The sequence below is a fragment of the Adiantum capillus-veneris genome, chromosome 27 (genome assembly GCF_014529385.1).
Source record: "Adiantum capillus-veneris isolate H3 chromosome 27, ASM1452938v2, whole genome shotgun sequence".
NCBI classification, from domain to species: Eukaryota; Viridiplantae; Streptophyta; class Polypodiopsida; order Polypodiales; family Pteridaceae; genus Adiantum; species Adiantum capillus-veneris.
The window spans coordinates 131,465,244-131,537,332 of record NC_140957.1 but is presented as its reverse complement, the minus strand read 5'-3'; the positions used below and the strand labels follow the sequence as shown (position 1 = coordinate 131,537,332).

Genomic DNA, 72,089 nt, shown 5'->3' with positions numbered 1-72,089 from the left:
AGTCCTCACGCATTCTCGACTCGGTCGTCGCTCAGCCTCAGCGCAGACACGTGCATCTTTTATTTACTCTACCTACTAATCCTTACCATCCTTGTTTGCTCAGGTATGCAATCCTGCTTCTTGGGATTCAAAATTCACGCTTCTCCTTTTCCTGTGTCGGACTCTATAGATCAAAGCTCGATTAAATCGTACCCTACTTGCAATAAGTAAAAATTTTAGGTTCGTGCTTTGATCCGAGCGCCAATAGTGTTCTGTGATTTTGCAGCACTAGGCCGTAAAGGATCCTCAAGAGAGTCCCCCTAACTGCAGTGGACCTATACGTGCATGCTTGCTGTTGCAAGAGTTTGTAGAGAAAGCCTTGAGGGACTTATGACATTTGAACATGTTCCAAGCGCATCATTTAGAAAGAGAAGCTTTACACATTCATCCACCTTTGACAAGCCAAGAGGGATCTTCCTCGAAGCGAATAAGCATGATGGATGACCATCCTCTCAGATTGATAGATGCACATTGAGTCACTGTGATAGGGACGACATGGATTTTGTCATGGTAGAAAGAGACCACGATGGTCCATGTGAAGGCTTGGATAACAAGTATTTTTGCCATCTATCAACCTTTTGTGATTATGCACAACAATATAATATAGGCAGAGAGAGAGAGAGAGAGAGAGAGAGAGAGAGAGAGAGAGAGAGAGAGAGAGAGAGAAATGGAGGAAAAGGATGCCCACATTATGACGCTTGCCAAGACGATCTCATATTTGAAAGAAACACCCCTTGGTGCAAGGGAACAATATACTTCTTACTTTTGGTTGTGTTTTTTTTATCATAGACTTTGAAGTCTAAGGTCTTGCCTCTCCTTGTTTTGCAGTGCTTGGCACAAAGGTTGCTTTAGTGTTGAAATTGATGAGTGTCAAATAGTGAAAGGTCAAAGGTTAGAGAGGTTATGTATCACCTCTTTTCTCTAAAACAACTTATTGGATGTAGGTAATCTCATTGTAATGTATACTTTAGGATTATTTATTACCAATTGGATGGAAATACTTGCAAATTTGTACAACATATACTTAACAAGTGTCTTTATTATATAGATTGCAAATGTTGAATTCATACATGTTTCTATTTGCGAAGCATGTCTCTAACACGTCATGGTACAATGTGACCTCTTGCTATGCTAGTTGAGTGGTGGTGTTTGCAACAATGGCTCAAGGAATTGGCATAACATGAATCTTTTACGGTGACGCAAAGCTCTCCTCAAGAAATGTGGCTCCCACTACACCAAGAACCATTATGCTAACATGGAGAGATCTCTAGTAGGACAATACAACAGCTTTCCATCAACAACACACCCTTTCCTAACAGGAGGGCACACCCACCAGAGATATTTTTATGTGATAGGTCACCCCATGAGCATACCATGTCATGGAATGGATGCAAGAAATATGACCACACTACCCCTTGCAAGCTATTCATGAATGTATGTTTATCAAAGTCAATGAAAAGAAATTTGGACTTTTTTATTTGTTGATGTGTAAGAGCACTCTACGTCTACCATATTCTAAGATTGTTTAATAAGTTAAATAAGATTTGTAGGCATTTAAAATGTAATTTATTTTTTGGTTTGGTAAGATTGTACATGAGAAGACATGATAAAGTAAAAGACTAGATCTTTCAGGAATAATCCTCAATGAGATTCCTACTATGCACTTATGACATCACATCTTTCCTTGAACCCTTTAATTTCTATGGTTGTGGGGAGTCCAAGGGGGGACCTATTTTTGAATTTTTAGCAATAAATTTTTTTCGAATGAAATTTTGGTTGTTTTCAAGTTTGTACACTCATTTTGATTATTTTCCTTTAGTTTCAAATTTTTACCTAGGACACTCCTTGGAAGCCACTTTTAAAGGTGAGATTTTGGAAAAGTTTTGTATATAGGAAATACAACCCTTAACACAAGGAAAAACATTGGTTGTTTGAGTATTTCTAGATTCCTTGGTTTTGATGCTCGTTGGAGCCTGTAGAGTAAGGAAAAAATAATAAATATATTTTACATCATTTTTTAAGAATTTGCAAACTTGCACGTTGATTTTTGGAGAAACCAATTAAGATATGACTTGTTTGCATCACACAATAGTCAAAGAGCGCACACTACAAGAGGCTCTTCACATTAGCGACGCTCACACAGCGACGCTCAAAAAAAAAATTCCCGGCGTCGCTATGAGCGTCGCAAATTTCTTTGTAAATTTGCGACGCTCATAGCGACGCTCATAGCGACGCCAGCTGGGGTAAAAAAAATAACCGAGCGCGCCCAAAAACTCAGATCTCAGATCTGAGTTTTTCGGCGCCCTCAAGCAAAGAGCAGGTAACGCTCTCCCTCACTCTCTTTCTCTCTCTCTCTCTCTCTTTTTCTTTTACACACACACACACACACACACACACACACACACACGCACGAGGAGAAGAAGGAGAGACAGGTATGCTCCTTCCCTCTCCTCATTCTCATGTTCCCTTCCTTTCTTTCTCTCTCCCTCGCTCTCTCTCTCACACACACACACATACACACACACATATAGTGTTTTTGAGAGAGAGAGAGAGAGAGAGAGAGAGAGAGAGAGAGAGAGAGAGAGTGCAAAAACGCACACACATACATAAACAAAGAATGCACACACACATTGAGAGAGAAAAAGAGAGAGAGAGCATGCATAAACAAAAAACGCACGCATTGAGAGAGGAAAAGAGAGAGAGAACATGCATAAACAAAAAACGCACACATTGAGAGAGGAAAAGAGAAAGAAAACATGCATACGATCCAAAAAAACGCACACACATTGAAAGAGAAAGAAAGAGAAACTAAGGGAGCGTCGTAGGAAACTAATTAAAATTAAAAGACCTAAAGATCTAACCGACAAGGAGTTGAACTGAAGACCTATTATTCAAGAGAGAAATGGCATAATCAATCTATCATACTTGGCATGGGTGATAGAAAGGTTATACCATTTATCTCTTTTTATTGGCACACACATCCACACACGCGCACACACAGAGGAAGAAGAGAGTTATAACGTCGTAGGAAACTATTTTAAAAAACGTTAAAGATTAGGTTATATGTAGACTTACATTAAATTAGATTTAGGTTTATTTTTAACTAGATTTACATTTATTTAAGCTAGATTTAGATTTATGTTATATTAGATTAGATGCGGGTCTCCATAGACTGCGATGCCTGCATGAAGCGGGTGAAGAAAGCCCTCAATGGAATATAGGGTATTGCTGCCTTCTCTCATAGTGGGCTCCGTCGATCCAAAAGTACTGGTGAAATGTCTTCAGAAGATAGGGAAGAAGGTGGATCTTCAGGGCGGCAAGAGTCACTACATCCCCGACACAATGACCATCTAGACAACCTCTAGTCATTAGACTTACGTTAAATTAGATTTAGCTTTATTTTTAGTTAGATTTACGTTTATTTAGATTTACGCTTATTTACGTTAGATCGAGTCCACGCAAGAATTACTTACGGTTTAGGGTTTAGAGTTAGACGAACAGTGAAAAGATCTACTGTGAAAAGATGTTAAGATGAAGTGAAGTGCTACAGCTAGAGAAGAGGCAAAGGGATTTTGTCCACTACATGCAGTATCATGTAGACGTGGGTGTCTAGATTTCTTGTACCCACAAATATAGGTATTGACCAATAAAGACGAGATTATAACCCGGTGGTTCTGATCTCCGTGCACCTCTAGACCGAGGTGTGCGGGGATTGGACATGACTAGAGAATGTGAGGTAAAGAGAGAGAGAGAGAGAGAGAGAGAGAGAGAGAGAGAGATAAGACGAAGAATGCCAATAGAATATTAAATTTGTTGTCTAGGTTATAAGTTTTTTATCCTCATTATGAGTAGCGACGAGGATGTGGGACCGTCCAACCGAAACACCTATCTCTCAACGAGGGTCTTATGTCCTTGTAATCAATGCAAGCATGATGTGCGACGGACAAGACGTGTTTCTTTGCAGCACGTTCGTGAATTTGGCGAGTTCGATCCATCTATTATAGATCAAGTTGTTGCCAATTATAACTCGTCGGACTCTGACGCTGGCCAACAAGCAGCAATCTTGCAACCCAATAGACGTATTCGCAGGCGCTTTGGTCAAGCAGCATATGTGAGGCCACAAGATGTAGCCTCTGACAGCTCGGGGGATGATCATGCAGAGCACATTCCCAACGAGGCAATGTTTGAGCCCGAGATTGATGAAATGATCGAGACGATCATGGATTCAGAAAGGCTTATCTATGATGATATGAAAAGTGAAGCCGATACATCATTGTATAATGGAGCACGTATGTCTAGATTGAAAGCACTCCTGGTTCTTCTCAACATGCAGGCAAAGTTTGGATGGAGTGACACTAGCGTCACAGCGCTTTTCAGGTGATCTATTACAATTAGTTTACTTTAATAGAACTCATGGTGTATAATGATCTGATAGATTTTTACACGACTGTATCATATTTTTATGTTGTGTAGATTGCTGAAAGAGCACATTCTACCAGCTGACAATGTGATGCCAGATTCCCGAGATGAAGCAAGAAAGATTTTGCGAAACTTGGGGATGGATTACAATTCTATCCACGCTTGTCCTAATGACTGCATTCTTTTCAGAGGGGAATACACAGACATGGAGAAGTGTCCGAAATGTGATTCCGAAAGATATCGAGTAGATCTCCACGGGACAAAAATTCCACAAAAGGTTTTGCGACATTTTCCTTTGCTTCCTCGCATCAAGCATTTCTTCGAATGTAAGTCCATGGCCGCCCTAGCATCATGGCATGAGGAGAATAAATCTTCGGATGGTGTGCTACGAATTCCTGCAGATTGCGCAGCCTGGAAACATATAGATGGAACATGGTCGGATTTTGCCAGGGAAGCTCGAAATTTGCGCTTAGGCCTGGCTATGGATGGCGTAAATCCATTTGGTCAAAGATCAACATCTTACAGTGTATGGCCCGTTGTCATCGTCAACTACAACATTCCCCCGTGGTTGACTACGAAGAAGGGGCACCTATGGCTAAGCTTGATTGTGCCAGGGCGATATAAAGTGGGGAATATGGATGTGTATCTTCGTCCACTATTGGAAGAGCTACAACAATTGTGGATTGGCATAGAGGTGGTGGATATGAGCCGACACACAGGACGACGGAATGCTTTGATCAGAGGTATTCTAATGTGGACCATGCATGACTATCCCGGGCTAACAGAATGCTCAGGTGATCTATTGACACTCCTCTCTCAGACACTGTAAATCTGGTTTTTCCCCATAGTTGATCTATTATCATGTGTATACATGCAGGGCTTCAAACAAGCGGATACAGAGCATGTGTCACATGTGGACCTAGACTGAATGCACGTAGGGCACCCTCACTGAAGAAGCAAATCTACGAAGGTCATCAAGCGTATCTTCCGGAGAATCATGTGTTACGCGACGGCTTTTTGGGAAGAGAGCCACCAAGGATGTCTGCACAAGCATGGTTAGAGCAGAAGGAGATGTGCGATGACGGATTGCCTCCAGGGATGAAGAGACTATCTCTATGGTACGAGTTACCATACTGGCCTCGACTCGTGATCAATCACTTGCTCGATCCAATGCACATATTCAAGAATGTGGGTAATCTACTATGGGACCATTTGACCGGCAAGAAAGATACTTTGGGAGCCAGAGTTGACCTTAGAAATGTGGATCGTATGGAGCAATATTGGCCGCAAACAGCGTCTGATGGATCGATAAAACTTCCTAAAGCACCATGGATTTTCACAGGAGCCCAAGAACGCAAAGTAAAAGAGGCCATTCGATCTTTGCGGACCCCCACTGGCGTAATGCACTCGCTCCGAACGTGTTTTACTAAAGAAGGAAAGCTTACCGGTTTGAAGTCACACGATTGGCATAAAATGTGTCAGGTACGTTCATAGTGGACTTTAATATCATTGCATAAAATGTGGACTTTAATATCATTGCTGCACATACTTTACAGTTTATTTTACCGGTTGCCATTGAGGGATGTTTGTCTCTCGACATCCGTAACACAATCTACAAACTTGCAAAGCTGGTGCAATGGATCTCACAAAAGGAGATCGACGTAGACTCCATACCATTCGCCAAACTAAATGCTGCGGAGCTTGTGTGCATGTTTGAGAAACATTTTCCTACTACAATGCTAACCATTCAGGTGCATCTTCTTATTCACATAGTTGATGAGGTGGAAATAGCTGGCACAGTTCATTCCAGATGGATGTTCTTCTTAGAGCGTTTCATGAAAACGCTTAAGGGATATGTGCGTCAAAAGGCACGTCCGGAGGGTAGCATGGCAGAAGGTTGGTTGGTATCAGAGTCCCTAGTGTACATTGGAGAGTGGCTAGACGGATTTGATAAATCCCGGGACACGCTATGGCGAACCATAGATGATGAGCGCATATCTGGGATTGTCATGTGCAATCTCGGTGTTGAGAAGAAGATGACGGAAGATCTAGAGGCTAAAATCAACCGATTTTGCATGCTTCACAATCCATGTGATGCAAAAGTGGATTTCACAATATAGGATGCAAAGCAAGAGCGACAAAGGGCACGAATCGAGTGGAGACGGGGAAGACGACCACCGATGCACTATCCAGCGGTTCTGGAGAGCCTACCAACCTTCATGAGCTTAAGATGGTTGCACAACCAAATTGAAAAGCGCACAACAATGCGGTGACGAAGTGACTGAAGAAGAGTGGGAGTACTCTCGGGGTTGCGCGACCAAGGTAAGTTTGCAATGTACGACTAGCAAGTGACTTTATTATAAACGTTTGAACGGCCACTCATAATCTTTGTTCGTTGTAGTATAAGTCATACACAGCAGCATGGTGTAAAGGTCGACATTTTAGGGTGGAACGAATCGACAAAAAGCGTTTTACTCAAGATTGTGGAATCATGGCAAAATTTGAACAGTCTAGTCGACGACGTTCCTCTGATGCAGATCCCGTGGTGGCGGAACTCACTTACTTCGGCACGCTGCAAGAGATTTTGAGGATCGATTACAGAGGATTTTTTGTCGACTTGTTCGACGTGCAAATGGTTCAAGATAATCATGGAGGGTCGAAACGCTACTGTGCGTAGAGGAGAGTCTGGTTTCTTGAGGTGGATTCTACTAAGAAATGGACTGACCTAAGAGACACTTTCGTACTACCCGAGCATTGTGAACAAGTAAGTATATAAATAGTTAACATCCCCCTTTTACAAGTTATGTGCTTGAAAGCTCTCATGTAAGTTATGTGGCTTTGGCAGGTAGTATTTTCATCCTACAAAGTCTACATCAAACTGGTGGTACGTCATAGAGTTAGCCCTCGTAGTGCAAGGACGTATGAAGGCTACCATGTGCCAATCACAACGACATCAATGGAGGAGATCAGAGAAGATGCTCAATCAGAAGCCGCTGCGGTGGTGCCAGACGAGCATCAAGATGCTACTGCTCTATATGGGGTGCATGCAGAGGAGCTACAAAATGAAACAGAGGATATGTTTTTAAACGGAGAGCTCTATATAGATATAGGAAGTTATGCTGAGTTATGCGAGGATGAGAGAGAGATCTCTTAAAGCCACAAATATTGTATTTGAACAATTTTGCTCCGTGCTGTAAAAGCTCTAGCTCTCTAAGTAGCTTCCATGTGTGTAACGCTCTTTTCTACTCGCGCTCACATCTTTTGATTGAAAATTCTGAGTTTTCGACTTGCCTCTTCTACACACTCGATTCATTGCGTCATTGTATTTATATGCGTCATTACGTCATTGTATTTAATGGTCTTTGCGTCATTGTCTACTCTATTCATTCAATATTAAGTTTAAATATTCGTGTGTTTAATGCAGGTATGGATGATGAGGAGTTTCTTTCTTCTTTGTCACCGCAGCAGAGACAGTGGTACGTGGAGCGTCATCGCTCTGGCGCATCATCGCGCGTTCCTACACCATCCGCATCTCCCTCTCTTTCGGAGCATTCGGCGCGCTCCGAAGCTTCGGCGTCGACGAGACGAGCGTCACACTCTTCTAGACACCGGCGCTCTAGTGGTGGCGGTGGCGGTTGTTGTGGGGATTCCGCCACGATGCCTCCACACCGCCTCGTGTTCGACGAGGCTCTTTACCCTCCCCTTCTTTTGCCCGCCCCACACACCAGCCACAGCATCGCCGTCTACGCCAGGTTTTGCACGGCTGACTGTTCCTAGAAGCTACACACCTCTACCTACTCCGCCAGGGCCACCCCACTCGACACTCCTCGCTTCGGGGCCCAGACGCCGGTGAGACACCTGACGTCCGTACCCCCATCGACACGCCGCTAGAGACCCTGCCGGGACACCCAGGTTCACGCGTCACCGGCCAGAGGGCTTGCCTTACTCCGTCGACATCAGCGGCGGCATCATCATGGATGATGACGGCAAGAAGGTGATCTCGCGCATGCGTGGTCTTTGCTCTCAAGCTGTTTAGACACTATATACTAAACAAATGGAGTGAAGTACCAAGTGATTTAAAAAACAGAGTCATCAGCATACTTCATGATGATGTTTTTCCCGTTCCAACACGGATCAGCGCTTCAATGAAGACCTGATGAAGATTCGAATGCGCGAATACTGCAAACACAAGCGTTCCGAAGTGCAAAAAAGCAATCAAGAATGGGTGGAATAGGCCAGATTGGCTGGCCAAAGAAGATTGGAAGAATGCGAAGAAAGCAGCGCGCGAGAATCCCGACAAGTGGAAGCAACAAAAGGATGCAGCCAGAGCGCGAGTAGAGGCAGGCAGCTCGCACCACTTGGGGAGCGGTGGATGGGCATCATTTGAGGCCGATTTTGTAAGTCTTTTCACATTGCTCTTTATGCATGTTCGATAGTTTAGGGTTTATGAGTTTTTTAGTTCTAACATAATGAAATCTTTGTATGTTTTGACAGTGGTCGATGACAGGACGTGATCCCACACCGTACGAGCGCGAGTACGCAGGCAGGAAGGGCTTAAACGCCCTGATGGACATTCTCAGTTCTCGCAGCGGCATGGTTAGTATTAGGGTTTACTCTTTTTTATTTTTTGTATTGTTTTATAAATGTCGTTATATGTTTATACTTACTGAAAACTGTCTTATTGTCTTTTTTTGCAGAATCCGACAGATACGCCGCTTGGACGCGATGAGACGTCTGATTAGACGACGTCAGTTTAGCCGTATCTAGATAGCATTAGTTTAAGGTTTCTCATAGCTTATGTATCATGAGACGGATTTTATACGTCTTTTTGAACCATGTATATTATTACATTTGTCACCGCAATTCCTTTTGCCAATCAATTCTTTATGCCTATGATGTTGTACAATTGTCATTATTACATTTGCCAATCAATTCAGTTTGTCTATGATGTGTACAATTGTCAATTTTGCAAACAATGCGTCTTGTGGGTGACTATTTTGGGTCTATTATTTACCTTTGCACTTTTTTTAAAAAGTGAATCAAGTACAATATGGTTGATGGGTGGCAGGCATTCAATGCCCTGTCACCAAAAAAATATTCTCTCAGGCGTCGCTATATGCGTCGCTATTTATGGCTCTGTAGCGTCGCTATATGCGTCGCTATACTCTTGTGTGAGAGCGTCGCTATAAGCGTCGCTATAGGCGTCGCTATGAGCGTCGCTATATAGCGACGCTCATAGCGACGTCTATAGCGACACTTATAGCGACGCATATAGCGACGCTCTCGTAGCGACGCTTTTAGCGACGCTTATAGCGACGCCGGGGGTTATAAAAACCCAGTGTATTTCCGTCGCTAAGAGCGTCACAAGAGTACATAACCTCTTGTAGTGGCAATGAATTGTTTGCATCACACAATAGTCAAAGAGCGCAATGAGATGAAGAAATTCATGTGAGGCAAGCGCGGATAGATTCGGAGTCGATTGGGAGCTACAAGCTGTTGAAAACAGCTTAAAAGTTCAACAACTTAAAACTTACTGCTTGAATAATTGCCAAACAGCTAAGGGCATGTGAAATGGCCAAACAGGGGTCCCTGTTTGGCCATTTTGCACGCCCTTGTGGCCCCTCTTGTTGAGGGTCCCTAGGGCCTAAAAATGGCAAACATGGCCTTTTTTTCATGCATGGCCATGAGATAGAGGTGCAACGTTTGATGTACTCAATCCCCCCCCCCCATTTTGCTATGTGTTCAAAGGCGGGTCAAAGGCCTCAAAAATCCAGTGCACTTAACATTAAGCACTAGAAATCAAGCAAACAAGGAGCCAATTTTTACCTCCTTGTGTCTACCCCCTGTTCTTGGGAATCTTTTGGTAAAGGCATTCCTTTGATATTCGAAACCACAATTTATCTCTATTGTTATAGTATCCAACCAAAGGTCTCTTTATTAGCATTTTACATAGGCACGAGTGTTTCATATATTCATTTATGTTAACAATGTATGTATGTATAATTTATGTTTATACTTTCTCTATCCAAATGAGCTACATAGTAGAAGTCAACACCACAATTTAACAATTTAGTTCACAAGGTGATAGCTTTTGGTATCATCTTTAGCAATACCAAAGAAATAGCTACTAATAGCCAATGAATAGGGATATTTAAGAAGAATTGATACCAAACACTTGTCAACACTACTCAAAAAATGTGGAAACTCAAAGGCTTTACAAATATGTATTTTGAAACATGAATCAATAATAAGTTAATTGTTTACCTATCAATCACCTCTATACATCAACCTCTCCATGTCAAGTTGTCCTTTCTATAAGTCAAGCTTGGCAAAGGCATACTAGTATGGAAACAATAGCATGTTGGAAACCAAGAATTTGGCCATGTCCTTGCAAAACAAGTTGACTCTATAAGTAAACACCAGATTTTATGAGCACAAAGATATAAAGTATAAAATGATGTCATTCTAATAATCTAGTGACAAATATATAAAGAAGAAATTATAAGGAGAATCTTTGATAACTCTCCATAGGTAACATAACTTACTTGCATTGTGAGACCCAATCACATGCTACATAACCCTAGATGGTGCATCAAAGCCATCAACAAAATAGCACATCCCAATGTTATGAGGTGTGAAGCCCTAGACATTGAAAGCCATAAAGAGGTTAGTTGTCTCAAGCATGATAAACTTAAAGATAAAGATAATGTTAAGCTCTAAATGTAAGCTACAAGGGTAGTTTTCTTACCATTCTATCTTTATGTTGGAGGTGAACCCTTGCAATGCCCACTCACCATTGACACCTCGTGTTGTTGTGGTATGCAAGTTATGTGAGCTCATACTTTTGCCACCTTTGGGAATAGAGGTCTCCATGTAGTGTGAGTGAATGAGAGTAGAAGGAGGACAATCTAATTTCATGCTGTAATGTAGGTGAGAGAAGGGAGAGGATCTAGCTTGGTATGAAAATATATGGTAGGAAAGCGGAAGAGATGAGGGAGAAGATTTCTTGGTGCTACAATGGAGGTGGAAGAAAACTAGCAGAGAGTTAATGCTGGACTATAGGTGATGCATGTGGTTGTTGTAGCAATGGAGAGCTTGGAGAAGGGTTTGTAGAGAGAGAAAATCACTTTTAAGCTATAGAATAGGTTTAGAAAGACTTTGGAGGGTGAAAAGCCGTTTTTGAAGTCCATTTGCGTTTTTGAAGCTCGTTCGCATTTTTGAAGTCTGTTTGTATTTTTTTCTACCATTTGCCGCTAGCTCTAGCTACCTCATAATCTCTAGCCATGCCCGATCCTCGCACACCTTGGTCTAGAGGTGCACGAAGATCAGGAACACACGATAATAATCTCATCTTTATTGATCAAATCCTATATTCGAGGCTTCAATATAAGTACACACCCATGTAAACATGACAATGCATGTATGTAGATCCAGTATACAAACCCTAATCTAGTACATGCAGACTGCTTAAAAGGACCGATCTAATACGGACCGATCCTCAACAGAATGCCATTTCTTAATATCATTTGCGTTTTTGAAATCCGTTTGCATTTTTGAATTCTATTCGTGTTATTGAAATCCGTTTGCGTCATTGAAGTCTATTCGTGTTATTGAAATCCGTTTCTGAAGTTTGTTTGCATTTTTGAAGTCCATTTGTATTTTTTCTACCATTTGCCACTAGCTCTAGCTACCTCACATTCTCCAACCATGCCAGATTCCTGCACACCTTGGTATAGAGGTGCACTGAGATCAGGACCACCAGGTAATAATCTCGTCTTTATTGGTCAATGCCTATATTTGAGGGACATAAGTATACACCCATCTCTACATGACAATGCTTGTACGTAGATCCAATACAAACCCTAATCTAGTACATGCAGATTGCTTAAATGGACCGATCTATTACAAACCTATCCTCAACAGATTGCCATTTCTGAAGATCATTTACGTTTTTGGAATCCTTTTGCGTTCCTAAAGTCTATTTACATTATTAGGTACATTTGCGTTATTTTACTTTGTTTGACAAAGTTAATTTGTGTTTTTGAAGTTGGTTTGTATTTTGTCTACAATTTTCCACTAGCTCTAACTGCCTCATATTCTCTAGTCATATGCTCGATCCTTGCACACCTCGATCTAGAGGTGCATGGAGATCAGGACCACCGGGTAATAATCTCGTCTTTATTTGTCAATGCCTATATTCAAGGAATTGACATAAGTACATATCCATGTTTACATGACAATTAATGAATGTACGTAGACTCATGGCTGGTACATATGGATTACTTAAATGGACCGATCTAATAGGGATCAATCCTCAATAGACTACAAAATCATTTGCACTACTAGGGGATTTGATCGAAACAACTTAATAATAATTCTAATTTATGATGTATGATGATAGTTGAACACACAAAGCAGATCCTCATTTGTCATCTTGTTCCGATGGATAAACATATTGTGGTTTAAATCCAAGCCAAAGTACTGAAAGAAGATGAAGTAAATATGCTTGCAGGCCATATATGGTTTTCTTTGTGCTAATCGTTCTACAAAGTCTCCACACATACACATTGGGCTACTTGAAACATGAAATTCATACCTCTCGCCCCTGACTTGTCAGGAAGATGTCTTTACTATGAATTTTTCATGCATACCTGCTTTCACCAGAGTGTACTGCACAATACGGGCTTCCATGGTTACTGTCAACTCAACTCTCTTGGAGGCTTGTATTGATACTCCTGGCCAACAATGCACAATATTGGTTTCCTTAATTTCAACCTTATTTACTATGAAGCCTCTTGTCTCCGATTCTAGCAACTATGAAGCAATTATGTTTGTTCCATTTTCCACTGGTCATATACTTGGGACTCTTGTAGGGAATTGAGTGATTGTGTTACGGATATGCCATGTGTGATCCACCCTATCATTGAAAAACCACATGAAATGTGCCTTTGGACCATTACCGTGAGCACTAACATCACACCTTTCCCATGTCCGAACACCCCAAAAGGATGGTGCAATACTGCCTACACCCTTGTTCTTTATTTCTTTTTGCATTACCGATTCTAGATACTAACCACCCTTGACATTGAGCCCTGCTTTCCTTTGGTATACGATGGATTTCCTACATTGTCTTATGAATATCTATCTCCTCAACCACTAGCCCACTTTTGTGCTCTTCAACTACTTGATTGGCCACTCTGGTATAAGTTTCTTGGAGACCTCTACTAGCTCACATGATGTTTTGAGTGAGATACTCACATTGATGTGAAGCATTCTCCTCCTCATAGATCACTCTCCTAACCTATTTTTTTTCTTGGCTACTATAATGTTATCTCCCTCCATTGCTGGTTGTTGATAGAGTGGTGTACCTCTGATTCAATCCTCAATCTCTCTAGCAATAGAAATTGGGCATGGTGCTTGGACTTGTTTTGTCCAGAAAGCAAGTTTTTATGTAGATGGTCTGGCTTCATGATGTCTACCCTCACCAAAAGCAAGCATCTTCACAGTTTGAAGCAAAGTGTTTGATATATTAGACATGCATGCATCATACAAGCTCATTATTTCTTTGTTTCCCTAACTTGCATGCCAACTTGTGTGCTTTGGTTTCAACAAGGTTTGTAGTCGGAATGTACGAGATATCATCCACTTTATGCAACATATTGTTATTATGCGATTGCATTCAAGCACTAAAATACTAGACTCTATCAAAAAGTTGCATGGAATTGTTTACCTCGACGAAGTGTTTTCTCCAGTGAGGGTACTGTACATGCCACCAACTCAGCCAACAACCCATTTGCAACAAGTTATAGTCGGACACTTTTCTAGAAACCCACCAAGATCACATAGTCATGTACAAGATAGTTTCCTTTTCTTGAGTCCTTGTACAACACCACAATTCACACATATGCTTGTGCTCATCTCGGGAATTTTTATGCACATATTGCATGGTGTGAATGTACAAGATTTTCTCCCAATGAAACAAGAATGAGTGTTATTTTCCTTCCATAACATTGTCAAGTCCTCCATTGAATACAGTTTGAATGTATTTCCAATTTTCTCCGGCCTCATTTGCCCCATGATCCTTTAAAATCAGTTTTCTGTGCCTGTGTGTCTTCTTCCATCACCTTACAGATGGAAATTGTTTGAATTTCTTGAAAATCCTATAAAGTTTCATCATTATAAAATAATGCTACAAATGAACAAGGAAAAAGTAGGAAGATGTGATGGTGGACTTATGCAAGATTGTAGACATGTGCTACCATTGTTGTCCACCCCACTACCCTACGTACCTGATTGAAGAAAACCCAGCTTCTTTGCAAGTCCCCACTCCCATCTTGTTGCATTCTATTTACTAGATCAACACCAGAATCTAGGTCCATTGATAGACATTTTGAACACATGACATCTTTTGTTATGATCTGTGGATTGCCCTAGAAATAGCATATTGTGGAAAAACCTATAGCCGCATTCGTTTTTCAGCCGAATCAATTGGGACTTTGCACTGACTCTAATTCATATAGTAGTTGCTTCTTTCATCCAATGTTTATACCTGACATAAACATTACATGCATGCATGTCAGCCAAAAGGAAGTGAAAAAGGTACAGCTAGAGACAAGAAAATAAAACAACACTTTTGCATATGGATCAATGGTTGCATCTCCTCTAATATAGAGAGGATCTCATTGCTCGTTAGTTGCTCCCCATTTTCTCAAACTAGCACTCCCATCACCATCTGCATTGCAAGATTCGATTGCAAATGCCTAGGTCTAGTTATTAATGACTCATACACACACGAGACACAAGTTCTCTTGTCAATTGAATTTCCCACCATAAAACTCTCTTTGTGATAGGTGGGTTATAATTATCAATGTGGATAGACAGTCGGGTTCAATTGTAGTCGGTGAGCAAGCAATAGACAACACACAAACACTCTCAAAGCAAAATTGGACTTTGGCCACAATGGAAGCATCATAGGTTTCTATTTTTGGACCTTGACATACCAATTGACAAAATTGAAGTTAGAAACTTTCCTTTCCAAGAAGCTTTCCTTTCCTTTTCTTTTTAGAGAGGTTTTTAAAGACTCTCAAAAATATTGTGCAGCTATAGTCCCAGCCAAAGGCATGTATGGCCAAAGGGTGGATTATGCAAGAGGCATTTGTTTACCTTTCAGAGTGTTTGGCAAAAGCTGATCCCTCAATGCCTATGCATGTGATTAGATGAGGAGGATGCAAGGATGACTTCACACTTGCCAAGTGGAAAGGGTAGATTATTTAACATGGATATGAATCTATCCCAAGTGGTCAATAACTTCTGTATCCTCAATGCAAAGGTTATGACCAAGTGGGTGGACTTGTGGACAATGGCAAAGGCAATGTGTTTACAGGAGACGGAAGCATGGAAGCAAGCGCATGGAGGTAGGAGGCCACCCCCAGTTCCTAGACACCTTGCATGTAACCAAGATCTCACTAGTGCCGAGTGGATTCATGAGAGAATGATCGAAGAAAAAGCATGAGAACATCACCAAAAAAGAATGGGAGTATGTACGAGGTTGCGTACCAAAGTTAGAGTAATCATATACTTAGACCGTATTGTATAGTTTTTTCTTGCTTTCGTACATGTCATATTGACGAGCATCGAACCACCATGGACTGTGGCATCATGGGAAACTTTGACACAAATAGTGATGAAGCCAGGTATTGTGGGACTATTGAAAGGAAACTAAAGGTTAATTTTAGAACCTTTCATACCTTCATCTTCAAGTGCAAGTGGCTTGAAAATGTGTCTAGACGACATGAGAATGACCTCTACATGGTGGACTCTAGTATGCATTACACAAGGAGGTATGACAATTTAGTTTTTCCATGCAATTGTGAGCAGGTGAATGACTACCTTCTCTACCCTTATTTTCTTGTAACATTATATATACCAATGTTACTCACTTTGAACTTCTCTTCTATAGGTCATATATATCCCATCAATCCACCAACCAAAACTTTGGTTCGTAGTTCCCGTAACACCTCGGGGGAGAACCATTTTTACCACTAATGAAGTAGCGAACATCTTCGACCCTCTCCCGCCTACTACTTTGGATGAGCGCGAGACAGAGAGAGAGAGATCGATGATTTAAGTCCCATAGCTGCAAGCCTTAGTGAGGATGATTTCCATGATGATGATGATGATGATGATGAGATGGAGGATGACGAATTTGAAGATGATAAAGCCAACACATCCACAAAAATGGTAATTCTATTTCTCTCTTTTTTGATTTAGGAGCCCTGGGCTTAGAATTGGATGATGCTTCTTGTAGAGATCTTTTGGAAGGTGATTCATAAACATTTTGTATACTTTAAGTTATGATTTTTTTTTTTGTCGTTCGTCCATTCATCTCTCTCTATCCCCACCTCTTCTATTTCTAATCTTTTGAAACATGTTAAGTTATGTTAATCAAGTGGGTGTGATTAACTTAATTGATGTCAAAATATCTATATTTTTTTGGAGCAGTTATTTATGAAAAATTATAAATGCTTTGCATTTTTCTAAGAAGCATTGTTATTATGAAGTGTTATGGGTGCAAGTGAAGCTAGCGCTTTGTGTTGTACGTAGTGCAAGAAGGCTTTGAAGAAGATCGAGCTTCTTTATTGTGCTCCTTGCTCAACACCTTTTCGTGACAAGAGAGCTCTTTGGTACCACTACATAAAGCCTTTCAAAATATGCGAAGAGTGCATTGATACAACTGCTTGAGTGAAATGTGTGTGCTATTTAGGGGAAGTGTGTGATAGTAGAAGCAGTAATAAAAGCAGTAAAATAAAAGAAGAAATGTCCACGATAAGCAAGAGAATAAGAAAGATTCTTGCAAAAGTGTAGGCCACGTGCATATTATTGCAAAGATAGAGCTTGAAGAAACTAACATAGGTGCTATAATCCAGTAAAATGTGGGCACACTTCACTCTATCATACCCATGCCTCAACAAAAGATGTATCCCCATGTTTGGCTTCTCATCTCTAATGGTGCTTGCTTTAGATTTAGGTGCTTGCGTGGCAATTAAAGCAACAATAATCAAGATAATACGAGAGGCTATATCCGTGGTAATATTTGAAATACAAAAAAATACCCCCCGGTCCTCCTCTCTCTTCTTTGGTCGGACCATTTTGGACTCTCTCTCTCTACAAAATGCAGTAAAAGGACGCAATAAAACGTTTTTAGATTTCATAGTTGACACGATTTTGGTGTTGCACCTCTTGTTATTTATTTAACATAATAATATATATTATTTTCAATATTCCCCCTCTCTTGAAGAGAAAGTTGTAGTAACAAAAAAATTTCATTGCAAGAAATGAATTACATGTGTTCTCTCTGGTTATGGATAACTCTCTTCTTTGTTCCCCTATCTTCAGACCTTTCAAGTTTACTTGGATCTATGGATTGCCCATTATTTCTTTAACTTCTTTTGACCAAAGTTTGCAAACCTGACCAAGAGCATTGAGTGATTATAAATGCATAACAAATTAATTATCTTCATTGTCACTTGAACCAATTTCATTCCCCCTCTCTTCTACAACATTCAACTCAAATTAAGTTACATCACGTTGAGCTTTTTGACTTGGTGCAAAAAATATATGAGGAGGAAAATTTTTGGGATAAAGGGTCTTTCTCTCTCTCTCTCTCTCTCTCTCTCTCTCTCTCTCTCTCTCTCTCACACACACACACACACACACACACACACACACACACACACACACACACACACAATTTATATGGATGTTCTATAGCAACACCCACCAAGCAAGACCAGTTGCATAAATTTTGGCTACCAATAATTAGCTAGTTCACCTTACAGAAGGAGGTTTTAAAAATGTCTTTTTCTCTTAGCAGTGTTGTGACAGTGAGACAAAAACGAGTTGCACAAGCTAAAGTATATTTTTGCTTTTAACACGAGTCTCGTGAAATATTTTGTACAAAGCCTCAATTATATTCAATTAGAAGAGGAAAGTTCTAGTAGCACAAATGAGTGTAGCGGGTTGTATCTTATAATGCAGATGAGCTAGGGGGAGAAAAAATTGTTTGCAGGTTGGATAAGTTGATACTTCTACAAATGAGTTCAAAATTTAGGCAGAACAAGGAAATCTATCTGCAACAATATGCTTAGAAGGCCTACAAGAAGTTCTCCTGCATACTAGAATTTGATGAGCAACTAGAAAGGAAGTTAAACAAGAAGTGGCCGGGCCTCAATTGGTGCTCTAAACAATGGGTGTACATGTTAGGATGGATATTTCACTCTGGAATATGTGGAGACTGGTGTACCCGTGGGCTTGGTAGTCTTAAAGGATAGAAACAATGTTCAAGCAAAAAATGGAGGAAAACTCCAACCCCTTTGTCATACAGTTAAAGAAACTTACTTTATCTCTTGTATCAATCAGATGCAAGATGTTGCCAATGGCCCCTGCATGTTCTCCAAAAAAATCGTAGATGGCATCTTTGGAAGGGTCTTATGCTTAAGATCTACTCTAGAGGGAGATTAGTTATGGATTTTGCCTGCCTAGAACTCTAGTTTTTTTTTTTCTTTTGAAGGGATGCCTCTCTCCCCACGCGTGAGAAAAAGTTGTATTTAATTTATTTTCTTTAATATATTTCCTGTCCTCTAAAAAAAAAGGACCAGTTGCATAAATCTTGGCTGCCAGTAAGCTAGTTCAGCTTGCAGAACGAAATCACTCGCATTGGTTGACAATAACATAAATGATTTCGAGATGTTCGCTGTGCTGAGGAAAAATTGGATGGGGACAACTACCCAATGTGGGCTTATCTGATGACGCATGTTCTTGTGTACAATGTTGTGCAAGACATTGATTCACATCCACCTTCTATGGATACAGGATCTATTGAGGATGTTGCGGGTTCTAGCATGTTTGTTGCTGTTAGAGTTGGTTTTGCCTACAACTATGCAATCTTGTTGGGATGTTAGAGATGCTCAGGCGCATGCATTGATTGCATTATGTGTGAAACACAATATCACTCCTCACATTTATCAATAAAATCAATGACAAAGGCTTGGGATACTTTGATTGGTCTTTATGTAAGTTGCAATTAGGCTAAAATTACATTACTGTGTAAAGAGATCGAGTCAAAGATTATGCAAGAGGAAGATGACATGGATACTTTTCTTGCTTGTGTCAAGTATATCAATGAGAAACTGGTTTTTGCAAGTGAAGTTATTTTTGACAGATAATTTGTGCATATTGTTCTTGATGCATATGCACATTGCTATTACAAGAGTCACTTTCAAGAAAGAAAATGGCTGAACATCATGCACTTGAGCAGGATTTTGTTGGAGGTGGTAACCAATGCAACCACTTCTCGTGGTTATTTTGTGAGTAGTAGATCATCTCTCATATCTAATGCTTTTGCTGGCATCAACTTCTCTAGGAATTTTGGTGAAAAAGGCAAGAAGAAGATGCATGCTGTAATGGAAATGGCCTAAGAACTTTGATAGTAGTAGCGGAATTAAGAAATTAGATAAAGCACTCTTGTGAGGTTAATTTTTGAGTATAGCGGGTGAACTTAATTGATGATAGCAACATAAACATGGTACTTAGTTAACTTGGCATGAAAAATACTTTTGCAAGAAAGAGAGTTTAGAGAACATGACAACAGTTGAGGACCGGATTCATACGGAGCCGGTCCCCCCTCCAATAGGCATTTGTATTATAGTTTCTCCCATCAAGAGAGACTTGGTACAATACAATCTTTGTGTTCCTTGTGACCTAGGTGATGCAATGAAGATGGAAATCATCATGCATCACAAGCATAACATAAACTTTGTAGAAAGCATTAACTATCCCAAGCCTCAGTCCCAAGGCCTCAAACACCTTCAAAGGTGGAGAGAGCTAGCGGGGAATGAGGGTAGTGAAGAGGAAGAAGAAACATTCCATAGGAGAAAGAAATAGCTCCTCCTTATCATCAATCGTCTTGCTAGCATACATAATAGCATAGTAATGACGATGGAAAGCTTAAGCATTGAAGCATGGCTCTTGGTTGGATTTTCATTCCATAGCCAAGAGTGTTGGTGTAGGCTCTAACTTCTCACAAGCTTGGAGAAGGAGGTAGAGTTCCTGTACTTTCACCAAGTGAGAATGAATCCACAAAATGATTGTGTGTGTGTGGTGTATACCCCCCTAGCACACCCCTTGCTTGCTTGGGGTGAGTTCTACCCTTTTTTCCATGTCTCAAGCTCATTGGACCCCTCGCCTCCTTACCAATCACATGCAGCATACGTTTCAACTACATGGGTAGTCTTTGAACAAGTGGCCTCCTTATCCCTTAGAGAGAGAGAGAGCTTGAAAATATCTAGATATTTGTTGGATGGAACTAGAAGCTCATTGGACCCCTCTTTAGCCCAACCAATTATAGCATTCAAACAAACCATGTGGCTAAGCATAAGGAGAGTTTGACATGTGTCCCATGTGCCCCTTGAGAAAAGGGGTGCCCTTTGGGTGAGTGGGAGATTAAGTCAAAGATTCCCCTAACTTTGGGACTTTCCACCTCCTTTCTTGGGTCTCTTTTTGGCTCAAGCACCTTACCCCCCATGCATGGGAAGCTTCTCAAGCACCTTCCTCATTAAGTATGACAAGCACTTCAATTACCTTAGTCATCAAGCATGACAAGCACCTCAAGCACCTTAGTCATCAAGCACGACAAGCACCTCAAGCTTAGGTCGGGTTCCCACCTCAAGCTCAACCCTAGCTTGCCTAAGGTGAAGGGACTTTTAACACTAACCATTGGAGGTCTTTAATGAGGCTAACCCTAAGGTATTTTAAGCTCCATTAGTTATCCTTTATCTTTGACAGACCATCTCTCATTTGGACCCCTTTACTATTGGCCCCGTGTTGAGATAGATCCGTACGCACATGTCTATATTCTAGCCATTGTTCCCATTTATTATCCCACATTAAATGATCAGCTTAATGTGAGAAAATCATTTGGGTTGGTTAGATATTAGATTTAATTTATGACACATGCCATTATTGCAAGGTTAATTCTCATTTGATAAAGCAATGTCCTAAGTTGAAGACAAAAAAGGCCAAGAAGAAAGAGGCTTGATCTACAACCAATAAAGCAATTGCAAAATCTTCTAGAAATGATGATTGTGCTATTGATGTAGATGCAAATGCGGTATTTATGATCCTCCTATCATGATGCATGTATGTTAGTTGTTGCACATTCACATGTTTGGTACTTTGATAGTGGTGTTACAAAGCACATTACTTCACATTGTGACTTGTTTTCCTCTCTCGAGAGTGTCCCTCATGGAAATACCGTCACTTATTTAAAAAACGCTTCTTATCTGATTGGGCAAAAAATCCATCAGGTTTGTTCAGGTATTGTTTGGAAATTCCTTTACCAGAATATTTGTGAATGGGGAGTTAACTAATGTAATTATTCTGATGAGGTCTATCAGGCACGGCTCCCCTTTAGCCCCACTCTTGTTTGCTATTGCCTCAGATGCATTTGGCTGGCTGGTTAAGAAAGGATGCAAGAAGGCAAGTTAACAGGTATCAAGATTGTTGGGTCCTCAAATGATCTTTGTTTACAAATGTTTGTAGATGATACAAATGCTCTTACTAATGTAGATAATGAATCAGTTGATGATTTCATGGAATGTCTGAATATTTTTTGTCAAGCTATTGGGTCACAAATTCGCCATCAAAAGATTAGTTTTAAAGCTTCAAATGGGGTAACTCCCTCCTTTGTCATAGATGTAGGCTGCAAAGTGATATCAAATGGCTAGGTCTTCAGGCTTTTGGCGATCCTAATGGGGTTCAAGGTAACTATGGAGCAAAGGTGGGAGTGGATCATGGACAAACTCAGAAGGAAAGTGTTTATGGGACAGGCTTTTCAACCCTCTTTGGCTTCTAGGACCTTTGTTTTCGTTTCATGTTGGAAGCCCACCTGTACCCAACTCAAGCAAGTAGTGTCTTTGTTTTCCTTTCATATTGCAGGCCCACCTCTACCCAACTCAAGCAAGTAGTGTCTTTGGCAAGAAGGTTTCTTTGGGGTGGCTCTAAGGAATTTACTATAATTACCAAAGTTGCTTGGAAGACTTGCTGCTACCACAAAACAAGGGGAGGCTTAGGCATTCTGGATATAGACAACATGGCAGTCAAAATGGTAGGCAAATGGATAGTTAGAGCCATCGATAGTGAAGGCTTCTGGGCCTGTTTGATTAAAAGACACATTCCTTAATTCTATGCGCAAGATTACAAAGCTCAGAGAAATCTCTCTCTTTGGGATGTGATGTCCTCTGGCTGGAAATTCAAACACGTAGGCTTCCAACTCATTATTAGAGTGTGGAATTCTTGGTTCAGCATCAGAGAGGTTTTACACTTACCCAAGTCTATTTTGTCTAACTGCCATATGTTAACCGAGGATTCTATTTGGTTGGGGTGGGTTGCCAAAAAGCTTGGTAAAATTCTGACAATCAAAGCTCACAAGTGTTTCAAAGGAGGGATTAGAACCTGGGGGGATTTGTAGAGAAATGGAACATGACTAACCCCTATCCAGATTTCTAACCTTTGAACAATATTTCTTCTGGTTGTCTTGAAGAAATTATTTGCAGGGTGGATGAGCCTCAATTGGTGCTCTAAACAATGGGTTCAAAGGTCAGGATGGATATTCCACTATGGAATATGTGGAGAATGGCTTACTTGTGGGCTTGCTAGCCATCTCTGAGGATAGAAACAATCTTCAAGCAAAAATGGAGGACAACTCCAATCCCTTTGTCATACAATTAAAGAAAGTTACTGTCTCTCTTGTATTAATCAGATGCAAGATGTTGCCATTAATCAGATGCAAGATGTTGCCAATGGCCCCTTGTATGTTATCCAAAGAAATCATAGATGGCATCTTTGGAAGGATCTTATGCTTGAGATCTACTCTAGAGGGAGATTAATTATGGATTTTGCATGCCTAGAACTCTAGCTTTTTTTCCTTTTGAAGGGATGCCTCTGTCCCCACCTGCGAGGCAAAGTTGTATTTCTTTCTCTTTTCTTTAATATATTTCCTGTTCTCTACTTGCATAAATATTCTTTGGCTGCCAGCAAGCTAGTTCAACTTGCAGAACGAGGTTTTAAAGATGGCTTTTTGGCTTGTGCACAGAAGGCCATAGTAGGGTGGGTGGATTTTTGGTGCAATTTTTGGACCGTGGATGCAAGTCGATCGGATGGTGGACACGTGTACAATCTGGTTGTTTTCAAATATTTTTATTAGGTTTTTGTGAAAGGTGTTGACAATTGTGTACTTCTTTCTTTAAAGAGGACCATTAAAAATTTGGACAGACACAATCTTTTTCGTCCTCTTTCACGTATTTTTGTTATTTTAGTTTGTAAAACAGTTCTTTTATTTAAGAGAATGGGTTCCATATCATTACAAAAATTAATATCATAATCGATTGAACATCTTGTTTATCAGTCAAATCTTATGTTGCACACCTTTTGAGAACAATATCCCTTTCACTCTCTCTCACTTTAAAGGCTTACGTTTCTTTCCTTCAACGTGTGGTTGTGAGGCACAAATGGCTTTGGGGGTCCATTTCTTTCACTCTTGCTGGGGGCAGTGTTCCGGGAAAAATTATTTTCACAAACATTCAAAAATCCCTCCAAGACAAATTTGAACCGGAAATTTTACCATACTAGCCCGTATTTTTGCAAAATTACACTATTTTCCATGTATTTTAAGCGGAATTTTCTCCTTCTTGTCCTCCCCTCAACCGGCTACTTTGATTTTGCAACCGGCTCAAGGCTAAGCTGAGGCACACTTTTCTCGGACACTGGCTGGGGGTCATTGAAAACGATCCCTTGTGGTGTGGGGGTTCTCTTTGTACCGCTCGTCCCCGCCAAAGAAACATTGCCTCTTTTCTTGTAGGGATATCTTCTTTTCCAAGTGGAACACAATCAATACTCTCTTCCTATTATTGCATTTTTAAAAATGATGCATGACATAGCCTCTTGATATATTCTAACAAACATAACATATGTAAGATGCAACAAACATAAATATATGTAAGATGCTGCAAAGAATTCTTTGATAGTACCAAACTTAAAAGCTTATGATAGACATTATTTTGCATGAGGTGCTAGCCCTTGTTCAACAAACTTAGGAGTACTCTACTTCTATTGGGGTAGAGAGAGAGAGAGAGAGAGAGAGAGAGAGAGAGAGAGTCAGTCTTGCTTTTGGTCTATCTTGGATCAAACTTGATTACATGGTGTGAAGTGATGAAAGCTCAAAGAAGTCAATGTAATAATAAAGCTTTTTTAGCCTTCAGAAAGCCATGGGGGAAGATTGAGAAAATGTGCATCTTTTGAACCGTTGATATAGAGGTTTTTGATGGTGGACAAAGTCCTCTTTGATTGAAAAGGAAGGTTACTTAAATATTATCTTCCTTCTATAATATAAATGTTCTTTTACAACTCTCATCTACTTTTCCATCACATTTCCTTAGCAGGCCACAGTGATTCTTCACCTTGTTTTTGTTAGCAGTGTTGACAGCGAGACAGGCTAAAGTTAATCAGATTAATCAGATGCAAGATGTTGCCAATGGCCCCCCTACATGTTATCCAAAGAAATCATAGATGGCATCTTTTGAAGGATCTTATGCTTAAGATCTACTCTAGAGGGAGATTAATTATGGATTTTGCCTGCCTAGAACTCTAGCTTTTTTTCCCTTTTGAAGCGATGCGAGGGATGCCTCTATCCCCACCTGCGAGGCAAAGTTGTATTTCTTTCTCTTTTCTTTAATATATTTCCTGTTCTCTACTTGCATAAATATTCTTTGGCTGCCAGTAAGCTAGTTCAACTTGCAGAACGAGGTTTTAATGATGGCTTTTTTTTGTTAGCAGTTTTGACAGCGAGACAGGCTAAAGTATATTAATGTTGCTTTTGACACGTGAAATATTTTGTACAAGCCTCAATTATATTCAATTAGATTAGAAGAGGAAAGTGCCTACTCTGTGTACATGAGTGTAGCGGGCTGTAGCTCATGGTGCGGGTGAGCTAGCGGGCAAAATTGGGGGCGCTGGCTCCTTGATGATCAGTGATCTAGGAGGGCGAGGCGGAGCGAGAGAAGCGCCTGAAAGAGGGAGGCCAGGTGAGACCGAAGCGTGGACAAACACGCTTGGGCTTCTTGCGCCCTCTTACGCAGGCTATCCACGCCCTGCGTCATCTGCAACACCTGCACGCCCTCACTGCTGTCTAGCTGATCAGCCGTCATGGCGGCGAGGAGGGAGGCTGAGGAAGAGTGAAGGCCTTGCAGCTCCAGGAAGACAGCACCCATCTCCTCCCGCCTGAGATCGCGCTGCAGCCGCTGCAGAGGGGCTGCCCACAAGAGTGGTCCTACTGTCGCCCTTGACCGGGCCCTGCTGCAGTATCGGGCGACCAGCTTGCACGTGCTGCGCATGGCAGAGCTGGTGGGAGCAGAGAAGGTGGAGAGGGTGGAAGCAAGTATCAGCAAGGAGATGAGCAGGGTGACGTCCAAGGCGGCCAGATCTGAAGTGCTTAATGCAGGGGCTGCTGTCTGCACTGATCGCTTGAGGGCAGCGTGCGCTGCGTCCCTGGAATGCTTGCTGGCATTGACGTCCAGCTGATGGCAGGCCGATCTGAGCCGATGGGCGGCTGCCTGTATCTTGGCGCGTGTCATGTGAGGCATCCGCAGGGCCTGCCCCGCGATGTGCAGCGCCCGCTGCAGCCAGCCTAGCTGGCGCTCAGCGTCCTCAGCCATGTGCTGGAGGGAGGTGCAGACGTCGAGAAAGCTCAGCACCTCGTCTGCGCGCTCTCGAGGTATAGCTGCTAACTGTGAGTTGAGCTGTGCATAGGGATCTGGAGAAGGATGTTCCTGTGTAGATGAGGGGGTATGGATAAGGAGCGAGGCAAGGGAGGAGTGGGTGGCGAGCGTGCAGGCACAGGCGTCGATCAGCCAGTTGAGATGGGCGCTGCCGCCGCCGGTCTGCAGCTGCAGCTGCTGCGCCCGTGCGGCCAGATCGGCCTCAAATCTGCATGTCCCTATTGCTGCGCCTGAGTAGAGTTTCTGCTGCTGCGGCGGAAGAGGGCTAGCAGTGCTTGTGCTTGTGCTGCTGATCCTGCGGAAGGAGTGCTGCACCAGCAGAGCCAGACGGCTTCCAGAACCCATTTCGCTCACTTGGAGTCTAGCTTGTTGTGAGAAGAGAGCGTGAGATAGCGATGAAACTTGAAAGGATTCGGGCACAGCCATCTGCTTTTAAATGTGCGCAGCTTCATTGGATGAAGCTAAAGGAGCCTGTGGGCTCCACGTCGTACGTACCATGCATCGCAGCAGCTGAGACTCTACATGATTTGGAAATTGAGAGTCTAGCCTAGGCAATCGACTATCCATTTTTTCCACGAGGCATTCTCTTTTTTTAGTGGTCGCAGCCGCATCAGGATTCAGAGCTCCACCATCCCTCTTTCATCGCAAGCTCAAAAGCAAACCCACATCATTTCAGTGTGTGCATCCAACAGTACCCTTTAACCTTTGAGGCGAGGCCTCACGTCATTGCTTACTCCCTATTACAGGCTGCACCTTTGAATTTTGCAAGTACAATATAGCCCACAAAGATATCTCATATCACCTTGTTGCCCCATTCCAAATCACGTCCCTCAAGGACCCACATCACTGCCATTCAGCCCGGCCCCGGCCTTAATTTGGAGGCCATTTTGGGCATCATTGGCATCTTAGGCATCAAATGAAGCTTAGGATGGTCCATAAAGGCTTCACCATGAAGCTTTTGTATTGGGATAAGCGCAAGTATAAGGAGTAAGGTGACACACACACACATGCGCACGCGCGCACGCACACACACACACACATGCATGCATAATGTGAACTTGTGGTATAGTCTATTTAGTAGTATGCGTATAGGTGTTCTCACTTATTACTGATTACAGGTCCCTGGAGACTGGAGCATTAATCAATAATGCGTCTCATGTTTTTGCATTTTAATTTTTCGGCCAACCATTGAGGTTCGTGAGTGGTGAGTCGTGACTCGCAGGCTCGCAGTGCACTTGCCACTCTCTCCTGATTTTTTGACTCCTTGAGTCGTCTTCTTCGAGGATGCTCGAGCTCCTTGCTTAGACATGCTGGTGATTATCTCATGCGCATAGAGCAAGGCCCAGGCACTAGTGACTCCTCTCTCTCAAGCATGCTGATTCATGAGCCATCCTCTCTTGAGTCCTCATGCATTCTGGACTGCATGGATTTTGTCATGCTAGAAAGAGACCACGATGGTTCATATGAGGGCTTGTATAATAGGTATTTGTGCCATCTATCAACTTTTGTGATTATGCACAACAATATAATCTTCACACACACACACACACACACACACACACACACAGAGAGACAGAGACAGAGAGAGAGAGAGAGAGAGAGAGAGAGAGAGAGAGAGAGACCTGCAAAGGCCTCGTTGCAGCCTGCAAGTTTTACTCTGGATTGTATGTTTGCTACTCAATCGACTCTAATCTCTTAATGATGTTGCTGTCCCACAATGCAGGGCCACAACCACCATTAGCGGACTTGCTACTGGTCTCTTAATCCGTGAACCAAGTCAACTCGGGTTGTAGAGGATGAAGGACCTTTGTTTCCTCGTGTTTTCATACTAGAGTAACATGAAGGTGAAGTTTGCAGCCCTAAGGACACTACTGAGGCATTTAAAATGGCTACAACATCAAGGGCTTTTTTGGTTGCACTACAACACGTCGCATGAATATCGACACGTGTATCGACAACAATAAGTTTTTTTAAAGAATAAAAAGCCCTGTATAAGCGTCGATATCAACGTCGGTATCGTATTGTTGGTATGAACGCTAGTATACTTATCATCCGAATAAACGGTGAAATGAGCGTAGGTATACCCGTTGAAATAAGCGCCAATTTCTTTTAATCATTCCAATGCTGATAACAGTGTGCATATCGACGCCTATTGCAAGGGATATACCAGATCTAGCCTATTCTGACACCTGTATCGGCACCAAAACCTACAAAATGTTTTCTAGGCAGAGAGGGCTGGGAACTGATGCTGCATGTACTGCAACACCAGGAACCAACCCTCTCGTCCTAAAGGAAGAGTGCAAAAGCAACCGCACTCCACCTAAAGTTTGACGCTGAAGAGGGAGAGGTACATTCAAATACAAATGATTAAAATTGTAAGTATAACGAAACCAAAAATCAAAAGCTTAAACATGACAAGTTTTCAAAATATAACCATAACCTCGACTCCCAAACCATAGGCACATCGACATGAAGATTTTCTAACCATAACTAAAACATGACTTGAAAACCGCAAGTATAACATTATGAACGTTTTCAAGTAGGAACTGTACCATGATTTGAAAATCATAACCATAATGACAAGAAGATTCTTAAACCATAAATGTACCATAATTCAAAAACTGTTACGATATTCACAACATAATTGCAAAACCATAACCATAACCTGATTGCTATACCATAACCATAACGTGATTGCCAAACCATATTTGCAAAACCGTAAAGTGATTGCCAAACCATATTTGCAAAACCATAACCATAACCTGCTTGCCATACCATAACCATAACTATAACCATAACCTGATTGTCAAACCATATTTGCAAAACCATAACCATAACTTGTTTTCCATATAACATGATTGCCGTACTATAGTTGCAAAACCATAACCATAAGCATAACCATAACCATAACCTAATTGCCAAACCATATCTGCAAAACCATAACCATAACTTGCTTGCCATACCAAAACCATAACATGATTGCCATACCATAATTGCAAAACCATAACCATAACCATAACCTGATTGTCATACCATAATTGCAAAACTATAGCCATAACCTAATTCCCATATCATAATCATAATCGTAAACTAAATGAAAAACCATAAACATAAACGTCAAACTGTACATGTATACAATGAATGAGCACAACTGTATCAAGATGACCACAACCTCAAAAAATTACATATATAGGATGTCACCCTCATTGTCATATAATATAATATTTAACTTTTCCAAACGTTTTTCTCATATTAAATTGATCACTTGATATGGGAAGATAAAAGGGGAACATGAGTTAGGATCTAGGTAAGTGCTTCTAGACCTATCTCAATAGGGGACCAAAAGGAGGAATGGTTGCATCTCAATAGGGGTCCAAAAGGAGACGGTCTATCAAAGAGCAATGTGCAAAAAGTGCTTCTAGATATACCTCAGCAAGGGACCAAGAAGAGAGATGGTCCCTCAAGGACCCACATCACTGCCACTCAGCCCCCCGGCCCCGACCTCCGGCCCCAGCCCCAGCCTTAAATTGGAGGTCATTTTGGGCGTCATTGGCATCTTAGGCATCAAATGAAGCTTAGGATGGTCCATAAAGGCTTCACCATGAATCTTTTGTATTGGGCTAAGCCAAGTATAAGGAGTAAGGTGTCACACACACACACACACACACACACACACACACACACACACACACACACACACACACACACATACACACATGCACGCGTGCACACACACAACACACACACACACACACACACACACACACACACATATGCATGCATAGTGTGAACTTGTGGTATAGTCTATTTAGTAGTATGTGTATAGGTATTCTCACTTATCACTGATTACAGGTCGCTGGAGGCTGGAGCATTAATCAATACTGCATCTCATGATTTTGCATTTCAATTTATCGGCGGCCAACAATTGAGGTTCGTGAGTGGTGAGTCGTGACTCGCAGGCTTGCAGTGCACTCGCGACTCGCTCCTGATTTTTGACTCCTTGAGTCGTCTTCTTTGAGGATGCCTCAGACTTGCTGGTGATTATCTCATGCGCATAGCACAAGGCCCAGGCACTAGTGACTCCTCTCTCTCAAGCATGCTGATTGCTGAGCCATCCTCTCCGAGTCCTCACGCATTCTCGACTCGGTCCTCGCTCAGCCTCAGCGCAGACACGTGCATCTTTTATTTACTCTACCTACTAATCCTTACCATCCTTGTTTGCTCAGGTATGCAATCCTGCTTCTTGGGATTCAAAATTCACGCTTCTCCTTTTCCTGTGTCGGACTCTATAGATCAAAGCTCGATTAAATCGTACCCTACTTGCAATAAGTAAAAATTTTAGGTTCGTGCTTTGATCCGAGCGCCAATAGTGTTCTGTGATTTTGCAGCACTAGGCCGTAAAGGATCCTCAAGAGAGTCCCCCTAATTGCAGTGGACCTATACGTGCATGCTTGCTGTTGCAAGAGTTTGTAGAGAAAGCCTTGAGGGACTTATGACATTTGAACATGTTCCAAGCGCATCATTTAGAAAGAGAAGCTTTACACATTCATCCACCTTTGACAAGCCAAGAGGGATCTTCCTCGAAGCGAATAAGCATGATGGATGACCATCCTCTCAGATTGATAGATGCACATTGAGTCACTGTGATAGGGACGACATGGATTTTGTCATGGTAGAAAGAGACCACGATGGTCCATGTGAAGGCTTGGATAACAAGTATTTTTGCCATCTATCAACCTTTTGTGATTATGCACAACAATATAATATAGGCAGAGAGAGAGAGAGAGAGAGAGAGAGAGAGAGAGAGAGAGAGAGAGAGAGAGAGAGAAGATGGAGGAAAAGGATGCCCACATTATGACGCTTGCCAAGACGATCTCATATTTGAAAGAAACACCCCTTGGTGCAAGGGAACAATATACTTCTTACTTTTGGTTGTGTTTTTTTTATCATAGACTTTGAAGTCTAAGGTCTTGCCTCTCCTTGTTTTGCAGTGCTTGGCACAAAGGTTGCTTTAGTGTTGAAATTGATGAGTGTCAAATAGTGAAAGGTCAAAGGTTAGAGAGGTTATGTATCACCTCTTTTCTCTAAAACAACTTATTGGATGTAGGTAATCTCATTGTAATGTATACTTTAGGATTATTTATTACCAATTGGATGGAAATACTTGCAAATTTGTACAACATATACTTAACAAGTGTCTTTATTATATAGATTGCAAATGTTGAATTCATACATGTTTCTATTTGCGAAGCATGTCTCTAACACGTCATGGTACAATGTGACCTCTTACTATGCTAGTTGAGTGGTGGTGTTTGCAACAATGGCTCAAGGAATTGGCATAACATGAATCTTTTACGGTGACGCAAAGCTCTCCTCAAGAAATGTGGCTCCCACTACACCAAGAACCATTATGCTAACATGGAGAGATCTCTAGTAGGACAATACAACAGCTTTCCATCAACAACACACCCTTTCCTAACAGGAGGGCACACCCACCAGAGATATTTTTATGTGATAGGTCACCCCATGAGCATACCATGTCATGGAATGGATGCAAGAAATATGACCACACTACCCCTTGCAAGCTATTCATGAATGTATGTTTATCAAAGTCAATGAAAAGAAATTTGGACTTTTTTATTTGTTGATGTGTAAGAGCACTCTAGGTCTACCATATTCTAAGATTGTTTAATAAGTTAAATAAGATTTGTAGGCATTTAAAATGTAATTTATTTTTTGGTTTGGTAAGATTGTACATGAGAAGACATGATAAAGTAAAAGACTAGATCTTTCAGGAATAATCCTCAATGAGATTCCTACTATGCACTTATGACATCACATCTTTCCTTGAACCCTTTAATTTCTATGGTTGTGGGGAGTCCAAGGGGGGACCTATTTTGAATTTTTAGCAATAAATTTTTTTCGAATGAAATTTTGGTTGTTTTCAAGTTTGTACACTCATTTTGATTATTTTCCTTTAGTTTCAAATTTTTACCTAGGACACTCCTTGGAAGCCACTTTTAAAAGGTGAGATTTTGGAAAAGTTTTGTATATAGGAAATACAACCCTTAACACAAGGAAAACAAACATTGGTTGTATTGAGTAATTTCCAGATTCCTTGGTTTTGATGCTCGTTGGAGCCGTAGAGTAAGATGGAAAAATAATAAATATATTTTACATCATTTTTTAAGAATTTGCAAACTTGCACGTTGATTTTTGGAGAAACCAATTAAGATATGACTTGTTTGCATCACACAATAGTCAAAGAGCGCAATGAATTGTTTGCATCACACAATAGTCAAAGAGCGCAATGAGATGAAGAAATTCATGTGAGGCAAGCGCGGATAGATTCGGAGTCGATTGGGAGCTACAAGCTGTTGAAAACAGCTTAAAAGTTCAACAACTTAAAACTTACTGCTTGAATAATTGCCAAACAGCTAAGGGCATGTGAAATGGCCAAACAGGGGTCCCTGTTTGGCCATTTTGCACGCCCTTGTGGCCCCTCTTGTTGAGGGTCCCTAGGGCCTAAAAATGGCAAACATGGCCTTTTTTTCATGCATGGCCATGAGATAGAGGTGCAACGTTTGATGTACTCAATCCCCCCCCCCATTTTGCTATGTGTTCAAAGGCGGGTCAAAGGCCTCAAAAATCCAGTGCACTTAACATTAAGCACTAGAAATCAAGCAAACAAGGAGCCAATTTTTACCTCCTTGTGTCTACCCCCTGTTCTTGGGAATCTTTTGGTAAAGGCATTCCTTTGATATTCGAAACCACAATTTATCTCTATTGTTATAGTATCCAACCAAAGGTCTCTTTATTAGCATTTTACATAGGCACGAGTGTTTCATATATTCATTTATGTTAACAATGTATGTATGTATAATTTATGTTTATACTTTCTCTATCCAAATGAGCTACATAGTAGAAGTCAACACCACAATTTAACAATTTAGTTCACAAGGTGATAGCTTTTGGTATCATCTTTAGCAATACCAAAGAAATAGCTACTAATAGCCAATGAATAGGGATATTTAAGAAGAATTGATACCAAACACTTGTCAACACTACTCAAAAAATGTGGAAACTCAAAGGCTTTACAAATATGTATTTTGAAACATGAATCAATAATAAGTTAATTGTTTACCTATCAATCACCTCTATACATCAACCTCTCCATGTCAAGTTGTCCTTTCTATAAGTCAAGCTTGGCAAAGGCATACTAGTATGGAAACAATAGCATGTTGGAAACCAAGAATTTGGCCATGTCCTTGCAAAACAAGTTGACTCTATAAGTAAACACCAGATTTTATGAGCACAAAGATATAAAGTATAAAATGATGTCATTCTAATAATCTAGTGACAAATATATAAAGAAGAAATTATAAGGAGAATCTTTGATAACTCTCCATAGGTAACATAACTTACTTGCATTGTGAGACCCAATCACATGCTACATAACCCTAGATGGTGCATCAAAGCCATCAACAAAATAGCACATCCCAATGTTATGAGGTGTGAAGCCCTAGACATTGAAAGCCATAAAGAGGTTAGTTGTCTCAAGCATGATAAACTTAAAGATAAAGATAATGTTAAGCTCTAAATGTAAGCTACAAGGGTAGTTTTCTTACCATTCTATCTTTATGTTGGAGGTGAACCCTTGCAATGCCCACTCACCATTGACACCTCGTGTTGTTGTGGTATGCAAGTTATGTGAGCTCATACTTTTGCCACCTTTGGGAATAGAGGTCTCCATGTAGTGTGAGTGAATGAGAGTAGAAGGAGGACAATCTAATTTCATGCTGTAATGTAGGTGAGAGAAGGGAGAGGATCTAGCTTGGTATGAAAATATATGGTAGGAAAGCGGAAGAGATGAGGGAGAAGATTTCTTGGTGCTACAATGGGGTGGAAGAAAACTAGCAGAGAGTTAATGCTGGACTATAGGTGATGCATGTGGTTGTTGTAGCAATGGAGAGCTTGGAGAAGGGTTTGTAGAGAGAGAAAATCACTTTTAAGCTATAGAATAGGTTTAGAAAGACTTTGGAGGGTGAAAAGCCGTTTTTGAAGTCCATTTGCGTTTTTGAAGCTCGTTCGCATTTTTGAAGTCTGTTTGTATTTTTTTCTACCATTTGCCGCTAGCTCTAGCTACCTCATAATCTCTAGCCATGCCCGATCCTCGCACACCTTGGTCTAGAGGTGCACGAAGATCAGGAACACACGATAATAATCTCATCTTTATTGATCAAATCCTATATTCGAGGCTTCAATATAAGTACACACCCATGTAAACATGACAATGCATGTATGTAGATCCAGTATACAAACCCTAATCTAGTACATGCAGACTGCTTAAAAGGACCGATCTAATACGGACCGATCCTCAACAGAATGCCATTTCTTAATATCATTTGCGTTTTTGAAATCCGTTTGCATTTTTGAATTCTATTCGTGTTATTGAAATCCGTTTGCGTCATTGAAGTCTATTCGTGTTATTGAAATCCGTTTCTGAAGTTTGTTTGCATTTTTGAAGTCCATTTGTATTTTTTCTACCATTTGCCACTAGCTCTAGCTACCTCACATTCTCCAACCATGCCAGATTCCTGCACACCTTGGTATAGAGGTGCACTGAGATCAGGACCACCAGGTAATAATCTCGTCTTTATTGGTCAATGCCTATATTTGAGGGACATAAGTATACACCCATCTCTACATGACAATGCTTGTACGTAGATCCAATACAAACCCTAATCTAGTACATGCAGATTGCTTAAATGGACCGATCTATTACAAACCTATCCTCAACAGACTGCCATTTCTGAAGATCATTTACGTTTTTGGAATCCTTTTGCGTTCCTAAAGTCTATTTACATTATTAGGTACATTTGCGTTATTTTACTTTGTTTGACAAAGTTAATTTGTGTTTTTGAAGTTGGTTTGTATTTGTGTCTACAATTTTCCACTAGCTCTAACTGCCTCATATTCTCTAGTCATATGCTCGATCCTTGCACACCTCGATCTAGAGGTGCATGGAGATCAGGACCACCGGGTAATAATCTCGTCTTTATTTGTCAATGCCTATATTCAAGGAATTGACATAAGTACATATCCATGTTTACATGACAATTAATGAATGTACGTAGACTCATGGCTGGTACATATGGATTACTTAAATGGACCGATCTAATAGGGATCAATCCTCAATAGACTACAAAATCATTTGCACTACTAGGGGATTTGATCGAAACAACTTAATAATAATTCTAATTTATGATGTATGATGATAGTTGAACACACAAAGCAGATCCTCATTTGTCATCTTGTTCCGATGGATAAACATATTGTGGTTTAAATCCAAGCCAAAGTACTGAAAGAAGATGAAGTAAATATGCTTGCAGGCCATATATGGTTTTCTTTGTGCTAATCGTTCTACAAAGTCTCCACACATACACATTGGGCTACTTGAAACATGAAATTCATACCTCTCGCCCCAGACTTGTCAGGAAGATGTCTTTACTATGAATTTTTCATGCATACCTGCTTTCACCAGAGTGTACTGCACAATACGGGCTTCCATGGTTACTGTCAACTCAACTCTCTTGGAGGCTTGTATTGATACTCCTGGCCAACAATGCACAATATTGGTTTCCTTAATTTCAACCTTATTTACTATGAAGCCTCTTGTCTCCGATTCTAGCAACTATGAAGCAATTATGTTTGTTCCATTTTCCACTGGTCATATACTTGGGACTCTTGTAGGGAATTGAGTGATTGTGTTACGGATATGCCATGTGTGATCCACCCTATCATTGAAAAACCACATGAAATGTGCCTTTGAACCATTACCGTGAGCACTAACATCACACCTTTCCCATGTCCGAACACCCCAAAAGGATGGTGCAATACTGCCTACACCCTTGTTCTTTATTTCTTTTTGCATTACCGATTCTAGATACTAACCACCCTTGACATTGAGCCCTGCTTTCCTTTGGTATACGATGGATTTCCTACATTGTCTTATGAATATCTATCTCCTCAACCACTAGCCCACTTTTGTGCTCTTCAACTACTTGATTGGCCACTCTGGTATAAGTTTCTTGGAGACCTCTACTAGCTCACATGATGTTTTGAGTGAGATACTCACATTGATGTGAAGCATTCTCCTCCTCATAGATCACTCTCCTAACCTATTTTTTTTCTTGGCTACTATAATGTTATCTCCCTCCATTGCTGGTTGTTGATAGAGTGGTGTACCTCTGATTCAATCCTCAATCTCTCTAGCAATAGAAATTGGGCATGGTGCTTGGACTTGTTTTGTCCAGAAAGCAAGTTTTTATGTAGATGGTCTGGCTTCATGATGTCTACCCTCACCAAAAGCAAGCATCTTCACAGTTTGAAGCAAAGTGTTTGATATATTAGACATGCATGCATCATACAAGCTCATTATTTCTTTGTTTCCCTAACTTGCATGCCAACTTGTGTGCTTTGGTTTCAACAAGGTTTGTAGTCGGAATGTACGAGATATCATCCACTTTATGCAACATATTGTTATTATGCGATTGCATTCAAGCACTAAAATACTAGACTCTATCAAAAAGTTGCATGGAATTGTTTACCTCGACGAAGTGTTTTCTCCAGTGAGGGTACTGTACATGCCACCAACTCAGCCAACAACCCATTTGCAACAAGTTATAGTCGGACACTTTTCTAGAAACCCACCAAGATCACATAGTCATGTACAAGATAGTTTCCTTTTCTTGAGTCCTTGTACAACACCACAATTCACACATATGCTTGTGCTCATCTCGGGAATTTTTATGCACATATTGCATGGTGTGAATGTACAAGATTTTCTCCCAATGAAACAAGAATGAGTGTTATTTTCCTTCCATAACATTGTCAAGTCCTCCATTGAATACAGTTTGAATGTATTTCCAATTTTCTCCGGCCTCATTTGCCCCATGATCCTTTAAAATCAGTTTTCTGTGCCTGTGTGTCTTCTTCCATCACCTTACAGATGGAAATTGTTTGAATTTCTTGAAAATCCTATAAAGTTTCATCATTATAAAATAATGCTACAAATGAACAAGGAAAAAGTAGGAAGATGTGATGGTGGACTTATGCAAGATTGTAGACATGTGCTACCATTGTTGTCCACCCCACTACCCTACGTACCTGATTGAAGAAAACCCAGCTTCTTTGCAAGTCCCCACTCCCATCTTGTTGCATTCTATTTACTAGATCAACACCAGAATCTAGGTCCATTGATAGACATTTTGAACACATGACATCTTTTGTTATGATCTGTGGATTGCCCTAGAAATAGCATATTGTGGAAAAACCTATAGCCGCATTCGTTTTTCAGCCGAATCAATTGGGACTTTGCACTGACTCTAATTCATATAGTAGTTGCTTCTTTCATCCAATGTTTATACCTGACATAAACATTACATGCATGCATGTCAGCCAAAAGGAAGTGAAAAAGGTACAGAGACAAGAAAATAAAACAACACTTTTGCATATGGATCAATGGTTGCATCTCCTCTAATATAGAGAGGATCTCATTGCTCGTTAGTTGCTCCCCATTTTCTCAAACTAGCACTCCCATCACCATCTGCATTGCAAGATTCGATTGCAAATGCCTAGGTCTAGTTATTAATGACTCATACACCACACGAGACACAAGTTCTCTTGTCAATTGAATTTCCCACCATAAAACTCTCTTTGTGATAGGTGGGTTATAATTATCAATGTGGATAGACAGTCGGGTTCAATTGTAGTCGGTGAGCAAGCAATAGACAACACACAAACACTCTCAAAGCAAAATTGGACTTTGGCCACAATGGAAGCATCATAGGTTTCTATTTTTGGACCTTGACATACCAATTGACAAAATTGAAGTTAGAAACTTTCCTTTCCAAGAAGCTTTCCTTTCCTTTTCTTTTTAGAGAGGTTTTTAAAGACTCTCAAAAATATTGTGCAGCTATAGTCCCAGCCAAAGGCATGTATGGCCAAAGGGTGGATTATGCAAGAGGCATTTGTTTACCTTTCAGAGTGTTTGGCAAAAGCTGATCCCTCAATGCCTATGCATGTGATTAGATGAGGAGGATGCAAGGATGACTTCACACTTGCCAAGTGGAAAGGGTAGATTATTTAACATGGATATGAATCTATCCCAAGTGGTCAATAACTTCTGTATCCTCAATGCAAAGGTTATGACCAAGTGGGTGGACTTGTGGACAATGGCAAAGGCAATGTGTTTACAGGAGACGGAAGCATGGAAGCAAGCGCATGGAGGTAGGAGGCCACCCCCAGTTCCTAGACACCTTGCATGTAACCAAGATCTCACTAGTGCCGAGTGGATTCATGAGAGAATGATCGAAGAAAAAGCATGAGAACATCACCAAAAAAGAATGGGAGTATGTACGAGGTTGCGTACCAAAGTTAGAGTAATCATATACTTAGACCGTATTGTATAGTTTTTTCTTGCTTTCGTACATGTCATATTGACGAGCATCGAACCACCATGGACTGTGGCATCATGGGAAACTTTGACACAAATAGTGATGAAGCCAGGTATTGTGGGACTATTGAAAGGAAACTAAAGGTTAATTTTAGAACCTTTCATACCTTCATCTTCAAGTGCAAGTGGCTTGAAAATGTGTCTAGACGACATGAGAATGACCTCTACATGGTGGACTCTAGTATGCATTACACAAGGAGGTATGACAATTTAGTTTTTCCATGCAATTGTGAGCAGGTGAATGACTACCTTCTCTACCCTTATTTTCTTGTAACATTATATATACCAATGTTACTCACTTTGAACTTCTCTTCTATAGGTCATATATATCCCATCAATCCACCAACCAAAACTTTGGTTCGTAGTTCCCGTAACACCTCGGGGGAGAACCATTTTTACCACTAATGAAGTAGCGAACATCTTCGACCCTCTCCCGCCTACTACTTTGGATGAGCGCGAGACAGAGGAGAGAGAGATCGATGATTTAAGTCCCATAGCTGCAAGCCTTAGTGAGGATGATTTCCATGATGATGATGATGATGATGATGAGATGGAGGATGACGAATTTGAAGATGATAAAGCCAACACATCCACAAAAATGGTAATTCTATTCTCTCTTTTTTGATTTAGGAGCCCTGGGCTTAGAATTGGATGATGCTTCTTGTAGAGATCTTTTGGAAGGTGATTCATAAACATTTTGTATATTTTAAGTTATGATTTTTTTTTTTGTCGTTCGTCCATTCATCTCTCTCTATCCCCACCTCTTCTATTTCTAATCTTTTGAAAAATGTTAAGTTATGTTAATCAAGTGGGTGTGATTAACTTAATTGATGTCAAAATATCTATATTTTTTTGGAGCAGTTATTTATGAAAAATTATAAATGCTTTGCATTTTTCTAAGAAGCATTGTTATTATGAAGTGTTATGGGTGCAAGTGAAGCTAGCGCTTTGTGTTGTACGTAGTGCAAGAAGGCTTTGAAGAAGATCGAGCTTCTTTATTGTGCTCCTTGCTCAACACCTTTTCGTGACAAGAGAGCTCTTTGGTACCACTACATAAAGCCTTTCAAAATATGCGAAGAGTGCATTGATACAACTGCTTGAGTGAAATGTGTGTGCTATTTAGGGGAAGTGTGTGATAGTAGAAGCAGTAATAAAAGCAGTAAAATAAAAGAAGAAATGTCCACGATAAGCAAGAGAATAAGAAAGATTCTTGCAAAAGTGTAGGCCACGTGCATATTATTGCAAAGATAGAGCTTGAAGAAACTAACATAGGTGCTATAATCCAGTAAAATGTGGGCACACTTCACTCTATCATACCCATGCCTCAACAAAAGATGTATCCCCATGTTTGGCTTCTCATCTCTAATGGTGCTTGCTTTAGATTTAGGTGCTTGCGTGGCAATTAAAGCAACAATAATCAAGATAATACGAGAGGCTATATCCGTGGTAATATTTGAAATACAAAAAAATACCCCCCGGTCCTCCTCTCTCTTCTTTGGTCGGACCATTTTGGACTCTCTCTCTCTACAAAATGCAGTAAAAGGACGCAATAAAACGTTTTTAGATTTCATAGTTGACACGATTTTGGTGTTGCACCTCTTGTTATTTATTTAACATAATAATATATATTATTTTCAATATTCCCCCTCTCTTGAAGAGAAAGTTGTAGTAACAAAAAAATTTCATTGCAAGAAATGAATTACATGTGTTCTCTCTGGTTATGGATAACTCTCTTCTTTGTTCCCCTATCTTCAGACCTTTCAAGTTTACTTGGATCTATGGATTGCCCATTATTTCTTTAACTTCTTTTGACCAAAGTTTGCAAACCTGACCAAGAGCATTGAGTGATTATAAATGCATAACAAATTAATTATCTTCATTGTCACTTGAACCAATTTCATTCCCCCTCTCTTCTACAACATTCAACTCAAATTAAGTTACATCACGTTGAGCTTTTTGACTTGTGTGAAAAAAAATATTTTGGGGATCTATGAGGAGGAAAATTTTTCTCTCTCTCTCTCTCTCTCTCTCTCTCTCTCTCTCTCTCACACACACACACACACACACACACACACACACACACACACACACACACACACACAATTTATATGGATGTTCTATAGCAACACCCACCAAGCAAGACCAGTTGCATAAATTTTGGCTACCAGTAATTAGCTAGTTCACCTTACAGAAGGAGGTTTTAAAAATGTCTTTTTCTCTTAGCAGTGTTGTGACAGTGAGACAAAAACGAGTTGCACAAGCTAAAGTATATTTTTGCTTTTAACACGAGTCTCGTGAAATATTTTGTACAAAGCCTCAATTATATTCAATTAGAAGAGGAAAGTTCTAGTAGCACAAATGAGTGTAGCGGGTTGTATCTTATAATGCAGATGAGCTAGGGGGAGAAAAATTGTTTGCAGGTTGGATAAGTTGATACTTCTACAAATGAGTTCAAAATTTAGGCAGAACAAGGAAATCTATCTGCAACAATATGCTTAGAAGGCCTACAAGAAGTTCTCCTGCATACTAGAATTTGATGAGCAACTAGAAAGGAAGTTAAACAAGAAGTGGCCGGGCCTCAATTGGTGCTCTAAACAATGGGTGTACATGTTAGGATGGATATTTCACTCTGGAATATGTGGAGACTGGTGTACCCGTGGGCTTGGTAGTCTTAAAGGATAGAAACAATGTTCAAGCAAAAAATGGAGGAAAACTCCAACCCCTTTGTCATACAGTTAAAGAAACTTACTTTATCTCTTGTATCAATCAGATGCAAGATGTTGCCAATGGCCCCTGCATGTTCTCCAAAAAAATCGTAGATGGCATCTTTGGAAGGGTCTTATGCTTAAGATCTACTCTAGAGGGAGATTAGTTATGGATTTTGCCTGCCTAGAACTCTAGTTTTTTTTTTCTTTTGAAGGGATGCCTCTCTCCCCACGCGTGAGAAAAAGTTGTATTTAATTTATTTTCTTTAATATATTTCCTGTCCTCTAAAAAAAAAGGACCAGTTGCATAAATCTTGGCTGCCAGTAAGCTAGTTCAGCTTGCAGAACGAAATCACTCGCATTGGTTGACAATAACATAAATGATTTCGAGATGTTCGCTGTGCTGAGGAAAAATTGGATGGGGACAACTACCCAATGTGGGCTTATCTGATGACGCATGTTCTTGTGTACAATGTTGTGCAAGACATTGATTCACATCCACCTTCTATGGATACAGGATCTATTGAGGATGTTGCGGGTTCTAGCATGTTTGTTGCTGTTAGAGTTGGTTTTGCCTACAACTATGCAATCTTGTTGGGATGTTAGAGATGCTCAGGCGCATGCATTGATTGCATTATGTGTGAAACACAATATCACTCCTCACATTTATCAATAAAATCAATGACAAAGGCTTGGGATACTTTGATTGGTCTTTATGTAAGTTGCAATTAGGCTAAAATTACATTACTGTGTAAAGAGATCGAGTCAAAGATTATGCAAGAGGAAGATGACATGGATACTTTTCTTGCTTGTGTCAAGTATATCAATGAGAAACTGGTTTTTGCAAGTGAAGTTATTTTTGACAGATAATTTGTGCATATTGTTCTTGATGCATATGCACATTGCTATTACAAGAGTCACTTTCAAGAAAGAAAATGGCTGAACATCATGCACTTGAGCAGGATTTTGTTGGAGGTGGTAACCAATGCAACCACTTCTCGTGGTTATTTTGTGAGTAGTAGATCATCTCTCATATCTAATGCTTTTGCTGGCATCAACTTCTCTAGGAATTTTGGTGAAAAAGGCAAGAAGAAGATGCATGCTGTAATGGAAATGGCCTAAGAACTTTGATAGTAGTAGCGGAATTAAGAAATTAGATAAAGCACTCTTGTGAGGTTAATTTTTGAGTATAGCGGGTGAACTTAATTGATGATAGCAACATAAACATGGTACTTAGTTAACTTGGCATGAAAAATACTTTTGCAAGAAAGAGAGTTTAGAGAACATGACAACAGTTGAGGACCGGATTCATACGGAGCCGGTCCCCCCTCCAATAGGCATTTGTATTATAGTTTCTCCCATCAAGAGAGACTTGGTACAATACAATCTTTGTGTTCCTTGTGACCTAGGTGATGCAATGAAGATGGAAATCATCATGCATCACAAGCATAACATAAACTTTGTAGAAAGCATTAACTATCCCAAGCCTCAGTCCCAAGGCCTCAAACACCTTCAAAGGTGGAGAGAGCTAGCGGGGAATGAGGGTAGTGAAGAGGAAGAAGAAACATTCCATAGGAGAAAGAAATAGCTCCTCCTTATCATCAATCGTCTTGCTAGCATACATAATAGCATAGTAATGACGATGGAAAGCTTAAGCATTGAAGCATGGCTCTTGGTTGGATTTTCATTCCATAGCCAAGAGTGTTGGTGTAGGCTCTAACTTCTCACAAGCTTGGAGAAGGAGGTAGAGTTCCTGTACTTTCACCAAGTGAGAATGAATCCACAAAATGATTGTGTGTGTGTGGTGTATACCCCCCTAGCACACCCCTTGCTTGCTTGGGGTGAGTTCTACCCTTTTTTCCATGTCTCAAGCTCATTGGACCCCTCGCCTCCTTACCAATCACATGCAGCATACGTTTCAACTACATGGGTAGTCTTTGAACAAGTGGCCTCCTTATCCCTTAGAGAGAGAGAGAGCTTGAAAATATCTAGATATTTGTTGGATGGAACTAGAAGCTCATTGGACCCCTCTTTAGCCCAGCCAATTATAGCATTCAAACAAACCATGTGGCTAAGCATAAGGAGAGTCTGACATGTGTCCCATGTGCCCCTTGAGAAAAGGGGTGCCCTTTGGGTGAGTGGGAGATTAAGTCAAAGATTCCCCTAACTTTGGGACTTTCCACCTCCTTTCTTGGGTCTCTTTTTGGCTCAAGCACCTTACCCCCCATGCATGGGAAGCTTCTCAAGCACCTTCCTCATTAAGTATGACAAGCACTTCAATTACCTTAGTCATCAAGCATGACAAGCACCTCAAGCACCTTAGTCATCAAGCACGACAAGCACCTCAAGCTTAGGTCGGGTTCCCACCTCAAGCTCAACCCTAGCTTGCCTAAGGTGAAGGGACTTTTAACACTAACCATTGGAGGTCTTTAATGAGGCTAACCCTAAGGTATTTTAAGCTCCATTAGTTATCCTTTATCTTTGACAGACCATCTCTCATTTGGACCCCTTTACTATTGGCCCCGTGTTGAGATAGATCCGTACGCACATGTCTATATTCTAGCCATTGTTCCCATTTATTATCCCACATTAAATGATCAGCTTAATGTGAGAAAATCATTTGGGTTGGTTAGATATTAGATTTAATTTATGACACATGCCATTATTGCAAGGTTAATTCTCATTTGATAAAGCAATGTCCTAAGTTGAAGACAAAAAAGGCCAAGAAGAAAGAGGCTTGATCTACAACCAATAAAGCAATTGCAAAATCTTCTAGAAATGATGATTGTGCTATTGATGTAGATGCAAATGCGGTATTTATGATCCTCCTATCATGATGCATGTATGTTAGTTGTTGCACATTCACATGTTTGGTACTTTGATAGTGGTGTTACAAAGCACATTACTTCACATTGTGACTTGTTTTCCTCTCTCGAGAGTGTCCCTCATGGAAATACCGTCACTTATTTAAAAAACGCTTCTTATCTGATTGGGCAAAAAATCCATCAGGTTTGTTCAGGTATTGTTTGGAAATTCCTTTACCAGAATATTTGTGAATGGGGAGTTAACTAATGTAATTATTCTGATGAGGTCTATCAGGCACGGCTCCCCTTTAGCCCCACTCTTGTTTGCTATTGCCTCAGATGCATTTGGCTGGCTGGTTAAGAAAAGGATGCAAGAAGGCAAGTTAACAGGTATCAAGATTGTTGGGTCCTCAAATGATCTTTGTTTACAAATGTTTGTAGATGATACAAATGCTCTTACTAATGTAGATAATGAATCAGTTGATGATTTCATGGAATGTCTGAATATTTTTTGTCAAGCTATTGGGTCACAAATTCGCCATCAAAAGATTAGTTTTAAAGCTTCAAATGGGGTAACTCCCTCCTTTGTCATAGATGTAGGCTGCAAAGTGATATCAAATGGCTAGGTCTTCAGGCTTTTGGCGATCCTAATGGGGTTCAAGGTAACTATGGAGCAAAGGTGGGAGTGGATCATGGACAAACTCAGAAGGAAAGTGTTTATGGGACAGGCTTTTCAACCCTCTTTGGCTTCTAGGACCTTTGTTTTCGTTTCATGTTGGAAGCCCACCTGTACCCAACTCAAGCAAGTAGTGTCTTTGTTTTCCTTTCATATTGCAGGCCCACCTCTACCCAACTCAAGCAAGTAGTGTCTTTGGCAAGAAGGTTTCTTTGGGGTGGCTCTAAGGAATTTACTATAATTCCCAAAGTTGCTTGGAAGACTTGCTGCTACCACAAAACAAGGGGAGGCTTAGGCATTCTGGATATAGACAACATGGCAGTCAAAATGGTAGGCAAATGGATAGTTAGAGCCATCGATAGTGAAGGCTTCTGGGCCTGTTTGATTAAAAGACACATTCCTTAATTCTATGCGCAAGATTACAAAGCTCAGAGAAATCTCTCTCTTTGGGATGTGATTTCCTCTGGCTGGAAATTCAAACACGTAGGCTTCCAACTCATTATTAGAGTGTGGAATTCTTGGTTCAGCATCAGAGAGGTTTTACACTTACCCAAGTCTATTTTGTCTAACTGCCATATGTTAACCGAGGATTCTATTTGGTTGGGGTGGGTTGCCAAAAAGCTTGGTAAAATTCTGACAATCAAAGCTCACAAGTGTTTCAAAGGAGGGATTAGAACCTGGGGGGATTTGTAGAGAAATGGAACATGACTAACCCCTATCCAGATTTCTAACCTTTGAACAATATTTCTTCTGGTTGTCTTGAAGAAATTATTTGCAGGGTGGATGAGCCTCAATTGGTGCTCTAAACAATGGGTTCAAAGGTCAGGATGGATATTCCACTATGGAATATGTGGAGAATGGCTTACTTGTGGGCTTGCTAGCCATCTCTGAGGATAGAAACAATCTTCAAGCAAAAATGGAGGACAACTCCAATCCCTTTGTCATACAATTAAAGAAAGTTACTGTCTCTCTTGTATTAATCAGATGCAAGATGTTGCCATTAATCAGATGCAAGATGTTGCCAATGGCCCCTTGTATGTTATCCAAAGAAATCATAGATGGCATCTTTGGAAGGATCTTATGCTTGAGATCTACTCTAGAGGGAGATTAATTATGGATTTTGCATGCCTAGAACTCTAGCTTTTTTTCCTTTTGAAGGGATGCCTCTGTCCCCACCTGCGAGGCAAAGTTGTATTTCTTTCTCTTTTCTTTAATATATTTCTTGTTCTCTACTTGCATAAATATTCTTTGGCTGCCAGCAAGCTAGTTCAACTTGCAGAACGAGGTTTTAAAGATGGCTTTTTGGCTTGTGCACAGAAGGCCATTGTAGGGTGGGTGGATTTTTGGTGCAATTTTTGGACCGTGGATGCAAGTCGATCGGATGGTGGACACGTGTACAATCTGGTTGTTTTCAAATATTTTTATTAGGTTTTTGTGAAAGGTGTTGACAATTGTGTACTTCTTTCTTTAAAGAGGACCATTAAAAATTTGGACAGACACAATCTTTTTCGTCCTCTTTCACGTATTTTTGTTATTTTAGTTTGTAAAACAGTTCTTTTATTTAAGAGAATGGGTTCCATATCATTACAAAAATTAATATCATAATCGATTGAACATCTTGTTTATCAGTCAAATCTTATGTTGCACACCTTTTGAGAACAATATCCCTTTCACTCTCTCTCACTTTAAAGGCTTACGTTTCTTTCCTTCAACGTGTGGTTGTGAGGCACAAATGGCTTTGGGGGTCCATTTCTTTCACTCTTGCTGGGGGCAGTGTTCCGGGAAAAATTATTTTCACAAACATTCAAAAATCCCTCCAAGACAAATTTGAACCGGAAATTTTACCATACTAGCCCGTATTTTTGCAAAATTACACTATTTTCCATGTATTTTAAGCGGAATTTTCTCCTTCTTGTCCTCCCCTCAACCGGCTACTTTGATTTTGCAACCGGCTCAAGGCTAAGCTGAGGCACACTTTTCTCGGACACTGGCTGGGGGTCATTGAAAACGATCCCTTGTGGTGTGGGGGTTCTCTTTGTACCGCTCGTCCCCGCCAAAGAAACATTGCCTCTTTTCTTGTAGGGATATCTTCTTTTCCAAGTGGAACACAATCAATACTCTCTTCCTATTATTGCATTTTTAAAAATGATGCATGACATAGCCTCTTGATATATTCTAACAAACATAACATATGTAAGATGCAACAAACATAAATATATGTAAGATGCTGCAAAGAATTCTTTGATAGTACCAAACTTAAAAGCTTATGATAGACATTATTTTGCATGAGGTGCTAGCCCTTGTTCAACAAACTTAGGAGTACTCTACTTCTATTGGGGTAGAGAGAGAGAGAGAGAGAGAGAGAGAGAGAGAGAGAGTCAGTCTTGCTTTTGGTCTATCTTGGATCAAACTTGATTACATGGTGTGAAGTGATGAAAGCTCAAAGAAGTCAATGTAATAATAAAGCTTTTTTAGCCTTCAGAAAGCCATGGGGGAAGATTGAGAAAATGTGCATCTTTTGAACCGTTGATATAGAGGTTTTTGATGGTGGACAAAGTCCTCTTTGATTGAAAAGGAAGGTTACTTAAATATTATCTTCCTTCTATAATATAAATGTTCTTTTACAACTCTCATCTACTTTTCCATCACATTTCCTTAGCAGGCCACAGTGATTCTTCACCTTGTTTTTGTTAGCAGTGTTGACAGCGAGACAGGCTAAAGTTAATCAGATTAATCAGATGCAAGATGTTGCCAATGGCCCCCCTACATGTTATCCAAAGAAATCATAGATGGCATCTTTTGAAGGATCTTATGCTTAAGATCTACTCTAGAGGGAGATTAATTATGGATTTTGCCTGCCTAGAACTCTAGCTTTTTTTCCCTTTTGAAGCGATGCGAGGGATGCCTCTATCCCCACCTGCGAGGCAAAGTTGTATTTCTTTCTCTTTTCTTTAATATATTTCCTGTTCTCTACTTGCATAAATATTCTTTGGCTGCCAGTAAGCTAGTTCAACTTGCAGAACGAGGTTTTAATGATGGCTTTTTTTTGTTAGCAGTTTTGACAGCGAGACAGGCTAAAGTATATTAATGTTGCTTTTGACACGTGAAATATTTTGTACAAGCCTCAATTATATTCAATTAGATTAGAAGAGGAAAGTGCCTACTCTGTGTACATGAGTGTAGCGGGCTGTAGCTCATGGTGCGGGTGAGCTAGCGGGCAAAATTGGGGGCGCTGGCTCCTTGATGATCAGTGATCTAGGAGGGCGAGGCGGAGCGAGAGAAGCGCCTGAAAGAGGGAGGCCAGGTGAGACCGAAGCGTGGACAAACACGCTTGGGCTTCTTGCGCCCTCTTACGCAGGCTATCCACGCCCTGCGTCATCTGCAACACCTGCACGCCCTCACTGCTGTCTAGCTGATCAGCCGTCATGGCGGCGAGGAGGGAGGCTGAGGAAGAGTGAAGGCCTTGCAGCTCCAGGAAGACAGCACCCATCTCCTCCCGCCTGAGATCGCGCTGCAGCCGCTGCAGAGGGGCTGCCCACAAGAGTGGTCCTACTGTCGCCCTTGACCGGGCCCTGCTGCAGTATCGGGCGACCAGCTTGCACGTGCTGCGCATGGCAGAGCTGGTGGGAGCAGAGAAGGTGGAGAGGGTGGAAGCAAGTATCAGCAAGGAGATGAGCAGGGTGACGTCCAAGGCGGCCAGATCTGAAGTGCTTAATGCAGGGGCTGCTGTCTGCACTGATCGCTTGAGGGCAGCGTGCGCTGCGTCCCTGGAATGCTTGCTGGCATTGACGTCCAGCTGATGGCAGGCCGATCTGAGCCGATGGGCGGCTGCCTGTATCTTGGCGCGTGTCATGTGAGGCATCCGCAGGGCCTGCCCCGCGATGTGCAGCGCCCGCTGCAGCCAGCCTAGCTGGCGCTCAGCGTCCTCAGCCATGTGCTGGAGGGAGGTGCAGACGTCGAGAAAGCTCAGCACCTCGTCTGCGCGCTCTCGAGGTATAGCTGCTAACTGTGAGTTGAGCTGTGCATAGGGATCTGGAGAAGGATGTTCCTGTGTAGATGAGGGGGTATGGATAAGGAGCGAGGCAAGGGAGGAGTGGGTGGCGAGCGTGCAGGCACAGGCGTCGATCAGCCAGTTGAGATGGGCGCTGCCGCCGCCGGTCTGCAGCTGCAGCTGCTGCGCCCGTGCGGCCAGATCGGCCTCAAATCTGCATGTCCCTATTGCTGCGCCTGAGTAGAGTTTCTGCTGCTGCGGCGGAAGAGGGCTAGCAGTGCTTGTGCTTGTGCTGCTGATCCTGCGGAAGGAGTGCTGCACCAGCAGAGCCAGACGGCTTCCAGAACCCATTTCGCTCACTTGGAGTCTAGCTTGTTGTGAGAAGAGAGCGTGAGATAGCGATGAAACTTGAAAGGATTCGGGCACAGCCATCTGCTTTTAAATGTGCGCAGCTTCATTGGATGAAGCTAAAGGAGCCTGTGGGCTCCACGTCGTACGTACCATGCATCGCAGCAGCTGAGACTCTACATGATTTGGAAATTGAGAGTCTAGCCTAGGCAATCGACTATCCATTTTTTCCACGAGGCAATTCTCTTTTTTTAGTGGTCGCAGCCGCATCAGGATTCAGAGCTCCACCATCCCTCTTTCATCGCAAGCTCAAAAGCAAACCCACATCATTTCAGTGTGTGCATCCAACAGTACCCTTTAACCTTTGAGGCGAGGCCTCACGTCATTGCTTACTCCCTATTACAGGCTGCACCTTTGAATTTTGCAAGTACAATATAGCCCACAAAGATATCTCATATCACCTTGTTGCCCCATTCCAAATCACGTCCCTCAAGGACCCACATCACTGCCATTCAGCCCGGCCCCGGCCTTAATTTGGAGGCCATTTTGGGCATCATTGGCATCTTAGGCATCAAATGAAGCTTAGGATGGTCCATAAAGGCTTCACCATGAAGCTTTTGTATTGGGATAAGCGCAAGTATAAGGAGTAAGGTGACACACACACACATGCGCACGCGCGCACGCACACACACACACACATGCATGCATAATGTGAACTTGTGGTATAGTCTATTTAGTAGTATGCGTATAGGTGTTCTCACTTATTACTGATTACAGGTCCCTGGAGACTGGAGCATTAATCAATAATGCGTCTCATGTTTTTGCATTTTAATTTTTCGGCCAACCATTGAGGTTCGTGAGTGGTGAGTCGTGACTCGCAGGCTCGCAGTGCACTTGCCACTCTCTCCTGATTTTTTGACTCCTTGAGTCGTCTTCTTCGAGGATGCTCGAGCTCCTTGCTTAGACATGCTGGTGATTATCTCATGCGCATAGAGCAAGGCCCAGGCACTAGTGACTCCTCTCTCTCAAGCATGCTGATTCATGAGCCATCCTCTCTTGAGTCCTCATGCATTCTGGACTGCATGGATTTTGTCATGCTAGAAAGAGACCACGATGGTTCATATGAGGGCTTGTATAATAGGTATTTGTGCCATCTATCAACTTTTGTGATTATGCACAACAATATAATCTTCACACACACACACACACACACACACACACACACACAGAGAGAGAGAGAGAGAGAGAGAGAGAGAGAGAGAGAGAGAGAGACCTGCAAAGGCCTCGTTGCAGCCTGCAAGTTTTACTCTGGATTGTATGTTTGCTACTCAATCGACTCTAATCTCTTAATGATGTTGCTGTCCCACAATGCAGGGCCACAACCACCATTAGCGGACTTGCTACTGGTCTCTTAATCCGTGAACCAAGTCAACTCGGGTTGTAGAGGATGAAGGACCTTTGTTTCCTCGTGTTTTCATACTAGAGTAACATGAAGGTGAAGTTTGCAGCCCTAAGGACACTACTGAGGCATTTAAAATGGCTACAACATCAAGGGCTTTTTTGGTTGCACTACAACATGTCGCATGAATATCGACACGTGTATCGACAACAATAAGTTTTTTTAAAGAATAAAAAGCCCTGTATAAGCGTCGATATCAACGTCGGTATCGTATTGTTGGTATGAACGCTAGTATACTTATCATCCGAATAAACGGTGAAATGAGCGTAGGTATACCCGTTGAAATAAGCGCCAATTTCTTTTAATCATTCCAATGCTGATAACAGTGTGCATATCGACGCCTATTGCAAGGGATATACCAGATCTAGCTTATTCTGACACCTGTATCGGCACCAAAACCTACAAAATGTTTTCTAGGCAGAGAGGGCTGGGAACTGATGCTGCATGTACTGCAACACCAGGAACCAACCCTCTCGTCCTAAAGGAAGAGTGCAAAAGCAACCGCACTCCACCTAAAGTTTGACGCTGAAGAGGGAGAGGTACATTCAAATACAAATGATTAAAATTGTAAGTATAACGAAACCAAAAATCAAAAGCTTAAACATGACAAGTTTTCAAAAATATAACCATAACCTCGACTCCCAAACCATAGGCACATCGACATGAAGATTTTCTAACCATAACTAAAACATGACTTGAAAACCGCAAGTATAACATTATGAACGTTTTCAAGTAGGAACTGTACCATGATTTGAAAATCATAACCATAATGACAAGAAGATTCTTAAACCATAAATGTACCATAATTCAAAAACTGTTACGATATTCACAACATAATTGCAAAACCATAACCATAACCTGATTGCTATACCATAACCATAACGTGATTGCCAAACCATATTTGCAAAACCGTAAAGTGATTGCCAAACCATATTTGCAAAACCATAACCATAACCTGCTTGCCATACCATAACCATAACTATAACCATAACCTGATTGTCAAACCATATTTGCAAAACCATAACCATAACTGTTTTCCATATAACATGATTGCCGTACTATAGTTGCAAAACCATAACCATAAGCATAACCATAACCATAACCTAATTGCCAAACCATATCTGCAAAACCATAACCATAACTTGCTTGCCATACCAAAACCATAACATGATTGCCATACCATAATTGCAAAACCATAACCATAACCATAACCTGATTGTCATACCATAATTGCAAAACTATAGCCATAACCTAATTCCCATATCATAATCATAATCGTAAACTAAATGAAAAACCATAAACATAAACGTCAAACTGTACATGTATACAATGAATGAGCACAACTGTATCAAGATGACCACAACCTCAAAAAATTACATATATAGAGGATGTCACCCTCATTGTCATATAATATAATATTTAACTTTTCCAAACGTTTTTCTCATATTAAATTGATCACTTGATATGGGAAGATAAAAGGGGAACATGAGTTAGGATCTAGGTAAGTGCTTCTAGACCTATCTCAATAGGGGACCAAAAGGAGGAATGGTTGCATCTCAATAGGGGTCCAAAAGGAGACGGTCTATCAAAGAGCAATGTGCAAAAAGTGCTTCTAGATATACCTCAGCAAGGGACCAAGAAGAGAGATGGTCCCTCAAGGACCCACATCACTGCCACTCAGCCCCCCGGCCCCGACCTCCGGCCCCAGCCCCAGCCTTAAATTGGAGGTCATTTTGGGCGTCATTGGCATCTTAGGCATCAAATGAAGCTTAGGATGGTCCATAAAGGCTTCACCATGAATCTTTTGTATTGGGCTAAGCCCAAGTATAAGGAGTAAGGTGTCACACACACACACACACACACACACACACACACACACACACACACACACACACACACACACACACACATACACACATGCACACACACACACACACACACACACACACACACACACACACACACATATGCATGCATAGTGTGAACTTGTAGTATAGTCTATTTAGTAGTATGTGTATAGGTATTCTCACTTATCACTGATTACAGGTCGCTGGAGGCTGGAGCATTAATCAATACTGCATCTCATGATTTTGCATTTCAATTTATCGGCGGCCAACAATTGAGGTTCGTGAGTGGTGAGTCGTGACTCGCAGGCTTGCAGTGCACTCGCGACTCGCTCCTGATTTTTGACTCCTTGAGTCGTCTTCTTTGAGGATGCCTCAGACTTGCTGGTGATTATCTCATGCGCATAGCACAAGGCCCAGGCACTAGTGACTCCTCTCTCTCAAGCATGCTGATTGCTGAGCCATCCTCTCCGAGTCCTCACGCATTCTCGACTCGGTCGTCGCTCAGCCTCAGCGCAGACCGTGCATCTTTTATTTACTCTACCTACTAATCCTTACCATCCTTGTTTGCTCAGGTATGCAATCCTGCTTCTTGGGATTCAAAATTCACGCTTCTCCTTTTCCTGTGTCGGACTCTATAGATCAAAGCTCGATTAAATCGTACCCTACTTGCAATAAGTAAAAATTTTAGGTTCGTGCTTTGATCCGAGCGCCAATAGTGTTCTGTGATTTTGCAGCACTAGGCCGTAAAGGATCCTCAAGAGAGTCCCCCTAATTGCAGTGGACCTATACGTGCATGCTTGCTGTTGCAAGAGTTTGTAGAGAAAGCCTTGAGGGACTTATGACATTTGAACATGTTCCAAGCGCATCATTTAGAAAGAGAAGCTTTACACATTCATCCACCTTTGACAAGCCAAGAGGGATCTTCCTCGAAGCGAATAAGCATGATGGATGACCATCCTCTCAGATTGATAGATGCACATTGAGTCACTGTGATAGGGACGACATGGATTTTGTCATGGTAGAAAGAGACCACGATGGTCCATGTGAAGGCTTGGATAACAAGTATTTTTGCCATCTATCAACCTTTTGTGATTATGCACAACAATATAATATAGGCAGAGAGAGAGAGAGAGAGAGAGAGAGAGAGAGAGAGAGAGAGAGAGAGAGAGAGAGAGAGATGGAGGAAAAGGATGCCCACATTATGACGCTTGCCAAGACGATCTCATATTTGAAAGAAACACCCCTTGGTGCAAGGGAACAATATACTTCTTACTTTTGGTTGTGTTTTTTTTATCATAGACTTTGAAGTCTAAGGTCTTGCCTCTCCTTGTTTTGCAGTGCTTGGCACAAAGGTTGCTTTAGTGTTGAAATTGATGAGTGTCAAATAGTGAAAGGTCAAAGGTTAGAGAGGTTATGTATCACCTCTTTTCTCTAAAACAACTTATTGGATGTAGGTAATCTCATTGTAATGTATACTTTAGGATTATTTATTACCAATTGGATGGAAATACTTGCAAATTTGTACAACATATACTTAACAAGTGTCTTTATTATATAGATTGCAAATGTTGAATTCATACATGTTTCTATTTGCGAAGCATGTCTCTAACACGTCATGGTACAATGTGACCTCTTACTATGCTAGTTGAGTGGTGGTGTTTGCAACAATGGCTCAAGGAATTGGCATAACATGAATCTTTTACGGTGACGCAAAGCTCTCCTCAAGAAATGTGGCTCCCACTACACCAAGAACCATTATGCTAACATGGAGAGATCTCTAGTAGGACAATACAACAGCTTTCCATCAACAACACACCCTTTCCTAACAGGAGGGCACACCCACCAGAGATATTTTTATGTGATAGGTCACCCCATGAGCATACCATGTCATGGAATGGATGCAAGAAATATGACCACACTACCCCTTGCAAGCTATTCATGAATGTATGTTTATCAAAGTCAATGAAAAGAAATTTGGACTTTTTTATTTGTTGATGTGTAAGAGCACTCTAGGTCTACCATATTCTAAGATTGTTTAATAAGTTAAATAAGATTTGTAGGCATTTAAAATGTAATTTATTTTTTGGTTTGGTAAGATTGTACATGAGAAGACATGATAAAGTAAAAGACTAGATCTTTCAGGAATAATCCTCAATGAGATTCCTACTATGCACTTATGACATCACATCTTTCCTTGAACCCTTTAATTTCTATGGTTGTGGGGAGTCCAAGGGGGGACCTATTTTTGAATTTTTAGCAATAAATTTTTTTCGAATGAAATTTTGGTTGTTTTCAAGTTTGTACACTCATTTTGATTATTTTCCTTTAGTTTCAAATTTTTACCTAGGACACTCCTTGGAAGCCACTTTTAAAGGTGAGATTTTGGAAAAGTTTTGTATATAGGAAATACAACCCTTAACACAAGGAAAAACATTGGTTGTTTGAGTATTTCTAGATTCCTTGGTTTTGATGCTCGTTGGAGCCTGTAGAGTAAGGAAAAAATAATAAATATATTTTACATCATTTTTTAAGAATTTGCAAACTTGCACGTTGATTTTTGGAGAAACCAATTAAGATATGACTTGTTTGCATCACACAATAGTCAAAGAGCGCAATGAATTGTTTGCATCACACAATAGTCAAAGAGCGCAATGAGATGAAGAAATTCATGTGAGGCAAGCGCGGATAGATTCGGAGTCGATTGGGAGCTACAAGCTGTTGAAAACAGCTTAAAAGTTCAACAACTTAAAACTTACTGCTTGAATAATTGCCAAACAGCTAAGGGCATGTGAAATGGCCAAACAGGGGTCCCTGTTTGGCCATTTTGCACGCCCTTGTGGCCCCTCTTGTTGAGGGTCCCTAGGGCCTAAAAATGGCAAACATGGCCTTTTTTTCATGCATGGCCATGAGATAGAGGTGCAACGTTTGATGTACTCAATCCCCCCCCCCCATTTTGCTATGTGTTCAAAGGCGGGTCAAAGGCCTCAAAAATCCAGTGCACTTAACATTAAGCACTAGAAATCAAGCAAACAAGGAGCCAATTTTTACCTCCTTGTGTCTACCCCCTGTTCTTGGGAATCTTTTGGTAAAGGCATTCCTTTGATATTCGAAACCACAATTTATCTCTATTGTTATAGTATCCAACCAAAGGTCTCTTTATTAGCATTTTACATAGGCACGAGTGTTTCATATATTCATTTATGTTAACAATGTATGTATGTATAATTTATGTTTATACTTTCTCTATCCAAATGAGCTACATAGTAGAAGTCAACACCACAATTTAACAATTTAGTTCACAAGGTGATAGCTTTTGGTATCATCTTTAGCAATACCAAAGAAATAGCTACTAATAGCCAATGAATAGGGATATTTAAGAAGAATTGATACCAAACACTTGTCAACACTACTCAAAAAATGTGGAAACTCAAAGGCTTTACAAATATGTATTTTGAAACATGAATCAATAATAAGTTAATTGTTTACCTATCAATCACCTCTATACATCAACCTCTCCATGTCAAGTTGTCCTTTCTATAAGTCAAGCTTGGCAAAGGCATACTAGTATGGAAACAATAGCATGTTGGAAACCAAGAATTTGGCCATGTCCTTGCAAAACAAGTTGACTCTATAAGTAAACACCAGATTTTATGAGCACAAAGATATAAAGTATAAAATGATGTCATTCTAATAATCTAGTGACAAATATATAAAGAAGAAATTATAAGGAGAATCTTTGATAACTCTCCATAGGTAACATAACTTACTTGCATTGTGAGACCCAATCACATGCTACATAACCCTAGATGGTGCATCAAAGCCATCAACAAAATAGCACATCCCAATGTTATGAGGTGTGAAGCCCTAGACATTGAAAGCCATAAAGAGGTTAGTTGTCTCAAGCATGATAAACTTAAAGATAAAGATAATGTTAAGCTCTAAATGTAAGCTACAAGGGTAGTTTTCTTACCATTCTATCTTTATGTTGGAGGTGAACCCTTGCAATGCCCACTCACCATTGACACCTCGTGTTGTTGTGGTATGCAAGTTATGTGAGCTCATACTTTTGCCACCTTTGGGAATAGAGGTCTCCATGTAGTGTGAGTGAATGAGAGTAGAAGGAGGACAATCTAATTTCATGCTGTAATGTAGGTGAGAGAAGGGAGAGGATCTAGCTTGGTATGAAAATATATGGTAGGAAAGCGGAAGAGATGAGGGAGAAGATTTCTTGGTGCTACAATGGAGGTGGAAGAAAACTAGCAGAGAGTTAATGCTGGACTATAGGTGATGCATGTGGTTGTTGTAGCAATGGAGAGCTTGGAGAAGGGTTTGTAGAGAGAGAAAATCACTTTTAAGCTATAGAATAGGTTTAGAAAGACTTTGGAGGGTGAAAAGCCGTTTTTGAAGTCCATTTGCGTTTTTGAAGCTCGTTCGCATTTTTGAAGTCTGTTTGTATTTTTTTCTACCATTTGCCGCTAGCTCTAGCTACCTCATAATCTCTAGCCATGCCCGATCCTCGCACACCTTGGTCTAGAGGTGCACGAAGATCAGGAACACACGATAATAATCTCATCTTTATTGATCAAATCCTATATTCGAGGCTTCAATATAAGTACACACCCATGTAAACATGACAATGCATGTATGTAGATCCAGTATACAAACCCTAATCTAGTACATGCAGACTGCTTAAAAGGACCGATCTAATACGGACCGATCCTCAACAGAATGCCATTTCTTAATATCATTTGCGTTTTTGAAATCCGTTTGCATTTTTGAATTCTATTCGTGTTATTGAAATCCGTTTGCGTCATTGAAGTCTATTCGTGTTATTGAAATCCGTTTCTGAAGTTTGTTTGCATTTTTGAAGTCCATTTGTATTTTTTCTACCATTTGCCACTAGCTCTAGCTACCTCACATTCTCCAACCATGCCAGATTCCTGCACACCTTGGTATAGAGGTGCACTGAGATCAGGACCACCAGGTAATAATCTCGTCTTTATTGGTCAATGCCTATATTTGAGGGACATAAGTATACACCCATCTCTACATGACAATGCTTGTACGTAGATCCAATACAAACCCTAATCTAGTACATGCAGATTGCTTAAATGGACCGATCTATTACAAACCTATCCTCAACAGACTGCCATTTCTGAAGATCATTTACGTTTTTGGAATCCTTTTGCGTTCCTAAAGTCTATTTACATTATTAGGTACATTTGCGTTATTTTACTTTGTTTGACAAAGTTAATTTGTGTTTTTGAAGTTGGTTTGTATTTTGTCTACAATTTTCCACTAGCTCTAACTGCCTCATATTCTCTAGTCATATGCTCGATCCTTGCACACCTCGATCTAGAGGTGCATGGAGATCAGGACCACCGGGTAATAATCTCGTCTTTATTTGTCAATGCCTATATTCAAGGAATTGACATAAGTACATATCCATGTTTACATGACAATTAATGAATGTACGTAGACTCATGGCTGGTACATATGGATTACTTAAATGGACCGATCTAATAGGGATCAATCCTCAATAGACTACAAAATCATTTGCACTACTAGGGGATTTGATCGAAACAACTTAATAATAATTCTAATTTATGATGTATGATGATAGTTGAACACACAAAGCAGATCCTCATTTGTCATCTTGTTCCGATGGATAAACATATTGTGGTTTAAATCCAAGCCAAAGTACTGAAAGAAGATGAAGTAAATATGCTTGCAGGCCATATATGGTTTTCTTTGTGCTAATCGTTCTACAAAGTCTCCACACATACACATTGGGCTACTTGAAACATGAAATTCATACCTCTCGCCCCAGACTTGTCAGGAAGATGTCTTTACTATGAATTTTTCATGCATACCTGCTTTCACCAGAGTGTACTGCACAATACGGGCTTCCATGGTTACTGTCAACTCAACTCTCTTGGAGGCTTGTATTGATACTCCTGGCCAACAATGCACAATATTGGTTTCCTTAATTTCAACCTTATTTACTATGAAGCCTCTTGTCTCCGATTCTAGCAACTATGAAGCAATTATGTTTGTTCCATTTTCCACTGGTCATATACTTGGGACTCTTGTAGGGAATTGAGTGATTGTGTTACGGATATGCCATGTGTGATCCACCCTATCATTGAAAAACCACATGAAATGTGCCTTTGAACCATTACCGTGAGCACTAACATCACACCTTTCCCATGTCCGAACACCCCAAAAGGATGGTGCAATACTGCCTACACCCTTGTTCTTTATTTCTTTTTGCATTACCGATTCTAGATACTAACCACCCTTGACATTGAGCCCTGCTTTCCTTTGGTATACGATGGATTTCCTACATTGTCTTATGAATATCTATCTCCTCAACCACTAGCCCACTTTTGTGCTCTTCAACTACTTGATTGGCCACTCTGGTATAAGTTTCTTGGAGACCTCTACTAGCTCACATGATGTTTTGAGTGAGATACTCACATTGATGTGAAGCATTCTCCTCCTCATAGATCACTCTCCTAACCTATTTTTTTTCTTGGCTACTATAATGTTATCTCCCTCCATTGCTGGTTGTTGATAGAGTGGTGTACCTCTGATTCAATCCTCAATCTCTCTAGCAATAGAAATTGGGCATGGTGCTTGGACTTGTTTTGTCCAGAAAGCAAGTTTTTATGTAGATGGTCTGGCTTCATGATGTCTACCCTCACCAAAAGCAAGCATCTTCACAGTTTGAAGCAAAGTGTTTGATATATTAGACATGCATGCATCATACAAGCTCATTATTTCTTTGTTTCCCTAACTTGCATGCCAACTTGTGTGCTTTGGTTTCAACAAGGTTTGTAGTCGGAATGTACGAGATATCATCCACTTTATGCAACATATTGTTATTATGCGATTGCATTCAAGCACTAAAATACTAGACTCTATCAAAAAGTTGCATGGAATTGTTTACCTCGACGAAGTGTTTTCTCCAGTGAGGGTACTGTACATGCCACCAACTCAGCCAACAACCCATTTGCAACAAGTTATAGTCGGACACTTTTCTAGAAACCCACCAAGATCACATAGTCATGTACAAGATAGTTTCCTTTTCTTGAGTCCTTGTACAACACCACAATTCACACATATGCTTGTGCTCATCTCGGGAATTTTTATGCACATATTGCATGGTGTGAATGTACAAGATTTTCTCCCAATGAAACAAGAATGAGTGTTATTTTCCTTCCATAACATTGTCAAGTCCTCCATTGAATACAGTTTGAATGTATTTCCAATTTTCTCCGGCCTCATTTGCCCCATGATCCTTTAAAATCAGTTTTCTGTGCCTGTGTGTCTTCTTCCATCACCTTACAGATGGAAATTGTTTGAATTTCTTGAAAATCCTATAAAGTTTCATCATTATAAAATAATGCTACAAATGAACAAGGAAAAAGTAGGAAGATGTGATGGTGGACTTATGCAAGATTGTAGACATGTGCTACCATTGTTGTCCACCCCACTACCCTACGTACCTGATTGAAGAAAACCCAGCTTCTTTGCAAGTCCCCACTCCCATCTTGTTGCATTCTATTTACTAGATCAACACCAGAATCTAGGTCCATTGATAGACATTTTGAACACATGACATCTTTTGTTATGATCTGTGGATTGCCCTAGAAATAGCATATTGTGGAAAAACCTATAGCCGCATTCGTTTTTCAGCCGAATCAATTGGGACTTTGCACTGACTCTAATTCATATAGTAGTTGCTTCTTTCATCCAATGTTTATACCTGACATAAACATTACATGCATGCATGTCAGCCAAAAGGAAGTGAAAAAGGTACAGAGACAAGAAAATAAAACAACACTTTTGCATATGGATCAATGGTTGCATCTCCTCTAATATAGAGAGGATCTCATTGCTCGTTAGTTGCTCCCCATTTTCTCAAACTAGCACTCCCATCACCATCTGCATTGCAAGATTCGATTGCAAATGCCTAGGTCTAGTTATTAATGACTCATACACCACACGAGACACAAGTTCTCTTGTCAATTGAATTTCCCACCATAAAACTCTCTTTGTGATAGGTGGGTTATAATTATCAATGTGGATAGACAGTCGGGTTCAATTGTAGTCGGTGAGCAAGCAATAGACAACACACAAACACTCTCAAAGCAAAATTGGACTTTGGCCACAATGGAAGCATCATAGGTTTCTATTTTTGGACCTTGACATACCAATTGACAAAATTGAAGTTAGAAACTTTCCTTTCCAAGAAGCTTTCCTTTCCTTTTCTTTTTAGAGAGGTTTTTAAAGACTCTCAAAAATATTGTGCAGCTATAGTCCCAGCCAAAGGCATGTATGGCCAAAGGGTGGATTATGCAAGAGGCATTTGTTTACCTTTCAGAGTGTTTGGCAAAAGCTGATCCCTCAATGCCTATGCATGTGATTAGATGAGGAGGATGCAAGGATGACTTCACACTTGCCAAGTGGAAAGGGTAGATTATTTAACATGGATATGAATCTATCCCAAGTGGTCAATAACTTCTGTATCCTCAATGCAAAGGTTATGACCAAGTGGGTGGACTTGTGGACAATGGCAAAGGCAATGTGTTTACAGGAGACGGAAGCATGGAAGCAAGCGCATGGAGGTAGGAGGCCACCCCCAGTTCCTAGACACCTTGCATGTAACCAAGATCTCACTAGTGCCGAGTGGATTCATGAGAGAATGATCGAAGAAAAAGCATGAGAACATCACCAAAAAAGAATGGGAGTATGTACGAGGTTGCGTACCAAAGTTAGAGTAATCATATACTTAGACCGTATTGTATAGTTTTTTCTTGCTTTCGTACATGTCATATTGACGAGCATCGAACCACCATGGACTGTGGCATCATGGGAAACTTTGACACAAATAGTGATGAAGCCAGGTATTGTGGGACTATTGAAAGGAAACTAAAGGTTAATTTTAGAACCTTTCATACCTTCATCTTCAAGTGCAAGTGGCTTGAAAATGTGTCTAGACGACATGAGAATGACCTCTACATGGTGGACTCTAGTATGCATTACACAAGGAGGTATGACAATTTAGTTTTTCCATGCAATTGTGAGCAGGTGAATGACTACCTTCTCTACCCTTATTTTCTTGTAACATTATATATACCAATGTTACTCACTTTGAACTTCTCTTCTATAGGTCATATATATCCCATCAATCCACCAACCAAAACTTTGGTTCGTAGTTCCCGTAACACCTCGGGGGAGAACCATTTTTACCACTAATGAAGTAGCGAACATCTTCGACCCTCTCCCGCCTACTACTTTGGATGAGCGCGAGACAGAGGAGAGAGAGATCGATGATTTAAGTCCCATAGCTGCAAGCCTTAGTGAGGATGATTTCCATGATGATGATGATGATGATGATGAGATGGAGGATGACGAATTTGAAGATGATAAAGCCAACACATCCACAAAAATGGTAATTCTATTTCTCTCTTTTTTGATTTAGGAGCCCTGGGCTTAGAATTGGATGATGCTTCTTGTAGAGATCTTTTGGAAGGTGATTCATAAACATTTTGTATACTTTAAGTTATGATTTTTTTTTTGTCGTTCGTCCATTCATCTCTCTCTATCCCCACCTCTTCTATTTCTAATCTTTTGAAACATGTTAAGTTATGTTAATCAAGTGGGTGTGATTAACTTAATTGATGTCAAAATATCTATATTTTTTTGGAGCAGTTATTTATGAAAAATTATAAATGCTTTGCATTTTTCTAAGAAGCATTGTTATTATGAAGTGTTATGGGTGCAAGTGAAGCTAGCGCTTTGTGTTGTACGTAGTGCAAGAAGGCTTTGAAGAAGATCGAGCTTCTTTATTGTGCTCCTTGCTCAACACCTTTTCGTGACAAGAGAGCTCTTTGGTACCACTACATAAAGCCTTTCAAAATATGCGAAGAGTGCATTGATACAACTGCTTGAGTGAAATGTGTGTGCTATTTAGGGGAAGTGTGTGATAGTAGAAGCAGTAATAAAAGCAGTAAAATAAAAGAAGAAATGTCCACGATAAGCAAGAGAATAAGAAAGATTCTTGCAAAAGTGTAGGCCACGTGCATATTATTGCAAAGATAGAGCTTGAAGAAACTAACATAGGTGCTATAATCCAGTAAAATGTGGGCACACTTCACTCTATCATACCCATGCCTCAACAAAAGATGTATCCCCATGTTTGGCTTCTCATCTCTAATGGTGCTTGCTTTAGATTTAGGTGCTTGCGTGGCAATTAAAGCAACAATAATCAAGATAATACGAGAGGCTATATCCGTGGTAATATTTGAAATACAAAAAAATACCCCCCCGGTCCTCCTCTCTCTTCTTTGGTCGGACCATTTTGGACTCTCTCTCTCTACAAAATGCAGTAAAAGGACGCAATAAAACGTTTTTAGATTTCATAGTTGACACGATTTTGGTGTTGCACCTCTTGTTATTTATTTAACATAATAATATATATTATTTTCAATATTCCCCCTCTCTTGAAGAGAAAGTTGTAGTAACAAAAAAATTTCATTGCAAGAAATGAATTACATGTGTTCTCTCTGGTTATGGATAACTCTCTTCTTTGTTCCCCTATCTTCAGACCTTTCAAGTTTACTTGGATCTATGGATTGCCCATTATTTCTTTAACTTCTTTTGACCAAAGTTTGCAAACCTGACCAAGAGCATTGAGTGATTATAAATGCATAACAAATTAATTATCTTCATTGTCACTTGAACCAATTTCATTCCCCCTCTCTTCTACAACATTCAACTCAAATTAAGTTACATCACGTTGAGCTTTTTGACTTGGTGCAAAAAATATATGAGGAGGAAAATTTTTGGGATAAAGGGTCTTTCTCTCTCTCTCTCTCTCTCTCTCTCTCTCTCTCTCTCTCTCTCTCTCTCTCACACACACACACACACACACACACACACACACACACACACACACACAATTTATATGGATGTTCTATAGCAACACCCACCAAGCAAGACCAGTTGCATAAATTTTGGCTACCAGTAATTAGCTAGTTCACCTTACAGAAGGAGGTTTTAAAAATGTCTTTTTCTCTTAGCAGTGTTGTGACAGTGAGACAAAAACGAGTTGCACAAGCTAAAGTATATTTTTGCTTTTAACACGAGTCTCGTGAAATATTTTGTACAAAGCCTCAATTATATTCAATTAGAAGAGGAAAGTTCTAGTAGCACAAATGAGTGTAGCGGGTTGTATCTTATAATGCAGATGAGCTAGGGGGAGAACAAATTGTTTGCAGGTTGGATAAGTTGATACTTCTACAAATGAGTTCAAAATTTAGGCAGAACAAGGAAATCTATCTGCAACAATATGCTTAGAAGGCCTACAAGAAGTTCTCCTGCATACTAGAATTTGATGAGCAACTAGAAAGGAAGTTAAACAAGAAGTGGCCGGGCCTCAATTGGTGCTCTAAACAATGGGTGTACATGTTAGGATGGATATTTCACTCTGGAATATGTGGAGACTGGTGTACCCGTGGGCTTGGTAGTCTTAAAGGATAGAAACAATGTTCAAGCAAAAAATGGAGGAAAACTCCAACCCCTTTGTCATACAGTTAAAGAAACTTACTTTATCTCTTGTATCAATCAGATGCAAGATGTTGCCAATGGCCCCTGCATGTTCTCCAAAAAAATCGTAGATGGCATCTTTGGAAGGGTCTTATGCTTAAGATCTACTCTAGAGGGAGATTAGTTATGGATTTTGCCTGCCTAGAACTCTAGTTTTTTTTTTCTTTTGAAGGGATGCCTCTCTCCCCACGCGTGAGAAAAAGTTGTATTTAATTTATTTTCTTTAATATATTTCCTGTCCTCTAAAAAAAAAGGACCAGTTGCATAAATCTTGGCTGCCAGTAAGCTAGTTCAGCTTGCAGAACGAAATCACTCGCATTGGTTGACAATAACATAAATGATTTCGAGATGTTCGCTGTGCTGAGGAAAAATTGGATGGGGACAACTACCCAATGTGGGCTTATCTGATGACGCATGTTCTTGTGTACAATGTTGTGCAAGACATTGATTCACATCCACCTTCTATGGATACAGGATCTATTGAGGATGTTGCGGGTTCTAGCATGTTTGTTGCTGTTAGAGTTGGTTTTGCCTACAACTATGCAATCTTGTTGGGATGTTAGAGATGCTCAGGCGCATGCATTGATTGCATTATGTGTGAAACACAATATCACTCCTCACATTTATCAATAAAATCAATGACAAAGGCTTGGGATACTTTGATTGGTCTTTATGTAAGTTGCAATTAGGCTAAAATTACATTACTGTGTAAAGAGATCGAGTCAAAGATTATGCAAGAGGAAGATGACATGGATACTTTTCTTGCTTGTGTCAAGTATATCAATGAGAAACTGGTTTTTGCAAGTGAAGTTATTTTTGACAGATAATTTGTGCATATTGTTCTTGATGCATATGCACATTGCTATTACAAGAGTCACTTTCAAGAAAGAAAATGGCTGAACATCATGCACTTGAGCAGGATTTTGTTGGAGGTGGTAACCAATGCAACCACTTCTCGTGGTTATTTTGTGAGTAGTAGATCATCTCTCATATCTAATGCTTTTGCTGGCATCAACTTCTCTAGGAATTTTGGTGAAAAAGGCAAGAAGAAGATGCATGCTGTAATGGAAATGGCCTAAGAACTTTGATAGTAGTAGCGGAATTAAGAAATTAGATAAAGCACTCTTGTGAGGTTAATTTTTGAGTATAGCGGGTGAACTTAATTGATGATAGCAACATAAACATGGTACTTAGTTAACTTGGCATGAAAAATACTTTTGCAAGAAAGAGAGTTTAGAGAACATGACAACAGTTGAGGACCGGATTCATACGGAGCCGGTCCCCCCTCCAATAGGCATTTGTATTATAGTTTCTCCCATCAAGAGAGACTTGGTACAATACAATCTTTGTGTTCCTTGTGACCTAGGTGATGCAATGAAGATGGAAATCATCATGCATCACAAGCATAACATAAACTTTGTAGAAAGCATTAACTATCCCAAGCCTCAGTCCCAAGGCCTCAAACACCTTCAAAGGTGGAGAGAGCTAGCGGGGAATGAGGGTAGTGAAGAGGAAGAAGAAACATTCCATAGGAGAAAGAAATAGCTCCTCCTTATCATCAATCGTCTTGCTAGCATACATAATAGCATAGTAATGACGATGGAAAGCTTAAGCATTGAAGCATGGCTCTTGGTTGGATTTTCATTCCATAGCCAAGAGTGTTGGTGTAGGCTCTAACTTCTCACAAGCTTGGAGAAGGAGGTAGAGTTCCTGTACTTTCACCAAGTGAGAATGAATCCACAAAATGATTGTGTGTGTGTGGTGTATACCCCCCTAGCACACCCCTTGCTTGCTTGGGGTGAGTTCTACCCTTTTTTCCATGTCTCAAGCTCATTGGACCCCTCGCCTCCTTACCAATCACATGCAGCATACGTTTCAACTACATGGGTAGTCTTTGAACAAGTGGCCTCCTTATCCCTTAGAGAGAGAGAGAGCTTGAAAATATCTAGATATTTGTTGGATGGAACTAGAAGCTCATTGGACCCCTCTTTAGCCCAGCCAATTATAGCATTCAAACAAACCATGTGGCTAAGCATAAGGAGAGTCTGACATGTGTCCCATGTGCCCCTTGAGAAAAGGGGTGCCCTTTGGGTGAGTGGGAGATTAAGTCAAAGATTCCCCTAACTTTGGGACTTTCCACCTCCTTTCTTGGGTCTCTTTTTGGCTCAAGCACCTTACCCCCCATGCATGGGAAGCTTCTCAAGCACCTTCCTCATTAAGTATGACAAGCACTTCAATTACCTTAGTCATCAAGCATGACAAGCACCTCAAGCACCTTAGTCATCAAGCACGACAAGCTTGATGACAAGCACTTAGTCAACAAGCACCTCAAGCACCTCAAGCTTAGGTCGGGTTCCCACCTCAAGCTCAACCCTAGCTTGCCTAAGGTGAAGGGACTTTTAACACTAACCATTGGAGGTCTTTAATGAGGCTAACCCTAAGGTATTTTAAGCTCCATTAGTTATCCTTTATCTTTGACAGACCATCTCTCATTTGGACCCCTTTACTATTGGCCCCGTGTTGAGATAGATCCGTACGCACATGTCTATATTCTAGCCATTGTTCCCATTTATTATCCCACATTAAATGATCAGCTTAATGTGAGAAAATCATTTGGGTTGGTTAGATATTAGATTTAATTTATGACACATGCCATTATTGCAAGGTTAATTCTCATTTGATAAAGCAATGTCCTAAGTTGAAGACAAAAAAGGCCAAGAAGAAAGAGGCTTGATCTACAACCAATAAAGCAATTGCAAAATCTTCTAGAAATGATGATTGTGCTATTGATGTAGATGCAAATGCGGTATTTATGATCCTCCTATCATGATGCATGTATGTTAGTTGTTGCACATTCACATGTTTGGTACTTTGATAGTGGTGTTACAAAGCACATTACTTCACATTGTGACTTGTTTTCCTCTCTCGAGAGTGTCCCTCATGGAAATACCGTCACTTATTTAAAAAACGCTTCTTATCTGATTGGGCAAAAAATCCATCAGGTTTGTTCAGGTATTGTTTGGAAATTCCTTTACCAGAATATTTGTGAATGGGGAGTTAACTAATGTAATTATTCTGATGAGGTCTATCAGGCACGGCTCCCCTTTAGCCCCACTCTTGTTTGCTATTGCCTCAGATGCATTTGGCTGGCTGGTTAAGAAAAGGATGCAAGAAGGCAAGTTAACAGGTATCAAGATTGTTGGGTCCTCAAATGATCTTTGTTTACAAATGTTTGTAGATGATACAAATGCTCTTACTAATGTAGATAATGAATCAGTTGATGATTTCATGGAATGTCTGAATATTTTTTGTCAAGCTATTGGGTCACAAATTCGCCATCAAAAGATTAGTTTTAAAGCTTCAAATGGGGTAACTCCCTCCTTTGTCATAGATGTAGGCTGCAAAGTGATATCAAATGGCTAGGTCTTCAGGCTTTTGGCGATCCTAATGGGGTTCAAGGTAACTATGGAGCAAAGGTGGGAGTGGATCATGGACAAACTCACAAGGGAAGTGTTTATGGGACAGGCTTTTCAACCCTCTTTGGCTTCTAGGACCTTTGTTTTCGTTTCATGTTGGAAGCCCACCTGTACCCAACTCAAGCAAGTAGTGTCTTTGTTTTCCTTTCATATTGCAGGCCCACCTCTACCCAACTCAAGCAAGTAGTGTCTTTGGCAAGAAGGTTTCTTTGGGGTGGCTCTAAGGAATTTACTATAATTCCCAAAGTTGCTTGGAAGACTTGCTGCTACCACAAAACAAGGGGAGGCTTAGGCATTCTGGATATAGACAACATGGCAGTCAAAATGGTAGGCAAATGGATAGTTAGAGCCATCGATAGTGAAGGCTTCTGGGCCTGTTTGATTAAAAGACACATTCCTTAATTCTATGCGCAAGATTACAAAGCTCAGAGAAATCTCTCTCTTTGGGATGTGATGTCCTCTGGCTGGAAATTCAAACACGTAGGCTTCCAACTCATTATTAGAGTGTGGAATTCTTGGTTCAGCATCAGAGAGGTTTTACACTTACCCAAGTCTATTTTGTCTAACTGCCATATGTTAACCGAGGATTCTATTTGGTTGGGGTGGGTTGCCAAAAAGCTTGGTAAAATTCTGACAATCAAAGCTCACAAGTGTTTCAAAGGAGGGATTAGAACCTGGGGGGATTTGTAGAGAAATGGAACATGACTAACCCCTATCCAGATTTCTAACCTTTGAACAATATTTCTTCTGGTTGTCTTGAAGAAATTATTTGCAGGGTGGATGAGCCTCAATTGGTGCTCTAAACAATGGGTTCAAAGGTCAGGATGGATATTCCACTATGGAATATGTGGAGAATGGCTTACTTGTGGGCTTGCTAGCCATCTCTGAGGATAGAAACAATCTTCAAGCAAAAATGGAGGACAACTCCAATCCCTTTGTCATACAATTAAAGAAAGTTACTGTCTCTCTTGTATTAATCAGATGCAAGATGTTGCCATTAATCAGATGCAAGATGTTGCCAATGGCCCCTTGTATGTTATCCAAAGAAATCATAGATGGCATCTTTGGAAGGATCTTATGCTTGAGATCTACTCTAGAGGGAGATTAATTATGGATTTTGCATGCCTAGAACTCTAGCTTTTTTTCCTTTTGAAGGGATGCCTCTGTCCCCACCTGCGAGGCAAAGTTGTATTTCTTTCTCTTTTCTTTAATATATTTCTTGTTCTCTACTTGCATAAATATTCTTTGGCTGCCAGCAAGCTAGTTCAACTTGCAGAACGAGGTTTTAAAGATGGCTTTTTGGCTTGTGCACAGAAGGCCATTGTAGGGTGGGTGGATTTTTGGTGCAATTTTTGGACCGTGGATGCAAGTCGATCGGATGGTGGACACGTGTACAATCTGGTTGTTTTCAAATATTTTTATTAGGTTTTTGTGAAAGGTGTTGACAATTGTGTACTTCTTTCTTTAAAGAGGACCATTAAAAATTTGGACAGACACAATCTTTTTCGTCCTCTTTCACGTATTTTTGTTATTTTAGTTTGTAAAACAGTTCTTTTATTTAAGAGAATGGGTTCCATATCATTACAAAAATTAATATCATAATCGATTGAACATCTTGTTTATCAGTCAAATCTTATGTTGCACACCTTTTGAGAACAATATCCCTTTCACTCTCTCTCACTTTAAAGGCTTACGTTTCTTTCCTTCAACGTGTGGTTGTGAGGCACAAATGGCTTTGGGGGTCCATTTCTTTCACTCTTGCTGGGGGCAGTGTTCCGGGAAAAATTATTTTCACAAACATTCAAAAATCCCTCCAAGACAAATTTGAACCGGAAATTTTACCATACTAGCCCGTATTTTTGCAAAATTACACTATTTTCCATGTATTTTAAGCGGAATTTTCTCCTTCTTGTCCTCCCCTCAACCGGCTACTTTGATTTTGCAACCGGCTCAAGGCTAAGCTGAGGCACACTTTTCTCGGACACTGGCTGGGGGTCATTGAAAACGATCCCTTGTGGTGTGGGGGTTCTCTTTGTACCGCTCGTCCCCGCCAAAGAAACATTGCCTCTTTTCTTGTAGGGATATCTTCTTTTCCAAGTGGAACACAATCAATACTCTCTTCCTATTATTGCATTTTTAAAAATGATGCATGACATAGCCTCTTGATATATTCTAACAAACATAACATATGTAAGATGCAACAAACATAAATATATGTAAGATGCTGCAAAGAATTCTTTGATAGTACCAAACTTAAAAGCTTATGATAGACATTATTTTGCATGAGGTGCTAGCCCTTGTTCAACAAACTTAGGAGTACTCTACTTCTATTGGGGTAGAGAGAGAGAGAGAGAGAGAGAGAGAGAGAGAGAGAGTCAGTCTTGCTTTTGGTCTATCTTGGATCAAACTTGATTACATGGTGTGAAGTGATGAAAGCTCAAAGAAGTCAATGTAATAATAAAGCTTTTTTAGCCTTCAGAAAGCCATGGGGGAAGATTGAGAAAATGTGCATCTTTTGAACCGTTGATATAGAGGTTTTTGATGGTGGACAAAGTCCTCTTTGATTGAAAAGGAAGGTTACTTAAATATTATCTTCCTTCTATAATATAAATGTTCTTTTACAACTCTCATCTACTTTTCCATCACATTTCCTTAGCAGGCCACAGTGATTCTTCACCTTGTTTTTGTTAGCAGTGTTGACAGCGAGACAGGCTAAAGTTAATCAGATAAATCAGATGCAAGATGTTGCCAATGGCCCCCCTACATGTTATCCAAAGAAATCATAGATGGCATCTTTGGAAGGATCTTATGCTTAAGATCTACTCTAGAGGGAGATTAATTATGGATTTTGCCTGCCTAGAACTCTAGCTTTTTTTCCCTTTTGAAGCGATGCGAGGGATGCCTCTATCCCCACCTGCGAGGCAAAGTTGTATTTCTTTCTCTTTTCTTTAATATATTTCCTGTTCTCTACTTGCATAAATATTCTTTGGCTGCCAGTAAGCTAGTTCAACTTGCAGAACGAGGTTTTAATGATGGCTTTTTTTTGTTAGCAGTTTTGACAGCGAGACAGGCTAAAGTATATTAATGTTGCTTTTGACACGTGAAATATTTTGTACAAGCCTCAATTATATTCAATTAGATTAGAAGAGGAAAGTGCCTACTCTGTGTACATGAGTGTAGCGGGCTGTAGCTCATGGTGCGGGTGAGCTAGCGGGCAAAATTGGGGGCGCTGGCTCCTTGATGATCAGTGATCTAGGAGGGCGAGGCGGAGCGAGAGAAGCGCCTGAAAGAGGGAGGCCAGGTGAGACCGAAGCGTGGACAAACACGCTTGGGCTTCTTGCGCCCTCTTACGCAGGCTATCCACGCCCTGCGTCATCTGCAACACCTGCACGCCCTCACTGCTGTCTAGCTGATCAGCCGTCATGGCGGCGAGGAGGGAGGCTGAGGAAGAGTGAAGGCCTTGCAGCTCCAGGAAGACAGCACCCATCTCCTCCCGCCTGAGATCGCGCTGCAGCCGCTGCAGAGGGGCTGCCCACAAGAGTGGTCCTACTGTCGCCCTTGACCGGGCCCTGCTGCAGTATCGGGCGACCAGCTTGCACGTGCTGCGCATGGCAGAGCTGGTGGGAGCAGAGAAGGTGGAGAGGGTGGAAGCAAGTATCAGCAAGGAGATGAGCAGGGTGACGTCCAAGGCGGCCAGATCTGAAGTGCTTAATGCAGGGGCTGCTGTCTGCACTGATCGCTTGAGGGCAGCGTGCGCTGCGTCCCTGGAATGCTTGCTGGCATTGACGTCCAGCTGATGGCAGGCCGATCTGAGCCGATGGGCGGCTGCCTGTATCTTGGCGCGTGTCATGTGAGGCATCCGCAGGGCCTGCCCCGCGATGTGCAGCGCCCGCTGCAGCCAGCCTAGCTGGCGCTCAGCGTCCTCAGCCATGTGCTGGAGGGAGGTGCAGACGTCGAGAAAGCTCAGCACCTCGTCTGCGCGCTCTCGAGGTATAGCTGCTAACTGTGAGTTGAGCTGTGCATAGGGATCTGGAGAAGGATGTTCCTGTGTAGATGAGGGGGTATGGATAAGGAGCGAGGCAAGGGAGGAGTGGGTGGCGAGCGTGCAGGCACAGGCGTCGATCAGCCAGTTGAGATGGGCGCTGCCGCCGCCGGTCTGCAGCTGCAGCTGCTGCGCCCGTGCGGCCAGATCGGCCTCAAATCTGCATGTCCCTATTGCTGCGCCTGAGTAGAGTTTCTGCTGCTGCGGCGGAAGAGGGCTAGCAGTGCTTGTGCTTGTGCTGCTGATCCTGCGGAAGGAGTGCTGCACCAGCAGAGCCAGACGGCTTCCAGAACCCATTTCGCTCACTTGGAGTCTAGCTT

At 40.9% G+C, this 72,089-nt stretch overlaps 3 protein-coding genes across 3 annotated transcripts in view; all 3 read right to left on the bottom strand.

The window, feature by feature from the left end:
* Positions 1 to 25,363: 25,363 nt before the first annotated feature.
* Positions 25,364 to 26,753, bottom strand: LOC147422777 (uncharacterized). Its single transcript, XM_086503489.1, has one exon. It carries the CDS (start codon positions 26,712 to 26,714, stop codon positions 25,539 to 25,541), a length of 1,176 nt encoding a protein of 391 aa, XP_086359615.1. The 5' UTR covers positions 26,715 to 26,753; the 3' UTR covers positions 25,364 to 25,538.
* Positions 26,754 to 48,062: 21,309 nt separating this feature from the next.
* LOC147422776 (uncharacterized) lies at positions 48,063 to 49,492 on the bottom strand. The gene has a single exon (XM_086503389.1). It carries the CDS (start codon positions 49,411 to 49,413, stop codon positions 48,238 to 48,240), a length of 1,176 nt encoding a protein of 391 aa, XP_086359515.1. The 5' UTR covers positions 49,414 to 49,492; the 3' UTR covers positions 48,063 to 48,237.
* A 21,304-nt stretch (positions 49,493 to 70,796) lies between these two features.
* Positions 70,797 to 72,089, bottom strand: part of LOC147422775 (uncharacterized) — a 1,424-nt gene continuing 131 nt past the window's right edge. The window contains exon 1 of the mRNA XM_086503293.1: positions 70,797 to 72,089. This exon is cut by the window's right edge and continues 131 nt beyond it. Coding sequence (XP_086359419.1) covers positions 70,972 to 72,089 — 1,118 coding nt within the window. The 3' untranslated portion in view covers positions 70,797 to 70,971.

Bases quoted from the DNA above. Each gene is read 5' to 3' on its own strand.
- LOC147422776 (XM_086503389.1), bottom strand. From the start codon at position 49,413: ATGGCTGTGCCCGAATCCTTTCAAGTTTCATCGCTATCTCACGCTCTC.
- LOC147422777 (XM_086503489.1), bottom strand. From the start codon at position 26,714: ATGGCTGTGCCCGAATCCTTTCAAGTTTCATCGCTATCTCACGCTCTC.